A 72,089-nucleotide genomic window follows, 5' to 3' on the forward strand; every position below is an offset into this window, starting at 1 on the left:
TTGGCTATTGTGGGTTTTTTCTTTCTCCATATTAAGTTCATGATTGATTTTTCTAGGTCTATGAAGAATGTCACTGGTATTTTAATGGTAATTGCATTGAATCTATAGATCACTTTTGGCAGAATGGCCATTTTATTCTACCTATCTATGAGCACAGGAGATCTTTCCAACTTCCAAGGTCTCCTTCAATTTCTTTCTTTAATGTTTTGTAGTTTTTCTTGTAGAGGTGTTTTACATATTTGTTTAGGTTTATTCCTAGGTATTCTATTGGTTTTGAGGTTATAATGAATTGAATTGTTTTCTTTATTTCTTTCATTGTGGATTCATTGTTGATGTAAAGAAAAGCCACTTATTTCTTTAGGTTGATTTTCTATCCTGCGACTTTGCTGAATTTGTCAATCAGCTCCAGAATTCTTTTCGTTGAGTTCTTTGGGTCTTTAAGATAAAGGATCATGTCATCTGCAAATAAGGATAATTTAAATTCCTCTCTTCCTATGTGAATTCCTTTGATTTCCTTCTTTTGTCTGATTGCTGCAGCAAGAGTCTCAAGGCCTATATTGAAAAGGAGTGGTGATAGTGGGCATCCTTGTCTTGTTCCCGACTTTAGTGGAAATTATTGCAGTTTTGCCCCATTCGATATAATGTTGCCTTTGGGTTTACAGTATTTTACCTTAATGATGTTGAAGTACATGCCTTCTGTTCCAATTTTCTTCAGTGTTTCTAACATGAATGGGTTTTTTATTTTGTCGAATGGTTTTTTTTAGCATCTTTTGCTATGAAGATGTGGTTTTTGTTCTTGGTTCTATTTATGTGGTGAATAACATGTATTGATTTGCTTATGTTGAAACAGCCTTGTTTTTCTGGAATGAAACCAACTTTGTCATGGTGTATTATTCTTTTGATATGGTTTTGAATGTGTATGGCTAGTACTTTGTTTAGAATTTTTGTTTCTATGTTCATTAAGGATATTGGTCTGTAGTTTTCCTTTCTTGAGGTATCTTTATTTGGTTTGGGGATTAATGTGATACTGGCCTCATAGAAGGAATTTGGGAGAGTCCCATCTCTTTCAATTTCTTGGAACAAGTTATGAAGTATTGGTATTAGCTTTTCACTGAAGGTTTTGTAGAATTCAGCTGGAAACCCATCTGGGCCTGGGCTTTTCTTTGTTTGAAGAAATTTTATTGTCATTTCTACTTCTTTGGTTGCTATTGGTTGGTTTAAGCTTGCTATGTCCTGTTAGTTGAGTTTAGGTGGGTTAACTGTGTTTAGAAATCTATCAATTTCTTCCAGGTTTTCTAGTCTGTTGGAGTATAAATTTTTAAAGTAGTTTCTGATAATCTTTTTAATTTCTTCACTATCTGTAGTGATGTCTCCTTTTTCATTTCTAATTTTAATAATTTGAGTTGATTCTCTTTTTCTTTTGGTTTAGTTTGCCAGGGATTTACCTTTGAATTGTTTTTTTGTTGTTGTTGTTCTGTATTTCATTTATTTCTGCTCTAATTTAAATAATTTCTTGCCTTCTGCTGGCTTTGGGAATAGATTGTTGCAGAATTTTTAGGTCCTTGAATTGTGTCACTAGGTTCTTTACTTGGTGATTCTCTGTCCTTCTTATATGGACACTCAGTGCAATAAACTTTCCTCTTAATACTGCCTTCATAGTGTCCCATAAATTTTGGTAAGTTGTGTCTCTGTTTTCATTTGTTTCCATACATTTCTTTATTTATTCCCTATTTTCTGCTCTTCCCCATTCATCATTCAATAGTGCATCATTCAATCTCCATGTGTTTGAATAATTTCTTTTGAGTTTCCTGATGTTGATTTCTACTTTTATTTCATTGTGGTCTGAAAAGATGCAAGGAATTATATCACATCTATTGAATTTTCTGGTGCTTTCTTTGTGTCCCAGGATGTGGTCTATTTTGGAGAAAGTTCCATGGGCTGCTGAGAAGACTGTGTATTCTGTAGTTTCTGGGTGAAATATTCTATAAATATCTTTAAGGTCCATTTGGTTTATAGTTATCTTTAGTTCTAAGGAGTCTTTACTCATCTTTTTCCTTTTATATTGATCCAGTGGTGTGAGAGGAGTATTGAAGAATTATTGTATTTGGGTCTATTTGAGATCTGGTATCCAGAAGGGTTTGTTTTACAAATATGGTTGCACCCACATTTGGGGTATAAATATTCACTATCATTATATCTTCTTGTTGTATTGTTCATTTTAATAAAAAGAAGTACCTTTCTTTGTGTCTTCTAATATGTTTAGCTTAAAGTCTGTTTTGTTGGATATCATTGTTGCTACTCCTGCCCATTTTTGGTCCCCATTAACATGATATATCTTTTTCCATCCTTTCACTTTCAGTCTGTGAATGTCTTTTGCTGTAAGGTGAGTTTCTTATAAACAGCAGATATTTGGATTATATTTTTAATCCACATTGGCAGTCTGTGTCTTTTAATTGGAGACTTAATCCTTTGACGTTCAGTGTTATTATTGAAATATGTTGTTAGTTTCCTTTCATTTTGTGTTCTATATTCTGTTGGATATAGTATTATTTCTTTGTATTTAGATGCCCGGTTGATCAACTTCATCTCTTCTCTGGTTCTGGAGTCTGCTTATTTTTTCTTCTTTATGCTTTATTTCTTTAAGTATTTTCTCTAGTATTGGCTTAGAATTCATGAATTTTTTGAAGTTCTGCCTATCTTGAAACACTTTTGTTTCTCAGTTTTAAACTTTCAGCTTCTAGAACTCTGAAGCAACATTTAAACCACCAGTCAGTGACACTTTGATATATTATTCTTGGAAAATAAGCATAGAACTTCCTAGCTTGAGGGTTTTTTTTTTTTGTCTTTTTGTCACTGGGAAATTGAACCTAGAGTGTTGCACTCACGAAGTGATTGCTTTGACACTGAGTTACATCCCATCCCTAGAACAGAACTTTATATGGTCAGTGGTATATTTTATTCTTTTAAATTCAATCAGCTTTCTCCAATACTTTATTGGGCCTTCTAAAATATCTTTTACTTTACCTTTTGTTCCATGAAAACTCACTAGTTGCTGTTTTTTTATGAATTTCTATAAATATAGAAATGACACTAAATTGCTGTAAGAAATCCCACCTTAGCTGGGGATGGTGGTGTATGTCTGCAATCCCAGTACCTGAGGCTAGGAAAGGACAATTTCAAGTTTGAAGTCAGACTTTCTACAAGTTAGCAAGACTCTCAACAAAACAGCAACACCCTGTTTCACTTTGTACAACACTTTGTACAACACTATACTTTGGAGTTTCATATTTTATTTGATAACAGGCAATCATCTCTAATTTTCTATGTTAAAATTACTCTACCCATAAATATGTGAAATCAGAGAAATGCCATTTAGAAAAAATCTTGACTCAAAAAAAATAAAGAAAGTGAAAAATCATGACAAAATAGGTAAGACGTTTCGGTCAAAAATCACTTTCCATCCAGGTATGGTGGTGCACAATTTGTAATGCCAGTACTTGGGAGACTGAGACCAGTAAATTGTGCAAATTTGAATTCAGCCTCAGGTACTTAGTGAGGCTCTCAACAATTTAATGAGACCCTGTTTCCAAAAAAAAATATATAAAATAAGTATGAGAGTGTAGTCCTTGCATTCCATCTACACTACAATACTCTCTCTCTCTCTCTTTCTCTCTCTCTCTCTCTCTCTCTCTCTCTCTCTCACACACACACACACACACACACACACACACACACACACACACGGAAATATTTTCTACAGTTAACCTTTATATGTAATTTTAACCTCTTTATTCTCCAACACTTTACTTTCACTGTATTTTAGTCTTTACATTGGTCAAACTCAATTGCAAATGAATCCATCTCTGTAATGTAGGCAGATGCTAGGGTGTTCCATCTATTCTCTTCTGTTTGCAAGATCCCAATGAACTTGGTAATAGATGTATTACAAATAAATGACGACTAGATTTCAGGAATGCTATTAAAAAATCCATGGTAAACTAATATCTCCAAATGTCTTTGGGTTGTCTTTAGATTTTCTCTGGCTGATATGTAGTTTGTTTTCAAATTCAGTTCATGTTTCCCTTTCATGACTCTTACGTGCATTTTTCATATTGTCATCACTCTAGTTTAAACCTTATAACTTCAAGTTTAGATTATGATGGCAGCATTACAATAAATGTTTCTCTTTCATCTGATTTCATGCAGTATTCACCACCATAATTCATTAGTTGTTCCAATAAATGCTACTCACCTATCCACCTCTGATAATACTGTTAATTTAATGATCATCATGCTGACCTATTTCAGGTATGCGTTTTTTCGCACCAACCCATTCTCTAAAACTTATATCAATAAAATAAAATTAAATAAAGAAATCTAACATATCCCTATAACTAATATGGCTTATGGAATTGAATAGAATACAACCCAATGTCTGTAATTTATACCTTTGTTAGCCTATTAATGATTAGGAAAAATTTTAAGCTCTCTGATGCTCAGGTTTTACTCTTTTGAAATAGTGCCATTTTTGCATAGAGTATATTCTCATTAAAAGTTCCCTTGTCTCTACTTGTCCTTAAAAAGATTGTATCAATAAACATATATTCATAACCAGAATATAGCAGATTCTATGTATTATCAAATAAAGGTCCCTAATTTGACAGTTATGGAAACTTAGGTATAATGTTGAAAGTTACTGGCCCCAGGTGAAATAGGAATGTGAGATCACATGAATATCTAATATCTAGTTCCCCTAACTGTCCCTCAAATAATTCAGTGGGAATAGTTAAGAAATGCTCATGGGGGAAATTAATAATCTTTTCCTACTAAGCCCAGATTTTTAAAATAACTTCTATTTTTATGTGCAATATATGGAAAGTGGCATGCATTCAGACTATGCTTGGTGTCCTCTCCCCATCTCCTGCTTACACTTTCCCCTGTACCAACAATGAGTGTCCAGATTAACCATGCTATGTTCATACTTTTTCACATATTCGGATGTAGCTCCTTTATTAATCAACCTCAGCCTTCTTCCTCTCCTATTCTTCCATTCTAGCTTTGCTGAGATTTTGCCTTCATTATCTGGAGTCCCTCTGGTATCCCTCATACTCCCTAGTTTGAGCATATTAGAGAAAACATATGTTCCGTCTCTTTCTGTGCTTGGCTGATTTCACTTAACATAATGTTCTCCAGGTCTTTCCATCTTCTTGAGAATGACATGAGGTTTTCTTCTTTATAGCTGAATAGTAGAAATCCATTGTGTGTATTTCACATAATTTTGCAATCCATTCGTCTATTGTTGGGCACCTGGGTTGGTTCCAAATTTTGGCTATCACAAATTGTTCTGCTACCTGGGAATGGTGGTACACACTTGTTATATCAGTATTTGGGAAGCTGAGATTGGAGGGTCTCAGTTTTTGGACAGACTCAGCTACTTAGTGAGGCCCTCTGCAACTTAGTGAAACCCTGTTTCAAAATAAAGAATAAAAAATAGGGCAGGGGATGTAGCTCAGAGGGCAAATGGCCCTGGGTTCCATACCCAAACCCACAAAAACAAAATACAAAAAAAAATTTGCTGCTGTAAATATGAGTATGCATATATTAACTGTAATTCTCATATTTCAACCCCTGTGGACATATAAATACCCAAAGTGGTATAGCCCGATCATATGGTGTATCTATTCCTAGCTTTCTAAGCAATCTTCACACTGATCTTCATGGCAGTTAAAATAATTTGCACTCTCACCAAAATGTAAAAGAGTTCCTATTTCCCCACATCCTCGCCAGCATTTGTGGTTATTTGATTTCTTTAGGTTTGCCACTCTGATTGGGTTTAGAGCGAGTCTCAGCATAGTTTTGATTTACATCTCCCTTATGGCTAATAATGTTGAACATATTTTCATGTATCTATTGGCCATTTGTATCTCATATTTTGTGAAGCATCTATTCAATTCAGTTTTCCATTTCTGGACTGGGTTGTGTTTTGCTAATATAGAGACTTTTGAACTCTTTGTGTATACTAGATTTTAGCCCTCTGTCAGAGTGGTGACTGGTAAGGATCTTCTCCCATTCTGTAGGCTTTCTCTTTAGGTTATTGATGGTTTTCTTTTATGAGAAAAAAAAATTAGTTTGATGCCATCCTACTTGTTAATCCTTTTTTCATGAGAAATATTTTATTTATTTATTTATGTTAAATAAATATTTTGTGCATTGTAATCATGCATCTTAATGGGATAAAAAAAAAACTTGTGGAGATATACAAACACATCACCCAAACAGCCCCTACCCAATCCCAAAACTTTCCCTTCCCCTCCCTCCTTCCTATGCTTTGTTTCCTGATTAAATTTGATATTTTTTTTTCTTCCATATATGGTCAAGTTATTTTTGAAAAGCTTTCGAAGAATATTTGGTGAAGGAAAAATCATCTTTTCACTAAATTTTGTTGAAAAATAATAACTACATAATAAAGAATAAAATTGGGCCCTTACCTAACACCATATACAAATATTAACTCAAAATTGATAAAAGATCTAAATGTAAATATTAAAACTGTAAACTTTTAGAAGAAAACCAGGGCCATAAAACTACACAACACTGAAATTGGCAGTGATTTCTTGAATGTAATTCCAAAGGCACAGGCAACAAAAGAATAAAAAAAACAAACTTCATAACAAATAGAAAAAAATTGTACATCCAAAGACAATGTAAATAGAATTAAAAGTCACTGATAGAATGGGCTAAAATATTTCCAAATGGTATATCTGAAGGTATATTAATATTCCAAATAAAAATCCTAAAATTTAGCAACAATTAAAGCAAACAATTCAATTTAGAATAAGGTAAAAGACTAAAATAGAAAAAGATAAAGCCTGTGTGGATCCGTGATGTGGGCTGGTTTCTTTTCTGGTCTCTGGTTGTTCTTCTAGTTTTCTTTTTCTCTGTCCCTTTGTTTACATTTTTTATTTCTCTGCTGATAGTGTTTTCTGGCTATGCAAAGCACTGATTTGTGGCAATAGATATCAAGTGTTAGCAGGACTGCTTTTCTCGGTGGCCATGTTCCCGGAATTCTCCCATTTGTTAATTCTTTCTTTAATTTCCTGTGCTTTGGAGGTCTTGTTGAAAAAGTTACTTCTGTGCCTATATGTTGTAGTGTTGAGCCTATGCCTTCCTCTAATAACTTCACAGTCTCGGGTCTAATTTCCAAGTCTTTGATTTATCTTGAGTTGTTTTCTGTGCATGGTGAGTGGTAAAAATTTAGTTCCATCTTTCTACAAACATTAGCCAGTTTTCCTAGCACCATTTCTTGAAAATGCCATCTTTTCTCCACCTTATGAGTTTGGCCCCTTTGTCAAAGATTAATTGACTATAGGTGTGGGTTTGTTTCTGTATCTGTTCCACTAGTCAGTATACCTGTTATTGTGTCACCGCCATGCTCTTTTTACTACTATTGCTCTATAGTATAATTTGAAGTCAGGGATGTGATTCTTCCTGCATTGTTTTTTATTGCTGAGGATTGCTTTCTCTATTTTGTGTCTTTTCTTTCTCCATATAAAATTAATAATGAGCCGGGCATGGTGGCGCATGCTTGTAATCCCCACACTTGGGAGGTGGAGACAGGAGGATCACACAGGTTCAAAGCCAGCTGCACAGGCTTAAGAGACCCTGTTTTCAAAAATAAAATAGTATGGATAAGTCTGGGAGTGTAGCCTGAAAGTAGAAGGGCTTACAAGAACCCCAGTACCACAAAAAAATTAATAATAAATTTTCTAGGTCTATGAAGTATTTTTTATACTTTTTATACATATGAAGTAGGTATTTTAATAGAAATTGCATTGAATCTATGTATCACTTTTGGCAGAGTGGCCATTTTAATGATACTTATTTTGTCTATCAGCAAGGAAGATCTTTCTTTCAATGTCTTCTTCAATTTATTTTTTTAATGTTTTATTGTTTTTATTGTAGAGATCTTTTACATATTTGGTTAAGTTTATTCCTAGGTATTTTATTGGTTTTGAGTTTATAATGAATGAAATTGAAGATTTTAAATTTCAGGCAATGTTCTCAGTTTTCCAGAAAATACTATTAATTTTTGTGAAAATATCAACACAGAAACATGGAATCTGAGCCAAGTACAGTGCAGAGGCCCATAATCCCAGTATTTAGAAGGCTGAGACAGAAAGTTGCATGTTCCAAGGCAGCTTCAGCAATTTAGATAGAACTAATCACTTAGGAAGTCACTGTTTCATTTTGTTCTAAAACTAGGAGTTTAGCTTGGAGGTTCATTCCCACTATGTTCAAAACCCAATATTTCCCCCAAAAGAAGAAAGTGTCATTGACTCTAAAAATTTGAAATCATAGGAAATATATTGTTGTGTGACATTAAGTTAATGTAGTATTTCCAGGAATGGTAGAGAGAGGACCAATGATAATAGGCAGACTGAAAAAGGTGAGTAGTTAAATTGTGGAAGTTTAATTCTAGGTCAATCTTCAGAAATCATTTACACTATACCATTCAGAATACACAGGGAAACAAATTCCCAGAGCAGTCAAATAATGACCAGAAAGTGCATAGCTACTGAGAGAGGGATCTCTCATCTTAAAAAAATTACAAGATTATTCATTTTGATTATAGATGCTCTGAAATATTTTCATCAATTCACATTTGTTGAATATTTCCTCAGCAGTTCTATTTGTGAGTGTGTCTTCAGTTACATAGGTAAAATATATAAATATATAATTGCCTGTAGCCACAACCAGCCTAAGCAGGTTGATTTCAAAAGAGATTATTATACTATTATTTACAATTAAACTTTCATAAGTTATATTCATTACTTGAAAATATTTTTAAATTTAATGAATTATCTAATTAAATATTTCATATGTAACACTATGAAGTGGAAGGAGAGACAGTCTTAAGTAATTCTAATGCTAAATGCAATTCAGTAGTTTTAAAAACTAAATTGAAGTTTGTTAAAATATTTTTTAAGCATAAACTATCCCTTGTTTTTAGGAATTAATGTTTCTTGTGGCTTTTGATGCTAAGTAGTCAGTTGAACTAAAATTTATACCAGTCACTCTGGTGTCAGTCTACATTTAGCCAAAATTATTTTCATGTAGAATGATTACCCAAATATATATTCAAGTATTTCTCTGTATTACTATGTCCAAATAATCCCATGTTAGCAGGCTCTATTATAAGGAGAAATGTGGCACTTTCTTAATCAAAAAGTGACATTTGATCTTATAATTTTTTCTCAATATCTTTTTAGATTTTGAGGGGTAAATTTACCATTTCCTCTACTTAGGGAACACTAATGAAATATTCTATAAGCTATTATGTTAACAATTTTAGGTCTAATATTTAATGTGAAGTGAAAAGCTTAATTATAATATCAACAATATGCTATACAAGTTCATGGAGTACCAGTTTGAAAATGTTAAAATCATAGCATTCTGGGCTTGAAATACTGCTCCTGATTCCTTGTAACTTTGTTAATTCAAAGAACATTCAACCCCATCTTTTCAAACAGCAAGTGAACAATGTAACAAATTTTTATAGCCTTAACCAAATAAGAAACTTTAGTCAAAATTAAATAGTTTTCCAAAGGTCAGAAAGAGTGAATTAAACATTTTAGCAGTATAGCAACATTTAATTTTGTCAGCTTGGTCATGTGAACACAGGTCGTCATTGAATTATCCCTCGCACCAATTCTATATCTCATAACAAACAGATCCATCTTTGAAGTTCATTAACAGAATGATTTTTTGAGAGTAATTATTACCATAAGTTTTCCCTTGAATACTTTAAGAAATCCAAACAACAAAAACAGAATAGCTGCATGCTTTGTTTAGAATCCGTCATTACCCCTAATATTTTTAAGCCTTAATAGAGGTTCATAGTATTTTGTTAATAAATAAATATACTGAAGTATGTCCAACCTGTCCAGTGCTAGCCTGGGACTAAATCTCTAGTTTGTTTCCTTAAATTTCTTCCTCTAATCCATCTAGTTGAAGATAAACTTTACTTGTCTCCCCATCTCTCTATTGTCCAGGCTTTTCTAAATTCCTTCAGTAGCTCTAATATTCCTAATGTAAAAATGATGATTTAGCATATTGGGAAATGAGAATATGGCCTGAAATATAATAGAGCAAAATACTGCACCCATTCTGAGTATGAGAAAGACGAGTTGACATTTATTCCCAGTTTCTAAGAAAATGTGCCTCTGACAAAACTAAGGAGGAAAAATAGAAAGGTGATTCATCAATCTCTATCTTATCAGAAATTGGAAAGTCACAATAAGGAGAAAATCTAATGAAAATAACTCTCAATAATGAAGTGAAGAAGGAAAAAGAAACTTGCAGGTGTTGTTCTCAGTCAAATATATGTCAATATATTTGGTCATGTATTTTGTATCTCATAATGTGTTGTAAATGTAAATGTATTTATGTATACAGATGGTACAGTTGCATAATATATATGCATATATAATTTACAACAATTACAATTTAAAAACAGAATATCCTATTTTTCACATTAATGTCTTTTCAAAAATGAGAATGTGGAGCATTATTTACTAGCAGATGTAGAGTGGAAAGAATATTAGAATATCTATAGTAGTTAATATGCACTAACCAGAATCAGATATGCATATCTAATAGACTTTCAGAGAATTTTTTTTTATTGGTGCACTGTATTCATACATCATAGTAGGATACATATTTTTGTAGACATAAATGCACACTTTTCCCGGTCAGCCCCCACCCAATCCCCACCCCATTCTCTCCCTATCCCTCCCTCCCATGCTTGGCTTAGTAGTTGACATCTAGTATTATGGCAATTTATCTAAAATTAAAAATGATAATCTCACATAATAGTTTCATTTGTCTGATACCAAGCTTTTGATGACTTAAAGATAACATTTCAATATTTCTTTTTGCTTTCTTTCTTACCAGAGAATATTTTTTCTATTTTTTAGGTGAAACTATCATATATTTATATATTTATTTTTCAGAAAAAAAATCTATCCTAATATGGAATATGGAGTCTAGGTACCCAAAACGATCTTGAAAAAGAACAAAGCTAGAAGATATATATTTTCTGATTTCAAACCATATAAAGCTACAATAATTGAAGCAGTGTAGTACTATTCTAAAGGCAGATATATAAACCATTGGAGTTAAATAAAAGCCTAGAGCTAAATTCTTCCCTATATTGTCAAGTTATTTTTGACAAGGTTTCCATGAACATTTGGTGGTGGAAATGATAATCTTTTAACTAAATATTGTTAAAAAAATAATAATTACATGGAAAAGAATAAAATTGGACCCTTACCTATTCCCATATACAAATATTAACTCAAAATAGATAATAGACATAAATATAAATCTTAAGATAATAAACTTTTAGGAGAAAATCTGGGTCATAAAACCTCACAATATTGAAATTGGCAGTGATTTCTTGGTTATGATTTCAATGGCACAGGCAACAGAGGAGTATACAGACTCCCTAAAAAATAAAAAAAAATTGTATATCTAAAGACAATGTAAACAGAGTTAACAGTTACTAATAGAATGGGATAAAATATTTCCAATTGCTATATCTGAAGGTATATTAATATTCCAACTAGAAATCCTAAAAATTAAAAACAATAAAGGCAAACAATACCATTTAGAGATAGGTAAAAAAATAACATAAATAATGAATCTCCACAGATAACCAATCTTAATTGTCTGTTGGATGGAAACTCTTGTTTCTCTGGCTCTGGTGTGTGTTACTTATTTCTTCTTTGTAGTTAATCTCTTTGAGTATTTTCTCTAGTGCTGGTTTTGAAGACATAATTTCCTTCAGTTTCTGTTTGTCATGGAAGCTTCTTATTTCCCCATCTAATTTGATAGAAAGTTTTGCTGGGTAGGAAATTTTTGGCTGGAAGTTGTTTTCTTTCAGAATTTGGAATATGTTACTCCAAGCCCTTCTGGCTCTCATGACTATGTTTGGGAAGTCTGGAGTGATTCTAATTGGTTTTCCTCTGAATGTCACTTGGCCCTTTGTTTTTGTTGCCTTTAAGATTCTCTGCTTGGCTTCCACATTGGTCATTTTGACAGTTATGTGGCGTGGGGTTCCTCTTCTCTGATCCTGTCTAAAGGGAGTTCTATAAGTTTCCTGGACCTGTGTATCGACCTCTTGCTCTATGTCTGGAAAATTTTCTGCTATTACTTCCTTGAAGAGATTGTTGATCCCTTTGGTTTCACTTTCTTTTCCCTCCTCTATTCCAATTATTCTTAGGTTAGCTCTCTTAAAATGGGCCCATATTTCTTCAATATCAGATTTCTGCTGTCGGATATTTTTTTCTAGATTAGAAACTATGCGTTCATTTTTGGATTGCTCATCTTCTAAGAGCGAGATTTTGTTCTCCATGTGGTCTAATCAGTTGTTTGTGCTTTGAATTGAGGCCTTTACTTCATTAATTGCATTCTTTATCTCTTTTTGGCTCTCTCTGAGTTCTTTTTGAAGCACCTCTATTATTTCTACAGTTATTTTCCTGATTTGATCTTCTAGAAATCTCTGATTTTCAGTTTTATTGTGTTCTGATGTTGTGGGGTTGTGGGCATTTATTGCTCCAGTATTATTCCTCTTTCCCATGATTTCGGATGTTTGTGCCTTCTCTGGGTTCTTCCCTTGGGTCACTATGACTTCACTTAAGGTGTTCTGGATCTCGAGTCAGTAGTATCTCAGAACCCACTACTCCTTTACTGGGTTGTACCACAGAGTCTCCGACCCAGAGAGTCGATAGAGGCTGCTTTAGACTGTGGAGGGGTGCCAGGTTGCACGTTATCCTATGGTGTGATATCTCTGCCACAGCCCCTCCCCCACTGGGTCAAGTCCCAGGGAGTACAGTATTGGGATTTCTCCTCTGTGGCCAGCAATTTGACTCACTGTTCTTGAGTACGCAGATGTAATTGTACTGGCCTCGCTGAATTCAGTGTTGCTGCCGCAGGTGGCAATATGGCGCCGCTGCTACACCCTTGGCTGTGGGGCTGGTGTTTTTCTTCTTGGTTTTGATTTCCACTCTGAATCCCTGCAGCGTGTGCTGAGCTCGGCCACTGGGAGCTTTAGATGCTCTATGCGTGGAGAAATCCCGCCTGGCTGTTCCGCAGTGGCTCATCTCGGCTTGCTGTAGCCGTCCTGTGAATTCGCCAGTGCTGCCGGCAGTATGGCGCTGCTGCCGTGTCTGCCACGTCCTCGGGCGTGAGGCCTCTGTGGCTCTGTTCTCAGTCTGCTTTCTCTCTGGAGCCTGGTGATTTTTTGTTTCACTGGTGATGGTGTTTTCTGGCTATGAAAGGCGCTGATTTTGTGGTAATGGAGATTTGTTGTTAGCAGGGCTCTTAAGCCCCACTTTTCTCTGTTGCCATCTTCCCGGAAGTCTCTGTTCTTCTTATGTGGGCACTCAATGCTATGAACTTTCCTCTCAACACTGGCTTCAAAGTGTCCCATAGATTTTTGTAGAATGTCTCCGTTTTCATTTAATTCCATAAATTTCTTTATTTCTCCCCTAATTTCTGCTCTTTACCCACTCATCGTTCAAGAGTGTATCATTCATCCTCCATGTATTTAAATAGTTTCTTTTGGGTTTCCTGTTGTTGATTTCTACTTTCATTCCATTATGTTCTGAAAAGATGCAGGGAATTACATTACATCTTTTGAATTTGCTGGTGCTTTCTTTGTGCCCGAGAATGTGATCTATTTTGGAGAATGTGCCATGGGCTGCTGAGAAGAATGTGTATTCTCTTTTTTCTGTTTGAAATATTCTGTATATGTTTACTAAGTCCATTTGGTTTATAGTTTTCATCAGTTCTAAGGAGTCTTTACTCATCTTTTGCCTTGAAGGTCTATCTAGTGGCGTGAGAGCTGTATTGAAGTCTCCCACTATTATTGTATTTTGGTCTTTTTGAGATCTTATGTCCAAGAGGGATTGTTTTACAAATGTGGAAGCACCACATTCGGGGCATAAACATTTAAAATCATTATATCTTTTTGGTGGATTGTTCCTTTTAATAAAAGAATTGCCCTTCTTTATTTCGTCTGATGTGTTTTAGCTTAGTCTGTTTTGTTGGATATCAGTGTTGCTACTCCTGCCTGTTTTTGGTCCACATTGGCATGGTATATCTTTTTCCATCCTTTTACTTTCAGTCTGTGAATGTCTTTTGCTGTAAGGTGTGTTTCTTGCAAACAGCATATATTTGGATTATATTTTTGAATCCACATTGCCAGTCTATCCCTTTTGATTGGAAAGTTAAGTCCTTTGATATTCAGTGTTATTATTAAAATGTGTTGTTTATTTCCTGTCATTTTGTGTTCTGTCTTCTGTTGGATATAGTATTATTTCTTCGTATTTAGATGCCCTGCTCATCAATTTCATCCCTTCTCTGGTTATGGAGTCTGCTTCTTTTTTCTTCTTTATGGTTTATTTATTTAAGTATTTTCTCTAGTGTTGGCTTAGAATTCATGAGTTGTTTAAGGTTCTGCTTATCGTGAAATACTTTTGTTTCTCGATCAATGTTGAATAATAATTTTGCTTGATATCACAGTTTTGGTTGGAAGTTGTTTTTATTTTTCAGAGTATGGATCACATCATACCAGTCTCTCCTGGCATTCATGACCTGGGATGTGTAATCTGGAGTGATACTTATTGTTTTGCCTTTATATGTTACTCATCATTTTTTAAATTTTTTTATTGGTGCACTGTATTCATACATCATAGTGGGATACAAAAAAAAAATTTGTAGACTGTAGACATACATGTACATATCGACCAGTCAGCCCCCACCCGATCCCCTCCCCATTCCCTCCCCATCCCTCCTTCCCATGCTTGGCTTAGTGGTTGACATCTAGTATTATAGCAATTTATCCAAAATTAAAAATGATATTCTCACATAACAGTTTCATTTGTCTGATACCAAGCTTTTGATAACTTAAAGATAATATTTCAATATTACTTTTTTGCTTTCTTTCTTACCAGAAAATTTTTTTTCTTTTTTTAGGTGAAAGGAATATATATATATATATATATATATATATATATATATATATATATTTTTTTTTTTTTTTCAGAAAAACTCTATCCTAATATGGACTATAGACTCTAGATACCAAAACGATCTCGAAAAAGAACAAAACTAGAAGATATATATTTTCTGATTTCAAACCATATAAAGCTACAATAATTGAAACAGTGTAGTACTGTTATAAAGGCAGATATAAAAACCATTGGAGTTAAATAAAACCCTAGAGATAAATTCTTCCATATATTGTCAAGTTAATTTTGACAAGGTTTCCACGAACATTTGGTGGAGGAGATAATAATCTTTTAACTAAATATTGTGGAAAAATAATAATTACATGAAAAAGAAAAATAATTGCACCCTTACCTAATCCCATATACAAATATTAACTCAAAATAGATAAAAGACCTAAATATAAATCTTAAGACTATAAACTTTTAGAAGAAAATATTGGTCATAAAACCTCACAACATTGAAATGGGCAGTGATTTTTTGGATATGATTTCAAGGGCACAGGGAACAGAAGAGTATACAAACTCCCTAAAAAATAAAATATTGTATATCCAAAGACAATGTAAACAGAGTTAAAAGTTACTGATAGAATGGGATAAAATATTTCCAAATGCTATATCTGAATGAATATTAATATTCCAACTAGAAATTCTAATAATTAACAATAAAAGCAAACAATACAATTTAGGGACAGGTAAAAGACTAACATAAATAATGAATCTCCACAGATAAATAATCTTATTTGTCTGTTGGATGGAAAATCTTGTTTCTCTGGTTCTGGTGTGTGTTACCTATTTCTTCTTTGTAGTTAATCTCTTTGAGTATTTTCTCTATTGCTGTTTGTCATAGAAGGTTCTTATTTTTTCATCTAATTTGATAGAAAGTTTTGCTGGGTAGGAAATTTTTGGCTGGAAGTTGTTTTCTTTCAGAGTTTGGAATAGGTTACTCCAAGCCCTTCTGGCTCTCATGACTTGGTTTGGGAAGTCTTGAGTGATTCTAATTGGATTGCCTCTGAATGTCACTTGGCCCTTTGTTTTTGTTGCCTTTAAGATTCTCTGCTTGGCTTCCACATTGGTCATTTTGACAATTATGTGGTGTAGGGATCCTCTTCTCAGATCCTGTCTAAACGGAGTTCTACAAGTTTCCTGGACGTGTGTATCGACCTGTGTATGTTTGAAAAATTTTCTGCTATTACTTCCTTGAAGAGATTGTTGATCCCTTTGGTTTCACCTTCTATTCCCTCCTCTATTTCAATTATTCCTAGGTTAGCTCTCTTAAAATGGACCCATATTTATTCAATGTCAGATTCCTGCTGTTGGATTTTTTTTCTAAATTAGAAACTATGCATTAATTTTTGGAGTGATCATCTTCTAAGAGCAAGATTCTCTTCTCCATGTGGTCTATTCGGTTGTTTGTACTTTGAATTGAGGCCTTTACTTCATTAATTGCATCCTTTATCTCTCTTTGGCTCTCTCTGAATTCTTTTTGAAACACCTCTATTATTTCTTAATTATTTTCCTGTTTTGATCTTCTAGAAATTTCTGAATTTCTGTTTTATCAGGTTCGGAAGTTGTGGGGTTGTGGGCATTCATTGCTCCAGTGTTATTCCTCTTTCCCATGATTTCGGAAGTTTGTGCCTTCTCTGGGTTTTCCCTTGGGTCACTATGACTTCACTTAAGGTGCTCTGGATCTCGAGTCTGTGGTATCTCAGACCCCACTACTTCTTTACTGGGTTGAATTGCAGAGTCTCAGACCCAGGGAGTCAATAGAGGCTGCTTTAGACTATGGGGGGGGGTGCCAGGTTGGGCATTCCCCTGGGAGTCAGTACTGGGATTTCTCCTCTGGGGCCCGGAATTTTACTCACTGTTGTTGAGTGCGCAGATGGAGCTGTAGTGGACTTCGGTGGATTCGCTGCTGCAGCCACTGGTGGCAATATGGCACTGCTGCCATGCCCTCAGCCATGAGCCTGGCATGTTTCTTCTCTGGTTTTGAGCTCCACTCTGAGTCCCTACAGTGTGTGCTGAGCCCAGCCACTGGGAGCTTTAGATGCTCCCTGTGCCGAAAAATCTGCCAAATCCCGCCCGGCTGTCCTGCAGCGGCTCACCTTGGCTCACTGTCCACCGCTCCTCTCTAGAGCCTGGTGGGCTGTTGAGTGCATTGGTCTGTAGCCGTCCGGTGAATTCGCTGCTGCTGCCAGCATTAAGGTGCTGCTGTTGTGTCCTAGGCCGTGCGGCCGGCGTATCTCCTCTTTGGCTCTAAGCTCAGTTCTGAGTCCCCCTCCTCTTCTGGGCCTGGTGCTACAAGGAAAGATGGCACCTGCCGCTCTGTGCCACAGCTCCAGCAGCAGCACTGCAGTCTGGTTTCTTTCTGGTGTCCCGTTTTTCCAGCCCTTTTTTTCTCTGTCCCTTGTAATTACATTTTTTTGTTTCTCTGGTGATGGTGTTTTCTGGCTATGAAAGGTGCTGATTTTGTGGTAATAGAGATTAGTTGTTAGCGGGGCTTAAGAGCCCCGCTTTTCTCAGTCGCCATCTTCCCGGCCGTCCTTTTGTTCTCACTGCTTTTAAGATTCTTTCCTTGACGTCTATGTTGGTCATTTTGATTATTATATTACATGAAGATATTCTTCTTTGATCTAGTCTTAGTGTTTTTCTGTATGTCTCCTGAACATGAAGATCAAAATCTCTTTCCATATTTGGAAAATTCTCTGAAATTATTTTTTTGAAGAGATTATGGATGCCCTTGGTCTGTAATTCTATCCCTTCTTCAATGCCTTTTATTCTTAGGTTAGAATGCTTCTTATTGTCCTTTAGTTGCTGGATGGTTAGGTTTTGTTGCTGTACTGACTTCTGTATGCTGTTGACTGTGTTTTCAGTCTTTAATGAACTGTCTTCTAACAATGATATTCTACTTTCCATTTCATCTAATCTTCCAGAATTTCTTTCTATTGCTCTCTTCATTTATTGGCTCATTTTATTCCAGACCCCTTTCTGATTCTTAGTGTTTCAATTTCCTCTTTCATTTCCTATACACTTGTTTTTAAACCTTTCATCATATTATAGATCAAGATTCTAAACTCCCCTTCTTGCATTTCTTGTAGATCAGTATTTGTGATTTCTGTTGTCTCTTCATTATTCCTGGTTCTCGTAGTTTCAGCGTTCTCAGTCCAGTTTTTTATCATCTACCCATTGCTTATGAACATTATGTTTAGTCCAATTTTACTATTAGGAGTTTAGAGGTATGGGCAGATCAGCAGTGCTTTTCCAATGCTGCGGGTTCGGTGATGGGGAGAAGCTGAGGTGATGGGTATAGAAGTTGGATTAGGTAGAGGATATGTATAGGTTGAGAAAGACTTTAAGTATGATAAAGTAATATCTTGCTGAATATGAGAGAGGTAGAGTTAATTAGTAGGACTCTTGTAGTTAGTAGAGTAAGTATGGTGATATGAAATACTTTGCGTATTAAACAAAGAGCTATATTACAGGTAAAAGTTTGGGGGGAAAAGAGTAGATAGGTTAGTGTGGGGAAGTCTGTAAGAAGGGTAGGGGAAGGAGCAAAGAAACATAAATAAATATCATCACAAGATACCAAGACTAACTATTATGTAATCAAAGAAAAAAACAACCAAAAGAGGAAAAAGAAAAAAGAAAAGAAAGAGGAAGAAAGAGGAAAAAGGACAAGAATAAAAATAATAAAATAAAAAGAACTAGTGACTGTGTGAAACCAGAAAACAAAGCAAATTATCAAATATATATATAAAGCAAATTATCAAATATATATATAATTTGCTTTGTAAAAGAAGGATGGGGAAAAACAAAACAGCAACAACAATAACAAAACAAAAGCAATATAAAAACAAAACATCAACAGCAAAAGAAAAAACTCCTACTTATTTACAAATATGGAGTCAGGTCTGTATAATATTTGAATGTCTGATTGTTGTGGTAGCTTTCATAATATAATCCAATGTCTCTTAGTTTTCTCTGTACTCTATTTTCATCTTCTTAAGTCACTTTATGGGTGTTTGGACACCTTTCTTTCCTTTGACAGCTTTGGGTTTATGTGTCAGAATATCTGGTGTCACTGATAATAAATTCTGTACAATTCCCAGGTTCTGTGTATTTCCAACCTGTACTCAGCACCTCTGCACTCACCACCCTAGACTCAGGCCTGTGCTTCCCTACAGCAAGAGTGGAGGATGTCCAAAGTAGACTTGGAGCCTCCCCCTGAGGCCCTGTGCAGGTGTTGCATCTTGATGAATTTTCCTGTGTCTCTGGAAATTCTAACTGCGCTACCCCGTGTGGTCCCCAGATCCACCCTGGCAAAGGGTTGTTGGACCCTGGGCACACACACTTACTGCCAGAGTGCTGTCAGTTCTCAGGGTGCAGGCAGGGTGCACTGCTATTACTGGACCCCAGCGTGGGTGCGTGCAGACACCTAGTGTCTGGTTCTGGGCTTGGCCAGGGTACACAGGGCTGTGTTCTAGATTAGAACTGAGTCTCCAGCTGAGGGGCAGGCACAGACAGCCAGCAGTGGGCCAGGGTTGTGGGGCGGGCACACAGAGGTCCAGGGGCACAGGCGCAGTGCAGTGTCCAGCACTGATCTCTGGCTCTGGCAGGCTGCACAGGGCGCACAGGATGCATGACAGTAGCACTAGGGTCCAGGACGTGTAGTGGGCATAAACACTGGTGGTGGACCCAGTGCATAAGCTGGGGGCCTGAGGATATAGGCGCATAGAGGTCTAGCCACCCGGGAAGCAGGCAGGGCCCCCTGATGTAAGTGCCGAGGCTCCAGAGGGGCCCGGGGTCTAGGCACACAAGGTGAGCACCTAGTTTAGGGGTGGGAGTGGCACAGGCACAGGCAACTGGCTGTGGTCCTGGGGCACAGACAAGGTGCATGAAGACAGTGCTGGGTTTTGGGGCAGGGAACAGATGCCCAGGGCCAGTGCCGGACGTGGGGTGCACGATAAGAACCATAGCTTCTCTGGACGCACTCAGATACCTGGCTTCCTTGATCCAAGTGTCTGCAGGACTCACTGTACTGCTGTGGGAGACGTCTTTGGTGAGCACACAGGATTCTGGTGTGGGCGCCGCTCCCTGCTTAAGATGAGGCTCTATGACCATTTTCAGTCTCTTGGGTTATTTTGCCACAGTGGTATCAGTCAGGACTATGGAATGCAGTTTGGGCGGCAGCCCGCGCTGGCGTTGGTGGGTGGCCTGGTTGTGTCTGTAGCAGATCTGATGCCCGAACTTTCTTCTTCTTTATTTCTTTTTTTCCAGTTAATCTCATGTTGAGGGTTTCTGGATTCCTTCCGCTGAGGTACCTGGATCTGTTTTGGTTACTGGGATATATTTATTTTGTTGTTTAAGACACTGCCTTCTAAGTAGCTGAACTTTATTTATTTCAGCCACTGAGAAGTGCTGTTTCCCTCAGTAACCATTTTGAAACTCTCCTGTTTTCACAGATTTAGTTTATAGTCAGCCAGCTCTAAGGATGAAATATAATGGCAACAGGACAGCTGCTCAACTCATTGCAGCTGGTAGGCAGAAACCTGGTACAAATATAACTCTTAAGGACCACACTGCCCCAGTAACCCACTTCTTCCATGAACATCTTATCTGCCTACAATTACTGCCAAATAATCCTATTCAAATTTTCACACATCAATGAATTTATCCATTGATGACATTAGAGATCTGATTCAATGATTTTACCTCAAAACATTACTACATTGTCAAGACATGAGCTTTTCTGGGGGAAATTCCACAGCTAAACCATCAACACCTAGCTTTATTTGTACACATATTACTTGCATAAAATAAATCTGTCTCCCCTCATTTTAAGTGAAGTTCTATGATAAAGAAACATGAACTCTTATTTATTTATTTATTATTATTATTATTATTATTATTTTTTTGGTGGTACTGGGGTTCCTGGAAGGCCTTCTCCCTTCGGGCTACACTTCCAGACCTATTTCATATTTTTATTTGGAAACAGGGTCTCTTAAGCCAGCGCAGCTGGCTTCACACCTGCACGATCCTCCTGTCTCTACCTCCCAAGCGCGGGGATTACAAGCGTGTGCCACCACACCCAGCGAACTCATTCTTATTCACATTAATTACAGTTGTTACCACCTAGTGTGCCAGTGATAGAAATTTTTCAAATGATTTCAAAATCTAAAGTTTAATTCCTTCAGTCTGTTTGCCTTTACATGTTTTCTTCTGTATTCAGCCTTCCACCTCAATTCTTGGAATTTCCCTCGGATTTGCTTTATTTATCCTTTATCCGCCATTCTACATACTCTTTCCTTCTTATAAAATCCCTACCATATTTTGCTTCCTATCATGCACTCTTGTTCTGTTCTATATCAGTCACCATTCCTCTCTCATATATTTTTCTTTCTCCCCATTCTATTCTTGTGCTCTATCTCTATTCTACAATCATCCATCTGTAGTCTCTTTCCATCTCAGTGGTTCTCAGCCTAGGTGTTTTGCCCTCTCATTCCTGTTTAGAGACATTTCTAGTTGTTACAATTAAGAAGATGAGCCTTGCTAATATCAGTTGAATGAACTCAAAGTAAGTTGCAAACTTATTCTCTCTACAACAGATTCTCAGAGTCTACACAGTGAAGAATAATCTGAAGCAAAATTGATATAAAGCACCATTTTAAAAAATTAAAAAAAGAAAATAACACCACATACTATACTTTTCTCATTTAAGAGATTTCTAATAATGCATTATTAGACATCTCCAACAGAGAAATATACCAACTTTCTTTTCCTCTTGATGGTCTCATTAACAGAATATAAAATATGAAAGAAAATAAGTTTTTAACTATGTGTATTTCAAACATTTGTAAATGATCACTTTGGTTTTTATCTTGGAACACCCTGTGCTTTTAACTAAAAATAGTAAGAATGATTAAGTATTAAATTTTGAACTCTGGAAGCATAAAGAAATTTGAGAGTAGTGACCTTATAGATTTTCAATGATAACCCAATTTGCAAGCAGTATCAAAAGAGCATTTTAAAATCTGTCTTTATAAAACTTTAAAAAGGAGTCACTTAGTTTTAATGTATGAACTTTGACTTTTATCCTGAAATATTCACTGGTGACAAAATTCTAGTTAGGCCAGGGAATTCTGAAGTAGACGAGCATGAATTTTGTAGGTTAATTTTGCACAGTTAAGAATTGTTAAAATTCAGGCAGTTATAATAAATTTGATTATGTTGACTTCATAGTTTTATGAGGTTATCCCAATGTGCAGTTTATTAACAAGTATTCTCATAACTATATGTGAACTCACTAAAGAAATGCTTTAGGAAAAAAGTTACAGATCACAAATAAAACTTTTAGGTCAACAAGCAAATATCCTATCCTAAAGACATTAGAAACTAGTATTCCCTCTTATCTATATTCTCTCTCATTCTCCTGAATATGACATAATTAAGAACATCAGAACTATTTCAACATTTGTGAGAAAGCTGTGGCTTTCAGTATAGTAAGAAATCCTAATCATTTTGTATAAAATAAATGTCAAGTTGGATAAGGGCCCATTTTGTTGGTTTACACCATTTATCATAATCAATTTAATATCACTTCCAGTAGTGTGGCACAGGACTGCATAAACAATATGATAATTGGAATTCCTCTGCTACTTGAATTAGTAAGCAAGTTACAGTGCAGATTAATCATGCATAATGAGTCTGAAGCATGGCTTGATTACATTTCATTTGCATAAGAATTTTCTATAATATTTTAAACTGATCATTTTAAATTCAGAATAGATTTAAATGCCACACAAATGCTGCTCTCCTCCTAAAATGCTAAGCAATATTCTTACATAATACAAAAAGGCTAATCAATTTTTTTAATGTAGAACCTGGCTTATTAATGAGTTTTCATCTTTCTACATGCTGTCAAATCTCATTACACTGTCACCTTTCCAGAGTTCATAATTGGAGTACAACTTTATATGGTTCAATTCTAATTACCCTATTATTTTAGTGCATTTACAAGGAAAACATGTTGTAAGTAAATCTTGTATTGTTCAATTTTAAGAATAATTTGTTCTTTTTGTATCCTATGGATTTTTAAAATCCCTCCTATTAGTTTAGAGAAATACTGATTCAAAGATACTTTATTTAATTTATTTATTTTGCAATTCTGAAGATGGAACTCAGGGGCATTCTACCTCCAAGCTACAACCCCAACCCTATTTTTTATTTTTTATTTTGAAACAGGGTCTCAGTGAGTTGCAAAGGGCCTCACTATGTACCTGAGACTGTCTGCAAACCTCGATCCTCTGGTTTCAGCCTCCCAAATGCTGGGATTAAAAGTGTGTACTACTAGGCCCAGCTCAAAGATACTTTATAAGACAAATGCCTGAAGCTTAAAAATGGAACCAGTAGAAACCAGAAGATAAATAAGTATAGCTTTAGCATTAAATTACAATAATATAAAATACAATAATAAAATAGCTTATTAATTATTAAGAAATACAATCTATTTGAGAATAATTACTTTAGCTAAGTATTCATAAGCTATTTCTCAGGATTATTAACTTCTTGAATTTTCCATACACATACTGAAAAACATACCTCATATTTTACTATTTTAATATAGCGATATATAAATATGCATTCATTTATACATATATATTTCTTATAACAATCAAATATCTCAAAAATTACAATAAGAAATACTTTTAGATCTTTTAATAGTAGACCTTAGAAACCACAAAGTAGGTCAAGAGACTTGTCTTCAATACATACCATATACTATAAAAAAAAAAGACTATTAAGACACTTAATAGGTGCGGGCATGGTGGCACACACTTGTAATCCCCGTGCTTGGAGGCGGAGACAGGAGGATCATTCAGGTTCACTGGCATAAGAAACCCTGTTTAAAAAAAAACTTAATAGAACAAAAAAGTATGTGTTTTATGAGAGAAATAAACAATATAAAACACAACTTTATTTTTTTTTATTTTATTATTTTTTTGCGAGTCTGGGGATGAAACCAGGTGCATTTGGCCTCCGAGCTACACCCCCTGCCCTGTTTTATTTTTTGTTTTGAAACAGGGTCTCACTAAGTTTTGGAGGGCCTCACTAATTAGCTAAGGCATGATCCTCTTGTCTCAGCCTCCCAAATGCTGGGATTACAAGTGTGCACCACTTCCCCTGGCTAAAACTTAACATTATGAGCGACTTTTTTTTCTTTTTTGTGGTACTAGGGGTAGAACCCAGGGGCTTTCTACCTTCTGGCTACAATCCCAGACCTATTTATATTTTATTTGGAAACAGGGTCTCACTAAGTTAGTGAGAGCCTCACTAAGTAGCTGAGACCGGCTTCAAGCCTGTGCGATCCTCCTGTCTCAGCCTCCCAGGCATAGGGATTACAAGCATGTGCCACCACGCCTGGCATAAGTGAACATTTTGATTCAAGTCTCTAAGTAAGAGCAATTACCAACCCATCAGCTAAGAGAGTTTCTGATAGATATGATTGCACATCAAATTTTCTATTATTTGTGAGGGAAAAAAAGTTCTCCATCAGGGTAACTTATTCCTCTACAGATAATGAGAATTTTCCATAAGGAAAAATCTGTGAAAAAAAGGATATATTGAATCATGCTGAGGCACTTTTTCATTTGTAAATTCCTAGTTTTGAGGCTATCATGAATACAAATTTTCTTGAAATAAGTTGATTTTATTCACTTGTTCATGTCCAAGTCTGATTCTTAAAACCTATTGATTCACTTTTTTTTAAGTTTATGTGGACTATATTTGTTTTTGTTTTGTTTTGTTTTAATTTTTTATTGGTGCATTGTATTATTGTATTTATACATCATAATGGAGTAAAAAACCTTGTGTAGACATAAATGCACACATCACCCAGCCAGCCTCCACGAAGTCCCCAACCAACTCCCTCCCCATTACTCCTTCCTATGCTTGGCTTAGTGGTTGACTAAGATATGAATAAGTACATCACGTGCTTTAAAGAGTTTCCTTCTTTCCCCTCCCATCCCCACAGTTAGGTTGCCTTATTTGCTCCTCTATAGGATGTCCTTTTTAACCTGGAATTCCTCCTATGACCCATTTCACCTTAACTTTCACATAATTACTAACATTATGCAACTGACTAATCTTGCTTAGCATAATGCCCTCAAGATCCATCCATTTCCCTGTAAATATTACAATTGTGTTTCTATGGCTGAGTAAAATTCCTTTCTGTACATATCCCACAGCTTTGTAATCCATTCATCTGTTGATTGACATTTGGCTGGTTCAATAGTTTGGCTATGGTGAATTGTGCAGCTATGAACATAGATACACATGCATTAGTTTGGTAGTTTGGTTTCCTTTCTTTTGGGTAGATACCCAGAAGTGGTATTGCTGGGTTGAATGGCAAATTTGTTCCTATTCTTCTTAGAATTCTCCACACACTTATAGCCAATTGATTTTTTTTTTTTTACCAAGGGCCAAAAACATACACTGGAAAAAAAGATTGCCTGTTAAACAAATGGTGGAGGCAAAACTGGTTAATCATATGCTGAAAATTGGAAATTATTCCCACTTTCTCACCCTGCACAGGAGTCAGTTCAAGATGGATCAAAGGCTTGGAAATTAGACCACAGATCTTGAGGCTCCTTGAAGAGGATATAGGTCAAACACTGCAACCCATAGGCACAGATAAAGCATTTCTCAACAAGACCGCAAAGGCACAAAAAAATAAATGGTGACTCAATACGTGGGACTGAAAGAAACTGACGGGTTTCTGTACAGCAAAAAAAAAACTGTCAAGAACCTCACTCTAGAGCCCACTGAATGGGATATTTTTGTCACCTACTCATATGATAGAGGACTAATATCTCGAATATACAGAGAACTCAAGAAACTCAACACTACAAAAACAATTCCATCAGAAAATGGGCAAGCAAACTAAATAGACACTTCATGAAAGAAGATATTCAAATGACCAATAAATGCATGAAAAATTGTTCAACATCATTGGTAATCAGAGAGATGCAAATCAAAACTACTCTGAGATTTCACCTTACCCCAACTAGAATAGCAGCACTTCAAAATACAAACAACAACAAATGCTGGTGAGGATTTGGAGAAGTGGGAACTCTGACACATTGTTGGGTGTATTGCAAATTAGTGCAACCACTTTAGATTCACTTTCATTAATTGTTGTATAAAACTTCTGAAGGCAGAATATGAAATATTATTTCAAAAAGAGCTTATATGAAATTTTAATAAGCTATTTTATGTTTCAAAATTTACAAGATTATTGACACATTTCTTAGAAAAGAAGACTTAACCTTTGTTCATAATCAGAAATCATATCAACTATTTAATTTACCAAAAATTGAGTGTTTCTACTCTCTAAAAATCCATATCACTCCTTATTAAAATAGAATATATAAAAGACCACTGATAATTTTTGATGGCAGAGTTTTAGATTATTTTACACTTCCATAGTTTCAGAATTTCCAATAATAATTTTCTTGAAGCATAAAACAAAAAATATTTATTTTTAAAAGCAACATCAGGTAATATCATCGAAACACAAAAATAGAGTGTAGAACATTTGCCAGAAGATAGCAAATTTTAGTTTCTGTAGTTCTTTTTTCCTAAAGTGAAGGTCCTGCCTTCTGACAGAATACCTAGTGTTTCTTAGTTCCAAGCTGTGGTTCCTGCTTTAGAAGAGCAAGACGAGCCGGGGATCCATCACTAGTAAGAAAAAGAAAAATAAAAAGAAAAAATATCAGAAAAGAAGAGCAAGAGCAAGAGGTAAGGCAAGATAGGTGTTTGTTCAAGAAGTAGAAAGTCTTTTACTGTATAGTTAAAATACATCAAACAAAATCAAATCTCATCCCTCAAAAATTAGGAAAAGAACCACTATATGACCCACCTTTGCAATTCCTTGGTATCTTTCCTAATAAAATAAAGTCAGAATGCTATATGAATCCATGCATATCCATGTTTATAGCAGCACAATTCACAATAGCCAAATTGTAAAACCAAAACAAATGTCTGTCAACAAAGGAATGAATAAAGAATTTGGTGTATACATTTCATAATTCTACTTGCCCATAGAGAAGAACAAAAATATGTAATGTGCAGAAAGAATGGATGGAACTGCAGAATATTATGCTAAATTAAATTAGTCTCAGAAAATTAAGGGTGATATGTCTTTCTTAAATGTGGAGGCTAGAAAGAAAATAGATGAGGTAAGGGACTTCAAATAATGCAGGGAAAGTTCTGTAAAAAAGTAGTTGAAAAGAACTAGTGAAAGGGGTTAGTAAGAGGAAGAAGAGGAATTAGTGAAGGAAATACTTCAAATAACACTATGGCATATTACTACAAATCTCACTAACTTCTGTGGGAAGGGAGGAGAGAGAAAGGGAGGGATGTGGAGGTAATTACTCTATGGGCCCTTTGTTTTAGCACATTGAACCTCACTATGTTGTATAATTACAATATGCCAATAAAATAGTTTTAAAAATCTTACTTCAGGATAAAGGTAAAAAAAAATTATTCCATGTTCAGCAAATGCTTGTATCAGCTCCCCCCATCCAAGCTCACAGATAAACTCCAAAATATGGTATCAATTGCCTATATTCTCATTGTCTATATGCATCTCTCATTTTCTCAAATTTCTTCTTTTTATCTCACTTTCTCATTCTTGCTCTCATTCTTAAGTTATATCACTTTTTTGTCACACTGAAGATTGGAACCAGAAACGTTCCTCCTCTGTGGTTTGTCATTGGCCCTCTTTTTAAGGTATTTATTTTTATTTTGAAACAGGTCTTTCTAGATTGTTGAGAGTCTCACTTGCATGGTTGAGCCTGTTTTCAAATATGTGATGCTCCTATCTCAGCAGCCTAAGTAGTAGAATTACAGGGGTATGACACCATACGTAACTACATTTTTTTTTATTTTACATAAAATCTTCACTGATTTCCTAGTCATTTATTTTTCCCATTTTCCCTGTAACTGTTGTGTTTAATTAGCATTATTCTCATGTTTAATCACAAATTATCTGCATATCTCTACATTTTTATTTTTTATATTTTCTATTAAGTTTAATTTTATTGTAACACCCCTTCCACATTAATTTTGTGCTTATTTAATTTGAATATATATAATTATATTCCTCTTTCTAATGCTTATGTATTTTAATTTTATTGCTTTATTTGTTATTACTTTCCCATGAAACAGCAGATTATATTTTGCTTTTATTATTTATTTTCTCCTTCTTGCTTTATGCACTAACACCCATTATTTTCTTATTTTTATTCTTTTTAATTTTTAATTGGTTCACTGAAGTTATACATTTTAATGGGTTACAAAATTGGCATAGGTATGCATGCACACATTATTTCTTTAGTTTTGCTCAAAATTTGTACTCATCTTCTCTCCTATATTCATTTACTATCTCATTTATCTTACAAAATGTTTTTATATTTTCTCTGCAATATTTTCCCTAAAAATAAGTAACTCTAACAGTTTATTCTAGTAACTAGATACTTGAAGATTATTGAACTTCTGATTAGTAATCAGCACAAGTGAATGTTGGAACAAAGATTTTGCAAGCCCAGATGAAATGAGGATGATGACAACCACACTAGAAGGTAAAAACTGATTTTTTTTTAAAAAAACAGTTTGTTTTTCTGTGGTACTGAGGGTGGAACCCAGGGGCCTTTCTACCTCTGGGCTATACTCCCAGGCCATTTGTATACTTTTTTTGGAAACAGGGTCTCACTAAGTTGCTGAGAGCCTCAGTAAGTAGCTGAGGCTGGCTTAAAATCTGTGCAATCTTCCTGTCTCAGCCTCCCAAGTGATGGGATTACAAGCAAGAGCCACCGTGCCCAGCTTAAATCTATGTTTTTATAATGGTTTTGGGACTCATAAGAGTTTCCAACCATCCATCAGTGGGTTATAGAAATCTCTAAAAACACCAAGGAAAGGAGAGCATTCAATTAATTTTACTTGACCAAAGCCACTCTGGGCACATTATTTTCTCACAGGATCAACTAATTCTATTGAGTCGTCTCTTATGTCCTATTATCACTGAAAAGGGCACAAAGAGTTTCAAGATTTTAAGTTCTTACATATCAGTTAAAATATCCAGACAGATAGGAAAACAGAAATAAATGTATTATTCATGATTGGAAAACATATATTTATAAGTTGTGTGTGTGTGTGTGTGTGTGTGTGTGTGTGTGTGTGTGTGTAGTACTGGTGATTGTAACTATGGGCATTCTTCCCCCAAGCTACATTCTCACCACTGTATTTTTATTTGTTATTGGTATATTGTAGTTGTCCATTTTAATGAGATAAAAGATAGTGGAGACATACATGTATACATCACCCAATTAGCCCTTACCCATTTGCCATATCCTTCTTCCTTCTCAGGCTTGGCTTAGTGATTGATATGATTGTTTAAGTACATCATGTGCTTTTGAGAGTTACTCACATCCACCCTTCAATCCCCTCAGTTTGGTCGCCTTATCTGCTCATCTATAGAAACTGCATCTAGAATTCCTCCTGTTACCAATTTCTCCTTAGCTTTCACATATTAGGGAAAGAATCTGATTTCTTAGTTTTTGTGACTGACTAATCTCACTTAGCATAATGTCATCCAGTTCCATCTATTTCCCTTTAAGTGATATAATTGTGTTTTTCATTATGCCTGAGTAAAATTCCATTGTGTACATATCCCACAGTTTTGTGATTCACCTGTTGATAGACATCTTGGCTGGTTCAAGAATTTGACAATGGTGAATTGTGCAGTTATGAATATAGGTATGCATGCATTAGTTTGGTAGTCTGATTTTTTTTCTTTTGGGTAGATACCCAGAGGTGGTATTGCTGGATCAAATGAAAAGTTTGTTCTCATCCTTATGAGGATCTTTCATACTGTTTACAAAACTGGTTGCATTAATTAGAAATCCTACCAAAGATGTTTTAGAATCCACTCTACATCCTTGTCAGTATTTGTTGTTGTTTGTGTTTTGAATGATGCCATTCCATTTGGAAGTTGGTGAAATCTCAGGGTAGTTTTGATTTACATCTCTCTGATTGTTAATGATGTTGAGCATTTTTATGTATTTTTTCGTGGTACTGGGGTTCCTGGAAGCCCTTCTACCTCTGGGCTACACTCCCAGACCTATTTTATATATATTTTTAGTTTGGAAACAGGGTCTCTTAAGCCAGCAAGGATGGCTCCGAACCAGCACGATCCTCCTGTTTCTGCCTCACAATCATGGGGATTACAAGCTTGCACCACTACACCCAGCCATTTTTTTATTTATTTAATGTCCATTTGAATTTCTTCCTTTGTGAAGTGTGTATTTAATTACACTTGCCCATTTTTATTGGGTTATTTGTTTTCTTAGTGCTAAGTGTCTTGAGTTCTCTTTATATTCTAGATATTACTCCTTTATCAGAGGAGTAGTTGGTAAAAATTTTTCATTCTGTTGGCACTTGGTTGAAGTTCTGGATAGTTACCTTTGTTGTACATAAGCTCTTCAGTTTCTTGCAATACCATAAATTGTTTCCCCTTTTAGTTTCTTGTGCCTTTGGGGTTTAGTTGAGAAAGATTTATCTGTGCCTTTGTGTTGCAGTGTTGGGCCTATGCCCTTTTCAAGGAGTCTCAAGGTCGCTGGTCTAATTTCCAAGTCTTTGATCCATCTTGAATTGACCCTTGTGCAGGGTGAAAAAATGGGATTTATTTCCATTTTTCTGGATAGGTGTAACCAGTGTATGTTTTTGGTCCCTTTGAAAAAATCAAATGGCTCTGTATGGATTTTTTTTCTGAGTCTCCTATTCTGCTCCATTTGTCTATGTATCTGTTTTTGTGTCAATACCATGCTGTTTTTATTATTGTGTATTTAAGTTAGGTATTGTGATTCATCCTGTATGTTTTTTGTTGCTGAACACTACTTTGGATGTTCTGGGTTTTTTTGTTGTTCCAAATGAACTTAATGACTGATTTTTCTATGCTTGTGAGGAATCATCTTGGTAGATCAATGTGTATTGCATTGAATATGTAGATCACTTTTGGATGTATGCCATTTTGATGACATTTATTCTGCCTATCCAAAAACATGGAAAATCTTTCCATCTTCTGAGATCTTCTTTGATTTCTTTTTCAATGTTTTATAATTTTTTAGAGATCTTTAACCACCTTGGTTAAATTTATTCATAATTATTTGTGTGTGTGTGTGTGTGTGTGTGTGTGTGTGTGTGTGTGAAATCCTTAGTGAAAGTGTTCTCTGGATTTCTTTTTTAGTAGATTTATGGTTGGTGTACAGAAAATCTTCTGATTTTTTAATATTGATTTTGTATCCAGAGACTTTACTAAATTTGTTGATCAGTTCTATAAGTCTTTTGGTTTAGTTTGTTGGGTCTTCTAAGTATAGTATCATGTCACATGCAAATAGTGAAAGTTTGAGTTCTTTTTTTTCCTATTTGTGCATATTTGAATTCCTCTTTTTACCTTTTGCTTCTGGCTAAAGTCTCAAGTAATATATTGAATAGAAGTGATAATAATGGACATCTTTGTCTTTTTCCTGTTTTTAGAGGGAATTCTCTGTTTTCCCCCATTTAATATGATGTTGGCTGTGAGTCTATTGTAGATTTCCTTTATGATGTTGAGGTATGTTTCTTCTGTTCTGATTTTCTGCAGTACTTTTATCCTAAATGGATTTTGAATTTTATTAAATGCTTTTTCAGCATCAATGGAAATGATCATGTGGTTTTATTGGTTTTGTTTATATGATGAATTAAATGGGTTGATTTTCATAGGTTAAACTAGGCTTGCATCTCTGGGATTAACCCTACATTATCATGGTGTTTTATTTTCTTGATGTGGGTTTGAATGTGTATTATTAGTATTTTGTTTAGCAGTTTTCATCCAAGTTCATAAAAATTATAGCCCTGTAGTTTTCTTTCCTTGAGTTGTCTTTATTTGGTTTTTGTATTAATGTGATGTTGGCTTCATAGAATGTATTTGGGAGAATCTCATTTCTCTCTGTTTTGTGAAATAGATTGAGGAGTATCGAGATTAGCTCCTCTTTATTTATTTTTTGTGTGGGTCTGGGGATGGAACCGAGAGGCATTTGACCTCAGAGCTACACTTCCTGCCCATTTTTTTTTCTTTATTCAGAAACAGGGTCTCACTGAGTTGCAGAGGGCCTCACTAAGTAGCTGAGGCTGTCTGCAAACTGCAATCCTCGTCTCAGCCTCCCAAATGCTGCTATTAAAAGCGAGTGTCATCATGCCCAGCACAGCTCTTCTTTAAAGGTTTATAAAATTCACTTGGTAAATCATTTGCTCCTCAGCTTTTCTTCAATGGTAAGTTCTTTATTGCTGTTTCAATGTTTTGATTTCTATTGGTTGGTTTAAATATTCTATATCTTCTTGACTCAGTTTAGGCAAGTTATATTTATCTAGAAGGTTGTCAGTTTACTCCAAATTTTCCATTTTGTTGGAATATAGTTTTTTAAAGTAGTTTCTTACAATCCTCTGGTTTTCTACACTCTCAGTAGTGCTATCTCCTTTTTCATCTCTTATCTTCAAAATTTGGGTTGATTTTTTTTGGTTATGCTAGCTAATGCTTTATCTATCTTGTTATTATTTTCAAGAAACCAGCTTTTTGTTTTGTTGATTTTCTGCATGTTTTATTCTTTGCCTCATTGATTTCTGATCTTATTTTAATAATTTCATGTCTTCTACTGGCTTTGAGGTTAGATTGTTCCTCTTTTTCAAGGGCTTTGAGGTGTGTCTTTATGTTATTCATTTGATGATTTTCTGTTTTTCTTATTTGAGCACTAAATGGTATGAATTATTTTACTAATACTGTCTTCAAAGTATCCCAGAGATTTGGATATGTTGTATCTCTATTTTCATTTGTTTCTATAAATTTCTGGATTTCACCTCTTACTTCTTCTATGACCCATTCCCATTCTTCATTCAGAAGTGTGGTATTTATTCCCTACAGTCTTATAAGGTTTTTCTAGGTCACCTTATAGTTAATTTCTAGTTTCATTTCATTATGGTCTGAAAAGACATGGGGAAGTGTGTCACAGTTTTTTTTTTAATTTACTAGCACTGACTTTGTGGGCCAGGATGTGATATATTTTGGAGAAGGCTCTGTGAGCAGCTGAGAAAAATATTAACTCTGCGGTAGTTAGGTGAAATATTCTATGTGTGTCTAACAGGTCCATTTGTTTAAAGGTGTTTTTTAGGTCTGTGATAGCTTTACTGATATTTTGTCTAGAAGATTGCTCTAATGCTGTAAGAGGGGTGTGAAATTTCCAGTATTGTTGGATTGGGATTTATGTGTGACTTATTTTCACAAAGATTTTGTTTTATAAAAGTAGCTGCACCTGTGTTTGGGAATAGATGTTTACTATTGTTATTTCTTCTTGCTGTATTGTTCCTTTTACCATTAAAATGACCTATTTTGTCTCTTCTAATATGCTGGAGCATGAAGTCTAACTTATCTAATATCATAGTTGCTACTCCGGCTTGTTTTTCTTTTCCAATGGCATGATTATCTTACCTCAGCCTTTTACCTTAAGTTTGTTACTATCTTTACATGTAAGGTGTTTTTCGTGAAAGCAACAGATAGAAGGGTTCTGGTTTTTAATAAATTTTACCACTTTATGATTTTTATTGGGGATTTGAGGCCATTTAGATTCAGTGTGATTACTGATAGATGATTTTTAATACCAAACATATTGAGATTTTACTTCAGTTTGAAATACTGTTTGTTAGTTGTTTGCTGGATTGAAATTGTTATTTATCTGGTTCTGGCATGTCTTACTTATTTTGTTTTTGTAGTTAATCTTTGTGAGTATTTTCTCTAGCACTTTTTTTTTAATTTGGAAACAGGGTCTCTTAAGCCAGTGAGGCTGGCTTTGAACATGCACAATCCTCCTGTCTCCACCTCCGAAGCTCAGGGATTACAAGCGTCTGCCACCATGCCCGGCATCTAGCACTGGTTTTGAAGACATAAATTCCTTCAGATTTTGTTTGTCATGGATGATTTTTATTTCCCCATCTAATTTGTAAGATATTTTGCTGGGTAGGAAGTTTTTGGCTGCAAGTTGTTTTCTTTCAGAGTTTGCAATATAGTACTTCCCGCACTTCTGTCTTTCATGACTTGGTTTGACAATTCTGGAGTTATTGCAATTGGTTTCCCTCTGAATTTCACTTGGTCTTTTGATTTTGTTCCATTTAAGTTTCTCTCCTTGGCTTCTACATTGGTCATTTTGGCTATTATGTGGTGGTGTGGGAAACCTTTTCTCTGATCTTGTCTAAATGAAGTTCTATAAGTTTTCTGTACCTGTGTATTGAAATCTTGCTCTATGTTTGAAAAGTTTTCTGCTATTACTTCTTTTAAAAGATTGTTGATCACTTTGGTTTCACTTTTTTCCCCTCCACTATGACAGTTATTCTTAGATTAGCTCTTTTAAAATGGGCCCATATATCTTCAGTGTCCAATTCATTCTGTCTGATGTTTTTTTTTTTCTAAGTTACATACTATGTGTTCATTTTTGGAGTGATCATCTTCTAAGAGCAAGATTCTATTTTCCATGTGGTGTAACTGATTGTTTAGAGTTTGAATGTATGCTTTCACTTCAGTAATTGCATCATTTATTTTTTTCAGACTCTCTCTAATTTCTGTTCAAAATTTATGTATTATTTCAACAGTTATGTTTCTGATTTGACCTTCTGGATATCTCTGCAATTTTGTGTTATGAGGTTCTGTTGATGTGGGTTTGTGGGAGTTTATTGCTTCCTTTTTATTCTTCCTTCTCATGATTTCAGAAGATTTTATCTGTTGCTTTTGACAGATTTATGTCAGTTTTTCATTGTCAGCTAGTATATCGAAGGGAAAATTGTAGCATATTTAACAGTGAAGGTTGATTGAGGAGAGAAGTACAGTCATAAATGGAAGAATAGGGTCAAGCAAAATGCTCAGGCCAGCACCCCCAGGGACTCACACAACCATGATAAACTCCCTGGGTCTGAGATTTTGAGATTCAATCTGGAGAAGGTGGCAGTGGTGTCTGCCATTTTACATAGCAGAGGCTCAGACAGTCTCAGGCTCTAATCAGTGGAAAGTGTGATGGATACCTATGTTTAACATTAGACCCAACTGCTGGGATCTCTGGAATAACCACAGATCACCCAATAATGGTGAAGTGGGAGAAGTCAGAGCAGCCTAGCCAGAGGTGTAAAGAACAGGGACTCCTATACTGAATTTGGTCTCAGAGGCATACACCCCACATGGAGATAGGGAAAGAACAAGACTCCACATCTGTGGAAAGCATAGAGGGTAACCTGTGTTTAACACTAGATCTAGCCCCATTGATACTGACCATCTGAATAGACAGAGAAAGACTCAGCAAACCAGACTCATGGCAGGAAAGGTGCTGGTGGCACTCAGTATCTTCACAGAGAGATACTGCAGAGGCCTTCTCTGTTGAATAGTCATTCATTTGTAGAGTTACATTAACTTGTTGTTGGGATTGTTTTGATGATTTGTTCTTTTTCTGTGTGTGTGTGAGTGTGTATGCCCGTTTTTTTATTTGTTTTGTTTTTTACCCTCTTCCTAAGCCCTCTCCTAAGATTTTCCCTTGTGCATACCTACACTCTTCTCTATTTATTTTCTATCTGTTTTCTTCTTTTCATCTCTTCCTTGTCTCACAATAAATTAATTTCATATTACTATACCAGAAACTCTTCATTGGTTACTAGAATAATACTATATTTTCACTACCTCTAATCTCTAGTATATACCCCCTACCAAACTCATACTCTCATTCTATTCTTCCCTTTCTGAGATTTTACCCTATTCTTCCCACCACCATTTTAATTTTGAAAGATGTCGCGTCCCTAGGGCTCTGACCAGCAGAGCCTAGGGAAGAAACACACGAACGCCGACTCTGTTGATGAAGCTCCTTCCTCTTTAATGCTCTCTCAACGCCCTCTCAGGTAAAAACAACATCAGTCTTCTATCTCCTCCCTCATCACTCCACCAACCCTCCTTCTGGCACTCTACGTCTCTGCTGCAGCACACACCGGTCACAGTGGTGGCTTTGTGAACATGCCCGTCCCAGCTCGGAGCCCGGAGCAGTCCGCCAAGGAACTGCTCTTCCTGTCCGCCAACCCTCTTCGCTCTCCCGCTAGGGCATGCGCGCTTTTTTAACCTTCTCCTGGGCGGGCAGGTGGTAGCACGAGGCGCTGCGTCACTAATCATCCGTAAGGCGCCTAATAAGGCTCACTGCGCAGGCTCAGGGCACCGCCAGCCTCGTGAGCCTCGTGACTTGGCTGCAAGCCTAGGCGCCATCTTGAGTCCACGCTGGCAACAAGCCTGGGTGCCACCTCGGTCCTGCCGAGTGGGCCCCAACAGAAAGAGAGTCTCATTAATTTTCTGAGGCTGTCCTCAAACTTGTGTTCTTCTTGTATTAGCCTTCCAAGTACTAAGATTACATACATGCACAACCTTGCCTATCTAATTTACAAGAATGTTTAAGCCATGAAAGTGACTGGGGGAAAGTGGAATGGTTAAAGAAAGAAAAAAAAATAGTTAAGACAAAGTCCTAGATACATATATTCAAATTACAAGATACAAATTGAAAAAAAAAGAGCAAACAAGTTCTGAAAAAATAAGTTAGAGGATCATATTAAAGGAATATTTCAGAAATTAAGAATATTTGAGAAATTGCAATGCATTTATTTTACATTATAGAATATTGGAAAATGTATAATGTGTGTGTGTGTGTGTGTGTGTGTGTGTGTGTGTGTGTGTGTTTGTGTATTGGTGATTGAACCCAGGGGCATTCTACTTCTGAGTCAAATTGCCAGTGATATTTTTATTTTCCAATAGTGTCTTGCTAAGTGTTGAGGGCCTTGCTAAGTTTCTAAGGCTGGTCTTGAACCTTCAATATTTCTGTATCAGAATACCAGGTTACAGGTATTCACCACTATACTAGGCAAACATAATTCTAATTAAAAAGGCTAGTGGCAATTAATTGTACATGCATAAATACAATTGGTATTTTAAATGCTCTAAAAACCTAAGAATAAGAATGATATTAGATAGATATATGAAAACACAAACTTATATATGTGTGCATGTGGATATATACATGTACACCTATGTGTTTTAGAGGAGAAGGAATAAGTGAACAAAAGATTGTAGACACATAAAAACCTTTTATAGCAAGAATGTTTGGGAGTGACTCTTGACTTCTAGAAAACTGGAGACAAAAAGTCTTTAACCACATTTTACCTAAATGTAAAATATAACTGACATCTACCATTATAAGAATCCAATTAGATAACACATGTTTTAAAATGCTTCACAAAATTTAAATATCAATGCAAATGAAAAATAATTTAATTATACCATCTCCCTTCTCCACATGCTCCCCAGTGGCCTTCTTGAGTAGCCACCTTTGCCGAGTAAAATGTCATTCTAGGCACACAACTGTGATTCTATCATTTTACTTTATAGTCTGAATGGTCTCAATTTACTCATCCTTTAATATAGTCTACAACATAATATAGACTAAATTGATACATTTTGGGGTCTAGACCCCTGGATCAGAATCATACCTATACCTTTTTCTGTCATGTAAATGCAATCAGAACCATGCCACTTCATCTTTCTAAACTTAATTTATTAATACAGGGATAAATACAGTACTTTCCAGAGCTGTTTTATGATCACATGAATTGATGCTTCTTAATTTATATCACCAATCCTAGGCACACAGCAAGCATTCAACAAAGAGTAGTTCTATAAGTTTCCTGGACCTGTGTATCGACCTCTTACTCTATGTTTGGAAAATTTTCTATTACTTCCTTGAAGAGATTGTTGATCCCTTTGGTTTCACCTTCTTTTTCCTCCTCTATTCCAATTATTCTTAGATTAGCTCTCTTAAAATGGGCCCATATTTCTTTAATATCAGATTCCTGTTGTTGGATTTTTTTTTCTAAATTAGAAACTATGCATTAATTTTTGGAGTGATCATCTTCTAAGAGCAAGATTCTCTTCTCCATGCGGTCTAATCGGTTGTTTGTACTTTGAATTGAGGCCTTTACTTCATTAATTGCATCCTTTATCTCTTTTTGGCTCTCTCTGAATTCTTTTTAAACACCTCTATTATTTCTACAATTATTTTCCTGATTTGATCTTCTAGAAATCTCTGAATTTCTGTTTTACCAGGTTCTGATGTTGTGGGGTTGTGGGCATTCATTGCTCCATTGTTATTCCTCTTTCCCATGATTTTGAAAATTTGTGCCTTCTCTGGGTTCTTCCCTTGGGTCCCTATGACTTCACTTAAGGTGCTCTGGATCTCGAGTCTGTGGCATCTCAGTCCCCACTACTCCTTTACTAGGTTGTATCGCAGAGTCTCAGACCTCGGGAGTCAATTGAGGCTGCTTTAGACCATGGGGGGGGGTGCCAGGTTGGGTGTTCTCCTATGGTGTGATATCTCTGCCACCGCCACTCCCTGACTGGGTCAAGTCCGTGGGAGTGCAGTACCGGGATTTCTTCTCTAGGGGCTGCAGTCGCAATTTGACTCACTGTTCTTGAGAGCGCTGATGAAGCTGTAGTGGACTCGGTGAATTCGCTGCTGCTGCTGCCAGTGGCAATGTGGCGCTGCTGCCATGCCCTCAGCTGTGAGGCTGGCATATTTCTTCTCTGGTTTTGAGCTCTGCTCTGAGTCCCTGCAGAGTGTGCTGAGGCCAGCCACTGGGATCTTTAGATGCTCTCTGCGCTGAAAAATCTGCCGAATCCCGCCCAGCTGTTCCGCAGTGGCTCTCCTCGGCTCGCTGTCCGCTGCTCCTCTCTGGAGCTTGGTGGGATGTTAAGTGTGTTGGTCTGGAGCAGTCCGGTGAACTCGCCGCTGCCGCCGGTAGTAAGGCACTGCTGCCACGTCCTAGGGCGTGCGACCGGTGTATCTCCTCTGTGGCTCTGAGCTCTTTTCTGAGTCCCCCTCCTCTCTGGGGCCTGTGCTGCAAGAAAAGATGGCGCCTGCCACTTCGCACCGCGGCTCCGGCTGCAGCACTGCAGTCTGGTTTCTTTCTGGTGTCTCATTTTTCCAGCCCTCTTTTTCTCTGTCCCTTGTAATTACATTTTTTTGTTTCTCTGCTGATTTTTTTTTTCTGGCTTTTGAAAGGGGCTGATTTTGTGGTAATAGAGATTGGTTGTTAGTGGGGCTCATAAGTCCCACTTTTCTCTGTCGCCATCTTCCTGGAAGTCTCTATTAATTATTTTTAAACACATGTTTCTGTCCTTTCTGTGGTGGTTTATCCAAGCTTTATTTTGTGGGAATGAATTAACAGCCTTTATAGTTCCTTATCTTTCTTGTTTCTTAAATTTAATAAAGTACCTTTTTATTCTCCTGGTAAATAATTTTTAAAGAGACTGAGTAGTAAGTTGTTAATAATATGCCTATGTAGACTTCACTGGCAAAGTTCTTAAAATAAGAAAAAAAAAACCATATTGCAAGCTTCTACCCACTCTCTTCTTGGATGAAAATAATTTTCTGCATTTATTTGTTATGCTCTAACTCATATTTCAAATATATTCACAGAGGAACTATACAGAATCACTTTAGAAGCTTTGTTTACATCTCTCTACCAGGGTTTCTACAAAGTAAAGCATTTACAATGTTTTCATGTACCTTTAGGCTATATTTGTATGAGCCACTCACAATTATACACCTCAATTATTTTGGTTTTGTCAGTACAATAGATATTTAGTTTTCATTGTTAATATAAGAGTTATTTGAAGGATATTTCCTAAGTATGAATCAAGTATTAATTAAAAATACATTGCTATTAGTGTGAAGAAGGCATGACAAGTTTACATTACTTATATTAAGTCAAGAAGGATAGTTTCTTGGATCATTATATTGAAACAATATTCTGAGTCTCTAGGTAGATTCAGAAATAAATAGTATATTTTTTATCACTAATAATTGCAATAGATGAAGAATGGACCACATAAAATTACCATAACCAAAACTAAATTCTATTAATCTAAGTAGCCCCACACACATCCATTTTCCCCATGCCCTAAGTACTTCTTGCATATTAACTTAAAAATATTTTTCTGTTAACTATTTTGCCCTTTCAAATTATAAAGTCACATGCGTTTAATATTAAGATAACTTAGTTATTGTTTTTGTGTATAGGTTAACCAATATATCACCTAAAAATTATGGGTCAGGAGTTGAATTTCCCTAGAGAGTATTTCTTATTTCCAAGAAATACAGCTCCTGAAGTTTTATGTATGCTATTGCATCATTTGGGCCTCAAATTCTGAGCAACTACTGTTAAAGTTTTTTTTTTTTTTTATTAAGCCTAAGTAATGAAAAATTAGTTATAAACACCAGGTATATTTTACAAACTCCCTTTCAAAGGAATGGGAGTTTTGGGAAAATGATAGTTCAAGACCATCCTCCACAATTTAGCAATTTACAAGCTTAACAAGGTCCGTTTTTTAGAAACCAAATTAAAGAGGGCTCAGGTTATAGTTTGAAGAAAGAATCTCCAGTATTGAAGAATCTCCAGTTTGAAGAAAGAATCCCCTTATTTAATATCCAGTACAAAAATTAAAAAAAAACAGAAATAAATGAAAATAACTGTAGAACAGGCAGAGACAAAAATATAGAAGAAAGTAGAAGTCGAGAATACTTATAGAGGACCAGTACAAGAGTACAAGAATAATGGATGAACAAAATGATTTGAATCCTTAACAGCCACCGAAGATGGAAGCAAGAAGATGGCAAGAATACCATGGAATTCCATAATTGAAACCACTCAGAATGTTACAGGATAGAAGGTTTGGATGAAATAGATGATGTTTAAAAGAAAATAATGAAAAAAAATGTGAGTTCCATAAGATGGAACCAGAGAGTCAAGGGCAGAAATTCAAGATTTGTTATTTTCAAACATTAATAGTGAAGGACCTGAGAAAATAGAACTTTGATTTTAAAAAGCCATGAAAACAATCATACTTGAGAAGACAAAATTAATATAGAATATAAAATTATCATGAGAAAGATTGAAGGCAAAGTAAATATTAATGAGATGCTAAAGTCCTGGAATGAAATTTCACATTAATTCAAAGCATGATTCCTTATAAAAAGTAGAGTCTATCTGGATAAAGTGAGGCATACCTATAATCTCAGTATTTGGGAGAGTGAGAAAGGAAGGATTAAGTTTAGAGGCCAGCCTCAGAAATTTAGTGAAACCATAATCAACTTAGAGTGATATCACATATCATTTCAAAATGCGTCAAATACTTGGCTACTAGACAAGAGACCTTGCAGCTCCATGAAGAGAACATATGTTCAACACTTCAACACATAGGCACAGGTAAAACCTTTCTCAACATGACCCCAAAGGTACAAAACATTTAAATGGAGGATCAATATGTGGGATTGCATTAAGCAGAAGAGTCTCTTTACAGAAAAGGAAACTATCAGGGACCTCAGCAGACACAACTTTTTTTTTCAAGTCACTCCCCCAATAGGAGACTAGTATCTAGAATATACAGAGAACTCAAGCAACTCACCACTAAGAAAACATATAACCCAATAAAAAGCCAGCATGTGAACTAAATAAACACTTCACAAAAGAATAAATTCAAATGGCCAATAAATACATAAAATAATGCTCAACTTCATTAACAATCAGAGAGATTCAAATCAAAACTACCTGATATTTTACCTAACTCCAATTAGAATGACATTCATGAAAAACACATACAACAACAAATGCTTGCAAAGATGTAGAGAATTGGGTTTTCTAGTACAATGCTCATGAAATTGAAAATTAGTACAACCACTTTGGAAAACAGTATGAGGGATACTTAAAAGAATAGAAATGAACTTATCATATGATTCATCCATACCACTTTTGGGTGTTTACCCAAAAGAATAAAAAACAAACTACCAAATTGCTGCATTAGTATCAATGTTCACAGCTGCACAATTCATAATTGCCAAACTATGAAACCTGTGAAAATGCCCATAAACAGATGAATGGAAAACTATGGGATATGTACACAATAAAATTTTATTTTGATATAAAAACAAAATTATGTCATTTATTGGAAAATGGAAGTAATTGAAGAACATTAAGCTACTTGAGATTAGTCAGGCACAAATAGTAAAAAATTAGACACTCTCAATAATGTGCAGAAGCTAGGGATTAAAAAAAAGGTCATAGAAGAAACTCTAGATAAAGAAGAAACCATAGGATGAGCATCTAAGGTGACCTAACTAACGGGGATGAGAGTGGGAAGAGAGAAGTTCTCTAGTGTATGTGATGTACATTCACAATCATATAAAAATTAATCACTAAGCTCAACATCAACACCAAACATTTTACCTGGAGGTAATCTTTTTATTTGTTGTCATCTTTCTCCAACTGGATCCCAAATAAAACTATCATCTCATTCTTGAAACACATTTCAGGAGTTGATTTTAGTTTATAATAACTATATTAAGAGGATAAAATACTATGAAACTAATTTCTATATGCCTTTTGTGTATTTTTTTTGCAGTACAGAGGATGGAACCCAGAGGCATTCTACCTTCAAGTTACATCCACAGCCCTAATTTTTTTATTCTTTATTTTGAAACAGGTTCTCACTGAGTTGCAAAGGGCCTCACTATGTAGCTGAGGCTGTCAGAAAATCATGATCCTCTTGTCTCAGCCTCCCAAATGCTGGAATTACAAACATGCACCTCCATCGCTAGCAAAGTACCCTTTTTATAAATGTATAAACACATAGAAGGAATTACTTTCAAATAAATCCATGCTTTACCAATATGTTATGATTTATATTTTAAATTATGTAATATATACATTTTTATTAACACCATAATCAAATGATATATATAAGAAATTTAGAATGGTGGGAAGTCTATAGAAATATATCCCAAGACCCGGTAGGATCCCATCGTCTGACCCTGGGCAGGTGGGCAGGTGCTGGCGGGGCGCCCCTGGGCGACCCCCCTCTCTGCCCGGAAGGACCCTGTGGTCCAGGCCCCTGGGCCTCCGACCCTGGGCAGGTGGGCAGGCACTGGTGTGGCACCCCTGGGCGGACCCCCTCTCCACCTGGAAGGACCCTGTGGTCCAGGCCCCTCGGATCCCCGATCCTGGGCCAGTGGGCAGGTGCTGGCAGGGTGCCCATAGGCGACTCCCCTCTTCACTAGGAAGGACCCCATGGTCTGGGAACCTGGCCCCAACACTGGGGGGGTGGACAGGCGCTGGTGGAGAGCCCCTGGGCGGCCCCCCTCTCCACCCGGAAGGACCTCATGGTCCAGGCCCCTGGCCCCGACCCTGGGCGGGTGGGCAGGCGCTGGCGGGGCACCCCTAGGCCAACCCCTCTCCACCCAGAAGGACCCTGTAAAAAAGGGACAAGAAAAAGAAAAAAGGAAAATATCAGAGAGGGGTCAAGGAGGTGGCAGATGCCAGAATACTGGAGATGCAGACAAAACTTTTCCAAATGAACTGGAATTATTGGAAAAATTTGCCTCTAAGGAGAACTGTTTCTTCTCTACATTGTTAAGAATCTTGGACATCACCTGTAAGGAGAGAGACTTTAGCGGAGTCCAAGGAGAAAGGCGGTGCTGAAAGCGGTCTCCGCATTGGCGGTGGAGAATTATATTCAGGAGAAGCAGAAATCGAAGCCTACCAACCTTATTTTTTTTTTTTTTTTGGAGAAATTACATGAAAGGTTGAATGCTACCGTCGTGCATGCTTAGGAAGATTGGACAACATTCAGAGTGAAAAAGAGCTTGGGAAAGATTTGAAATGGTGGAGGCAGTGGCAATGGTAGTGGCTAGTACTCAGGGGAGGCAGAGATGTGATACATTACACCTGGAACCTTTGAAGTAATGACCCCAGAGGCAGAATGCTACCACCACGCACCCTCGAGAACGTGGGACAAATGGTTAGGCGAAGAGGGTGCTTGGATTAGAGCCTGCTGAGGGGTAAAGCCAGCAACAGATGCAGCAAAGCTGGGATTGGAGCCTGCTGTGAAGCAAGGCCAGTGTTGGGGCCTCCGAAGCTGGGATCGGAGCCTGCTGAGGGGTTAAGCTGGTGCCAGGGCCAACGGCCGGCATCAGAGCCTTCCGTGAGGCAAGGGTGTTATTGAGGCCTCCAAGGCTGGGATCAGAGCTGGCCGAGGGGTTAGGCTGGTCCTGGGGCCAGTTGGGCCAGAATTGAAGCCTGCCATGAGGCAAGGCCAGTGCTGGAGCCTACGAGGCCGGGATCAGAGCCTGCTGAGGGGTTAGGCCAGTGCCGGGGCCACTGGCTGGCATCGGAGCCTTCCGTGAGGCAAGGCCGCTATTGAGGCCTCTGAGGCCAGGATCAGAGCCTGCCGAGGGGTTAGGCCATTGCTGGGGCCAGCGAGGTCGGGATCGGAGCCTACCATGAGGCAAGGCCAGAGCTGGGGCCTCCGAGGCCGGGATCGGAGCCTGCCAAGTGGTTAGGCTGGTTCTTGGGTCAGGGAGACTGGGATCAGAGGCTGTTGCGAGGCAAGCCTGAGGCTGCGGCCTCCGAGGTCGGGATCGGAGCCTGCCGAGGGGTTAGGCCGGTGCCGGAGCCAGCAAGGCCGGGATCGGAGCCTGCCGTGAGGTAAGGCCAGTGTTGGGGCCTCCAAGGCCAGGATCGGAGCCTGCCAAGGGGTGAGGCCGGTGCTGGGGCCAACGGCTGGCATTGGAGCCTTCCATGAGGCAAGGCCATTTTTGAGGCCTCAGAGGCCGAGATCAGAGCCCACTGAGGGTTTAGGCTGATGCTGGGGCCAGCAAGGCAGAGATCGGAGCCTGCCGTGAGGCAAGGCTGGTGCTTAGGCCTCCGAGGCCGGGATCGAAGCCTGCCGAGGGATTAGGCCAGTGCCGGGGCCAATGGCCGGCATGGGACCCTTCCGTGAGGCAAGGCAAGGCCCTTATTGAGGCCTCTGAGGCCGGGATCGGAGTCTGCCGAGGGGTTAGGCTGGTGCTTGGGTCAGGGAGCCTGGGATCAGAGCCTGTTGCAAGGCAAGGCCGATGCTGGGGCCTCTGAGGCCGGGATTGGAGCCTGCTGAGGGATTAGGCCGGTGCTGGGGCCAGCGAGGCCGGAATCGGAGCCTGCCGTGAGGCATGGCCGATGCTGGGGCCTCTGAGGCCAGGATCGGAGCCTGCCGAGGGGTGAGGCCAGTGCTGGGGCCAACAGCCGGCATCGGAGCCTTCCATGAGGCAAGGCCATTTTTGAGGCCTCAGAGGCCGAGATCAGAGCCCACTGAGGGGTTAGGCCGGTGCTGGGGCCAGTGAGGCTGGGATCGGAGCCTGCCGTATGGCAAGGCTGATGCTGGGGCCTCCGAGGCCGGGATCAGAGCCTGCTGAGGGGTTAGGCCGGTGCCGGGGACACTGGCCAACATCGGAGCATTCCGTGAGGCAAGGCCACTACTGAGGCCTCCGAGGCCTGGATCGGAGCCTGACAAGGGACTAGGCTGATGCCGGGGCCATCGGCTAACATTGGAGCTTGCTATGAGCAAGGCTGTTTCTGTGGCCTCCGAGGCCGGGATCGGAGCCAGCTAAGGGGTTAGGCCAGTGTCGGGGCAAGCAAGGCTAGAACTCGGGCCTCCCATGAGGCAAGGCCGCTGCTTGAGCTAGCGAGGTCTGGATCAGTTCACCAGGTAGCCAGGCCACAACTGGGGGCATCAAGAGTGAGATCGATATTTGCAACGCAGCATGCACAGAAAAATATCGCAGAAAATTAAAACCAAATGCTTCCCCTAATCAGCAATAACTAGGAGGAAACAGGCAAGAGGAAGTGGTTGAGCTATAGAAATGGCCCTATAGTGAAGCAATTAAGGGGACCAATCAGAGGGTATGGAATAGGGGAGGATGGAGCCTCTTTAAAAAGCAGGAGGTACATAAACATATGTATCAAAGTTAATCATCAAACAAGCATGGGATCGAGGGAGGGGGAGGGAATGGGATGGGGACTGGATGAGGGCTAATTGGATGATATGTGCTTGTATATCCTCTCAAATCTTATATTCCAATGTGATTTGTGATTACAATGCACCAATATAAATAATTAAAAAAAGAAATATATCCCTAATGTCATATTATATATATGAAACTTTAGCACAGATCATTGGGTGACATAACCAAAATCACACAGCTAGTTACTGGAAGAGAAATGGAAAAGCATACATTTCCTAACCCCAGTTCAGCTTCTTCTACACAATATAGTGTTATTCTGGTAGGGCTGAAATCACAAATAATTTTTCAAATGTCTATCAAATACCTCTTATCCCAGAAAATTTGTTGGCAAGTCTGTTTACTTTTATGAAATAGTTCTTCAAGACCCCAGCCTAGTGTCACTTTCTTTCGGAAGACTTAATAAGTCCTACTGGTGAGATCCAGTCATTTAAAAGAATATTTTTGAGCTGAGATGTAGGTGCATGCTTGTAATCCATTTCTTGGAAGGCTGAGACAGAAGGACCCCATGTTCACAGCTAGGATTAGCTACTTGGTGATACTTTCTGAAACTCACTGAGACCCTGTTTAAAAAGAAAGCATATAAAAACAGGCCTAGGAGTGTATTTCAGATGTAGAATGTACCTGGGTTTAATCCCTAATACCACAATAAATAAATAAAAACAACATTTTGTAATTTTTTCTTCTTATTCCTCCTTGTCTTTGAACTCTTCATAATTGGGGATCATGTTTTATTCAATTATTTTGAACTCTATTATATTTCTCTGGATGCTGTAAAAATTACCACAAAATTTTTTTAAAGCAACAGAATCTTATTATCTCACTATTACAGAAGCCACAAGTTTAAAATTAAAGAATTAATGTTCTAGCTAGGCCCTGCTTCTTCCATAGGCTCTATTGGAGAATCTCCAGAATCTTCCAGCTTTTGATGCCTATAAGTATTATTTAGCTTGTGTTCATATCACTCTTATTTTTATCATTATGGTAACATTTGATTATCATCCTCTCTAATTCAAATTTCCCACTGCCTATCTCTTTCAAAAATACCTGAGATTGCATCTCTAGATACTTGACTTATAACATCTGCAAAGTTTTTTTTATCCATATACTGTGATATTCACATATTATAGAGATTAAGGATATGGATATCTTTGGCTAGGGGTCATTATTCAGCTTACAACAAGCCCCATTTCATTGAGAAGGATATGAATTGAGTATATTCATAAAGAGTGTTCATATAGATATTCATAAAGAGTATATGCATAAAGAGTATATTCATATAGCACAAAGAGTATATTCATATAATTATTTGACTACATAGAATATTTATAAACTGAAGCTCACATGGTGAAACTATTTTATTTGGCTTTGCCAGCTTAGGAAAACATGGGCACTTAAAATGAGAATCAGTCATATATTCAGATATTAAGTTTCTAGATAATTTATTTCACAGATCAAAGACAATTAACTTTAGTAATTATAATTATTTGGATTAAATACTTATTCACTACTGATTTTAAAAGCACCACTTGCATTTTATAGAATAAGTTGATGTACAAAAACAGTGCACTAATAAAAATTTGCATACATAAAAAAGTTGGAGAAAGGAGAGAAATTATGATCCAAAAAATAAAGATTACATGTATCCTTTCACCCATAATCAGTAATAGAATTATACTTTTATTACATTTTACATGTATAAATACATGTATTTGTATGCCTAAATAATATTGCATTCTATATTCATTTACTCCACATATCATAAATTATACATACATATAATTTTATTTGATAATTTAAGTAATATTACATAAGACATTGTTGTAACTTTTTTTGTGTGTGGTACTGGGGGGATGGATTGCAGGAGCATCCATCTCTGAGCTAAATCTCCAGCCCTATTTTTTACTCTATTTTTGAAATAGGGTCTCATTGAATTCTGAAGGGCCTCACTAAGTAGCTGAGGCTGGCTTCTCTACTAAGTGATCCTCTGGTCTCCACCTCCTGAATGATGAGATTACAAGCATGCACCAATAAACCCAGTTTGTTACCTATTATTATTTACTATGTAGTGTATCAGTATTTTTCTACATCACTAAAAACTCTTTGTAAACATCATTTTAATACTTTCCTAATGCTACATAATATACATGCATCATAATTTATCATTCTCTTGATTTCATGCAATTGAGCTGATAGAAAATGACTTTTCACAGCACAGAATACAATGAATACAATAATAGGCACCTATCAAAGTTATTTCAGTAATGATGGAAGGTTATGAGTATATTTTCAAGTACAGTAAAATGTATTATTCCATATTGCCACAAATACCAGAGTGTCTTAGTTATGGTCAGATATATAATGGCCCCTGAAGAAGTCAGGGTTGAAATAATTAATTCATGAGAGCTGTAATTTCATCAAGGGAAACATCCATCTAATGGATTTATTTGGATGAAAACCTAGGGTATTTGGGTATGGCTATAGAACATGGGTCCTTAGCAGCCTGGTCTTGAGGATTATACATGGTTCCTCCTCCACTTGCTTTTAATCTCTCTTTACTTACTTCCAGTCTGGATCAGATACCACATTCTTTCTCTCTCTTCCCTCTCTTCCCTCTCTTCCCTCTCTTCCCTCTCTTCCCTCTCTTCCCTCTCTTCCCTCTCTTCCCTCTCTTCCCTCTCTTCCCTCTCTTCCCTCTCTTCCCTCTCTTCCCTCTCTTCCCTCTCTTCCCTCTCTTCCCTCTCTTCCCTCTCTTCCCTCTCTTCCCTCTCTCCTCTCTTCTCTCTTCTCTCTTCTCTCTTCTCTCTCTCTCTCTCTCTCTCTCTCTCTCTCTCTCTCTCTCCCCCTCTCCCTCTCCCTCTTCCTCTCCCTTTTCCTCTTCCACTCACATTATGCTTCCCAGTACCATGCCTGAGATGTAAATCCTGGCCTCACATGAAATAAACCTAGAATTTCCAAGGAAATTGAGAGTATATAAATCTTTGTGGTATGGTAAGATCTTATAGATTATATCAATGATAATGCTGATTGAGACAGTAAATATTAATGTATATATATCTATAGTATTTGCTAAAGTGGCTTTGTCACCCTATATTATAGCTCAGTAATATAAGGGTCAGTGCAACAGACCACATATTTGGTAAAAACCAAAAAGTGTGAGACAGAGAAGCATGTACTGCAAATAAAAAAATGATTTAGGTGGGAATGATCTTGGTTTTCTGAAGGTTAATGTTCAATTAAATTTCTGGAATAAGTGAGACAAGTCATGGGAAAGAAAGATGGTAAGTGAAGTTACATACATACTTTGTTATTGACTAGCTCAGCTATTTACAGCAACCTTGGGAAGATACATGAATTTTGAAAGCTAGAAGTAAAATTAGAAGAATGATTAGAAATAATATGTTGTACTTAAGTGATAGGCTAATTCTGTCCATCAGGGAGATATGGTCTGGGTTTTCTTTCATCCATTTTAACTTCCTATCCAGTGTGCTTTTTCCCAGGTCTCAAAAAAACAGATTATATAAGGTGATTCTTAAAATTTGATATTTAAGAACCTACATTGTTCAAGAATCCATGAAAATAATTTTATACACAATATCTCTCTTCCATGGCATGATATTTTATCCCTTTATTACAGATTAAGATAAGTGGGGCTTAGTAAGGTAAACACTTTCAAGATTGTGCAGTTATGACTTAACACTCAAAATGCTACCTCTCAGAATTTTTTTTTTACTTGTATCCTCTATCTTTGTACCTGATCTGTTTCAAGTCTTCTGTCAAAATGTTTGGGTTTAGCAATATTCTAAGTAGTATCTAAAGTAAGTTATTTATGGAAATGTGTCTTTGGACACACAGAAAGAGCTCAGACTAAATTAATTCATGCTTTTTTCTACTGAATTGTAGTACTTCAAAAGTGTAGTACTAATGCAGAGTAGTTAACAATGACAACGAATCATTAGAGACAAATTAGTATATTCAATAACTGTTCTATCATAACAATAAAATGTAATATTTACAAAAATCTTTTATAGTAGATTTTGTTACCTTAATTTTATAGAGAAGAAATCTTCATTTTACAGAGAGAAAAAGTACCTTGTGAAAAATCACAGAATAATTGAGTACTGAAAACAGAATTCAAAATAAGGATGTAAGTCTTAGATCACTGGAATATATATATATATATCTTAGATTTGAATGCCTATGTCTGAAGAAATGAGCTACAATTATAATTACTCCATTTTGGACATCTACTACATTGAAGTCCAACAGTCATTACCCTTTTGTATTTGCACAGTTTTCAAAAGTGATTTTATTGTTTGATTCTTAAATATGAAGACAATCATAGTATAATAGACATTTCTGTAAAACCTTAAATGAAAAGGTAGAGATTCTAATATTAAAAAAAATAAAAATGAAAATATAGGATTAAGAAGTTAAATTTTATATCCATCTTATTGATAATTATTAAAGCATTAGATAAACATTATAAAATATTATATCCATAAATTTAACAGAACGCAGTTAACAAGAAATGTAACAAAAACAAGAAAGATCTTAGAAAATAAAAATTATTACAAATATATTAAAACATCTCACCAAAAACTTTGAGCTTGTAGTATTCTTCTTTCTCTCAAAACTGCAGAAAAATTGATCATTTATTACTTTCATTGATACTTCTAGTAGTTTTTATTCTCTCAAGCTTCTACAAACTATTTTCTCTGAGATGGAATTTATTTACTTCTGATCTTCATACATCTGGCTCTTTTTTATCACTCAGCATCCAGACCATAAACCATATTCTTAGAATGATTTGTTTATTATTGTATCCATTTCAGTCTTTGCCATCCTCACACTGTTACTTCTTTGGTAGTTGGCCTTATTTTATCAATTCATTTAATTATTCTCTATTATTTGTTTTTCTGGACCATACAATCCATGACTTTAGGGACTGTCTCTTTTCTTCTTTGAGTACCTCCAATGGCCAGTCACTTCTTGGCACATGAATGCTATCTTATAAATAATGTGAAGGATGAAAAAAATTTTCACAAAATGGGGCCTACTATCACACTTAACAAAAACAAAAATTAGTAGATAGACCCTAGAGACAAACAGAAAATAACTGCAATCTGCAGTTTGTGGAACCCTTGTAGGTTCCCCTAGAGATCACCATAGAATGCCAAATCATGTTGCAAGGAGAAATATAGCTCAGCCTACTAAATTGCAGGCCCCTAAAAGCAGTAAACTTGTGCCTGGCCCTGTTTGGGTGTCACAAAGCATGAGTAGCAGAGGCCAGCAAGAGTCCTTGAGAGAGTGGCTGTCCAGGAGAGGAGTGGTGTCCTTGGGAACGAGAAACTGATCCACAAAAGCCCCTGGCTTAAAACCATAAAATTTCTTCCAGTTTGACCTTGGGCCTTGGTTGGAGAGAAGCAGTGACACCATATTGGCAATACTACACAAAGAGGCCAAGGGCTCAGCAGAGTATCACTTGATATAAGCCAAAATGTAGGAATTCAATACTTTATCTGCCAGCAAAACATGGATCTTGCATGCTTGTAAGCTAGTTATTGAAAGTACCTCAGATGACCATGAAAAGCAGATCTAGAGTGGTGTCCCAGGGGTCATCAAAGCTCAGCAAACTGTACCTTAAGTCTGGAACATAGCAATTACTGGCTTTGCAGAGCCTAACCCCACTGATCACAGATATCAGAAGTCAGAACTCTGAAATATCAACAGTGCACAATTATCAGAGCACCAATGGTCTCTGGGATACATGACATCTCAACCAGCAGACTGCTAGCCCTGAATAGAGCTTATAATCTCTGGTTCTGCAAAGTTAAGGCCAAAATAGCACAGTGACTTATAGCAAATAAAAAAATCCTGCTAACCTGCTCTAAGTACTATATGTAGTTAAAGAGGCTCTGGGAAAAAGTTAAAAGCTTTGTGTATTTGATTTAGATTGGTAGGAGTGAATGAATATATACTTCAAGAGTAAACATTATTATAAAGGGATAGTAAATAAATACAAGACTCACTCATAAAGAGGAAAAAGATACCAAGACAAGAAAAACACAAACCTCAGAACTCTGAAAATATGAGGAGGAACAGTGATAAAACAATAAATTCCCACAGCTCAACAACAAGGGATATTACTAATACTTATCTACAAGAAATGCAAGAAGGAAAATTCTTAACATTGATCTACAGCATGATAAAAAATCTCAAAGAAAGTTTTAAATAAGTAAAGGAGGAACTTGAAACGTTAAGAAAGAACCAGAAAGATACTTAAAATAAAATAAAAACATTAATAAATAAGTTGGAGACAATAATATAAAATAGTTCTGCCAGGAAATAATTAAAATCAAAGCAAAAATAAATTAGAGAAAAGAAAAGGATCAACAAATCTAAAAGATTGTTCTTTCAAAGGATTAACAATATTTACCAACCCCTAGCCAACATAACCAAAATAAAGAGTGAATCAAATCAAGTAATTAAAATCAAAATTTAAAAAGGAAATATCACCACAAATAGTGGGGAAATTGAGAGAATACTCAGAAAATATTTTGAAAATTTATATTCCAATAAATTGGAAAGAAATGAAAAAGATAGATAGATTTATAAACACATACAACTTACCTAAATCGAACTGATAGGATATAGAAAAACTAAACCATCCAATATCAAGCAAAGAAATAAAAACACCAATAAAATCCTATCATAAAAAAATGCCCTGGTTCAGATAGGTTTTCCCTGAATTTTACAAAACTTTTAGAGAAAAACTGAACTCAATACTTCATAAGTTATTCTGTGAAATTTAGAGAGATGAAATTCTTCCAAACTTCTTTTCTGAGGCCAGTATCACATAATACCAAAACTAATAAAGATACCACAAGAAAAGAAAATTAGAGACCAATATCACTGATACAAATATTAGTCATGTTCATTTAAAACCCATCACAAAAATTATACACCGTGATCAAGTTGGTTTCATCTGAGGAAAGCAATACTGGTTTTATATATGCAAATCAATATAAGTTATTCACCATATAAATAGAACTAAGAACAAAATAGCATGACCATATTAATAGATGATGAAAAAACATTTGATAAAGTTCAACAACCATTCATGTTAAAAATATTGCAGAAAGGATGACTTGCAGGAAGATGGTGAAAAAGTAAAGCGGGGCTCAGCCCCGCTAACAACCAATCTCTATTACCACAAAATCAGCACCTTTCATTTCCAGAAAACACCATTAACAGAGAAACAAAAAATGTAATTCCAAGGGACAGAGAAAAAGAGGGCTGAAAAAATGAGATACCAGAAAGAAACCAGACCGCAGTGCTGCAGCCAGAGCCGTGGCGCAAAGTGGTAGACGCCATTTTCCCTTGCAGCACCAGGCTCCAGAGAGGAGGGGAACTCATAACAGAGCTCAGAACCAGAGTGGAGATAAGCTGGCCTCACACCCGAGGACAAGGCAGCAGTTCCTTACTGCCGGCGGCAGCTGCGAGTTCGCTGGACGGCTCCAGACCAACACACTCAACAGCCCACCAGGATCCAGAGAGGAGCGGCTGACAGTGAGCCGACATGAGCCGCTGCGGATCAGCCGGGAGGAATTTGGCAGATTTCTCGGCACAGGGAGCATCTAGCTCCCAGAAGCTGGGCTCAGCACACCCTGCAGGGACTCAGAGCGGAGCTCAAAAACAGAAAAGAAATAAACCAGCCTCACAGCTGAGGGCGTGGCGGCAGCGCCATATTGCCACTGGCAGCAGTAGTAGCAAATTCACCGAGTCCACGACACCTCCATCTGAGTACTCAACAACAGTGAGTCAGATTGTGGCCCCTAGAGGAGAAATCCCAGTACTGTACTCCCAGGGACTTGACCCAGTGGGGAGTGGCAGTGGCAGAGATATCACATCAGAGGAGAACGCCCAACCTAGCATCCACCATGGCCAAAAGCAGCCTCGATTGACTCCCAGGGTCTGAGACTCTGTGATTCAACCAAGTAAAGGAGTAATGGTGACTGAGATACCACAGTCTTGAGATCCAGAGCACCTTAAGTGAAGTCGTACTGACCCAAGGGAAGAACCCAGAGAAGGCACAAACTCCCGAAATCATGGAAAAGAGGAATAACAATGGAGCAATGAATTCCCACAACCCCACAATATCAGAACCTGATAAAACAGAAATTCATAGATTTCTAGAAGATCAAATCAGAAAAATAACTGTAGAAATAATAGAGGTGTTTCCAAAAGAATTCGGAGAGAGCCAAAAAGAGATAAAGGATGCAATTAATGAAGTAAAGGCTTCAATTCAAAGTACAAACAACTGATTAGACCACAAGGAGAATAGAATCTTTCTCTTAGAAGATGATCATTTCAAAAATGAACGCATAGTTTCTAATTTAGAAAAAAAAATTCCGACATCAGGAATCTGGCATTGAAGAAATATGGGCCCATTTTAAGAGAGCTAATCTAAGAATAATCAGAATAGAGGAGGGAAAAGAAGGTGAAACCAAAGGGATCAACAATCTTTTCAAGGAAGTAATAACAGAAAATTTTCCAAACGTAGAGAAAGAGGTCGATACACAGGTCCAGGAAAGTTATAGAACTCCCTTTAGACAGGATTGGAGAAGAGGATCCCCACGCCACATAATTGTCAAAGTGACCAATGTGGAAGCCAAGCAGAGAATCTTAAAGGCAACAAAAACAAAGGGCCAAGTGACATTCAGAGGCAAACCAATTAGAATCACTCCAGACTTCCCAAACCAAGTCATGAGAGCCAGAAGGGCTTGGAGTAACATATTCCAAACTCTGAAAGAAAACAACTTCCAGCCAAAAATTTCCCTCTAGCAAAACTTTCTATCAAATTAGATGGGGAAATAAGAAGCTTCCACGACAAACAGAAACTGAAGAGATTTATGTCTTCAAAACCAGCGCTAGAGGGGCCCGACCCTGGGCGGGTGGGCAGGCGCTGGCAGGGCGCCCCTAAGTGACCCTCCTCTCCACCTGGAAGGTCCTTTTGCCCGAGGCCCCGGGCCCCGACCCTGGGCAGGTGGGCAGGTGCTGGTGGGGCGCCACTAGGTGACCCACCTCTCCACCCGGAAGGACCCCATGGTCTGGGCCCCCAGGTCGGACACTGGGCGGGTGGGCAGGCACTGGTGGGTGCCCCTAGGTGACCCCCCTCTCCACCCAGAAGGACCCTGTGGTCTGGGCCCCCGGTCCCTGACCCTGGGTGGGTGAGCAGGCACTGGCGGGGTGCCCCTAAGCAACCCCCCTCTCCACCCAGAAGGACCCCGTGGTCCAGGCCCCCGGGCCCTGACCCTGGGCGGGTGAGCAGGGGCTGGCTGGGCGCCCCTACGCGACCCCCCTTTCCACCCAGAAGGACCCCGTGGTCCGGCCCCGGGCCCCGACCCTGGGCGGGTGGGTAGGCGCTAGTGGGGCACCCCTAGGCCAACCCCTCTCCACATGAAAGGATCCTGTAAAAAAGGAAAAGAAAAAGAAAAAAGAAAATATTGGAGAGGGGTCAAGGAGGTGGCAGATGCCAGGATACTGGAGATGCAGACAAAACTTATCCAAATGAACTGGAATTATTGGAAAAATTCCCCGCTAAGGAGGACTGTTTCTTCTCTACACTGTTAAGAATCTTGGACATCACCTGTAAGGAGAGAGACTTTAGTGGAGACCAAGGAGAAAGGCAGTGCTGAAAGCGGTCTCCGCATTGGCAGTGGAGACTTGTATTCAGGAAAAGCAGAAATCGGAGCCTACAACCTTATTTTTTTTTTTTTTTGGAGAAATTACATGAAAGGTTGAATGCTACCGTCGCACATGCTTAGGAAGACTGGACAACATTCAGAATGGAAAAAAAAAAAAAAAAACTTGGTAAAGATTTGAAATGGTGGAGGCAGTGGCAATGGCAGTACTCATGGGAGGCAGAAATCTGATGCATTATACCTGGAACCTTTGAAGTAATGACCCCAGAGGCAGAATGCTACCACCAACACACACTCTTGAGAACATGGGACAAATAGTTGGGCGAAGAGAGTGCTCAGATAGAGCCTGCCGAGGGTTGAGGGCGGCATAGACATAGCAAAGCTGGAATTGGAGCCTGCCATGAGGCAAGGCCAGTGCTGGGGCTTTCGAGGCTGGAATCGGAGCCTGCTGAGGGGTTAGGCCAGTGCCAGGGCCAACAGCCAGCATCGGAGCCTTCTGTGAGTCAAGGCTGTTATTCAGGCCTCCAAGGCCGGGATCAGAGCCTGCCGAGGAGTTAGGCCTGTTCTGGGGACAGCGAGGCCAAGATCAAAGCCTGCCGTGAGGCAAGACCGGTGCTGGAGCCTCCGAGGCCAGGATCAGAGCCTACTGAGGGGTTAGGCCGGTGCCGGGAACACTGGCCGGCATCGGAAACTTCCATGAGGCAAGGCCGCTATTGAGGCCTGTGAGGCCGGAATCGGAGATGGCAGAGGGGTTAGGCCGGTACTGGGGACAGCAAGGCTGGGATCTGAGCTTGCCATGAGGCAAGGCTGTGCTGGGGCCTATGAGGCCAGGATCGGAGCCTGCGAAGGGTTTAGGCCGGTACTGGGGCCAATGGCCGGCATCAGAGCCTTCCGTGAGTCAAGGCCGTCATTGAGGCTTCTGAGGCTGAGATCGGAGGCTGCCGAGGGGTTAGGCTGATGCTAGGACCAGTGAGGCTGGGATTGGAGCCTGCCGCGAGGCAAGGCCGGGGCTGGGGCCTCCGAGTCTGGGATCAGAGCCTACTGAGGGGTTAGGCTGGTGCCGGGGACACTGGCCGGCATCGGAAACTTTCATGAGGCAAGGCCGCTATTGAGGCCTCTGAGGCTGGGATTGGAGCCTGCCGAGGGGTTAGGCCGGTACTGGGGCCGGCGAGGCCGAGATTGGAGCCTGCTGTGAGGCAAGGCCAGTGCTAGGGCCTCCGAGGCCATGATCGGAGCCTGCCAAGGGGTTAGGCCAGTGCTGGGGCCAATGGCCGGCATCGGAGCCTTCCATTAGGCAAGGCCGTCATTGAGGCCTCCAAGGCCGGGATTAGAGCCTGCCGAGTGGTTAGGGTGGAGCTGGGGCCAGCGAGGCTGGGATCAGAGCCTGCCGAGAGGCAAGGCTGGTGCTGGGACCTCCGAAACCGGAATCAGAGCATGCCAAGGGATTAGGCCTGTGCCGGGGCCACTGGCTGGTATCGGAGCCTTTCGGGAGGCAAGGCCACTATTGAGGCCTCCGAGGTCGGGATCGGAGCCTGCTGAGGATTTAGGGTGGTGCTGGGGCCAGCGAGGCCAGGATAGGAGCCTGCCATAAGACAAGGCTGGTGATGGGGCCTCCAAGGCCAGGATCGGAGCCTGCCGAGTGGTAAGGCCGATGCTGTGGCCAGCGAGACTGGGATTGGAGCATACCATGAGGGAAGGTCGGTGCTGGGGCCTCTGAGGCCGGGATCAGAGCCTGCTGTGAGGCAAGGGCGGTGCTGGGAGCTCCGATGCTGGGATCGGAGCCTGCCGAGGAGTTAGGCCGGTTCTGGAGACAACGGCTGGCATCGGCATCTTCTGTGAGGCAAGGCCATCATTGAGGCCTCCGAGGCTGGGATCAGAGCCTGCTGAAGGATTAGGCTGGTGCCGGGGCCACTGACCCGTATCAGAGTCTTCTGTGAGGCAAGGCTGCTATTGATGCCTCTGAGGCCATGATAGAGCCTGCTGAGGGGTTAGGATGGTGCCGAGGCCACTAGCTAGCTTCGGAGCCTTCCGTGAGGCAAGGCCGCTATTGAGGCCTCTGAGGCCGGGATCGGAGCCTTCCGAGGAGTTAGGCTGGTGCTGGGGAGAGCGAGGCTGGGATCGGAGCCTGCTGTGAGGCAAGGCCAGTGCTGGGGCCTCTGAGTCTGGGATCAGAGCCTGCTGAGGGGTTCAGACGGTGCCAGAGCCACTAGCCGTCATCACATCCTTCCGTGAGGCAAGGCCATTATTCAGGCCTCCAAGGCCGGGATTGGAGCCTGCTGAGGGGTTAGGCCGGTGCTGGGGCCAGCGAGGCCGGGATCGAAGCATGCCATGAGGCAAGGCTGGGGCTGGGGCCTTCGAGGTCGGGATCAGAGCCTACTGAGTGATTAGAATGGTGCCGGAGCCACTGGCCAACATTGGAGCCTTCCGTGAGGCAAGGCCACTATTGAGGCCTCTGAAGCCGGGATTGGAGTCTTCCAGGGGTAAGGCCAGTGCTGGGGACAGCGAGGCCGAGATTGGAGCCTGCCGAGGGGTTAGGCTGGTGCTGGGGCCAATGGCAAGCATCGGAGCCTTCTGTGAGGCAAGGCCGTTATTGAGGCCTCTGAGGCCGGGATCGGAGCCTGCAGAGAGGTTAGGCCGGTGCTGGGGCCAGGGAGGCTGGGATCGGAGCCTGTTCCAAAGTAAGGCCATTGCTGGGGCCTCCGAGGATGGGATCAGAGCCTGCTGAGGGGTTAGGCTTGTGCAGGGGCCACTGGCTGGCATTGGAGCCTTCCATGAGGCAAAGGGCTATTGAGGCCTTTGAGGCCAGGGTCGGAGCCTGCCGATGGGTTAGGCCGGTGCTGGGGCCAGCGAGGCCGAGATCAGAGCCTGCTGTGAGGCAAAGCTGGTGCTGGGGCCTCCGAGGCCGGGATCGGAGCCTGCCATGAGGCAAGGCCAGTGCTGGGGCGTTCGAGGCGGGATCAGAGCCTGCCAAGGGGTTAGGCCGGTGCTGGGGCCTATGGCCAGCATCGGAGCTTTCTGTGAGGCAAGGGCTTTATTCAGGCCTCTGAGGCTGGGATCGGAGCCTGCTGAGAGGTTAGGCTGGTGCTTGGGCCAGTGAGGCCGGGATCGGAGCCTGCCGTGAGGCAAGGCCGATTCTGGTGCCTCCGAGGCCGGGATTAGAGCCTGCTGAGGGGTTATGCCGGTTCCAGGGCCACTGGACGGCATCGGAGCCTTCCGTGAGGCAAGGCCGCTATTGAGGCCTCCGAGGCCGGGATCAGAGATGGCCGAGGGGTTAGTCTAGTACTGGGGAGAGTGAGGTTGGGATTAGAGCCTGCCGTGAGGCAAGGCCGGTGATAGTGCCTCCGAGGCCAGCATCGGAGCCTTCCGTGAGGCAAGGCCATCATTGAGGCCTCTGAGGCTGGGACTGGAGACTGCCTAGGGGTTAGGGTGGTGCTGGGGCCACCGAGCCTGGCATCGGAGCCTGCCGTGAGGCAAGGCCAGTGCTGGGGCTTCCGAAGCCGTGATCAGAGCCTGCTGAGGGGTTAGGCCGGTGCCAGGGCCACTGGCTGGTATCAGAGCCTTTCGTGAGTCAAGGCCACTATTGAGGCCTCCGAGGTCGGGATTGTAGCCTGCTGAGTGTTTAGGCCGGTGCTGGGGCAAGCAAGGCCAGGATCGGAGCCTGCCATGAGACAAGGTTGGTGCTGGGTCCTCCAAGGCCGGGATCGGAGCCTGCCGAGGGGTTAGGCCGGTGCTGGGGCCAGCGAGGCTGAAATCAGAGCCTGCCAAGTGGCAAGGCTGCTGCTGGGGCCTCTGAGGCCGGGATTAGAGCCTGCTGAGGGGTTCGGCCGGTGCCAGAGCCACTAGCCTGCATTGGAGCCTTCCCTGAGGCAAGGCCGTTATTGAGGCCTCTGAGGCTGTGATCGGAGCCTTCCGAGGAGTTAGGCTGGTGCTGGGGCCATGGAGGCTGAGATCGGAGCCTGTTGCGAGGCAAGGCCGTTGCTGGCATCTTCGAGGCTGGGATCAGAGCCTGCTGAGGGGTTATGCCGATGCCGGGGCCACTGGCCGGCATCAGAGCCTTTCGTGAGGCAAAGCCGCTATTGAGGCCTCTGAGGCCGGGATCAGATCCTGCCTAGGGGTTAGGCAGTGCTGGGGCCAGCAAGGTCGGGATCTGAGCTTGCTGTGAGGTAAGGACGGTGCTGGGGCCTCCAAGTTCGGGATAGGAGCCTGCAGAGGGGTTAGGCCAGTGCCGGGTCCAGCGTGGCCGGGATTGGAGACTGCCATGAGGCAAGGCCTGTGTGGGGCCCCTGAGGCCAGTATCGGAGCCTGCCGAGGGGGTAGGCCGGTGCTGGGGCCAACGGACGTCATCGGAGCCTTCCGTAAGGCAAGGCCATTTTTGAGGCCTAAGAGGCCGAGATCGGAGCCCACTGATGGGTTAGGCTGATGCTGGGGCCAGTGAGGCAGGGATCGGAGCCTTCCGTGAGGCAAAGCTGGTACTGTGGCCTCTGAGGCCGGGATCAGAGCCTGCTGAGGGGTTAGGCCAGTGCAGAGGCCACTAGCCAGCATTGGAGCCTTCCATGAGGCAAGGCCGCTATTGAGGCCTCCGAGGCCGGGATTGGAGCCTGCCGAGGGGTTAGGGTGGTGCTGGGGCCAACAAGGCTGGGATTGGAGCCTGCTGCGAGGCAACACCGGTGCTGGGGCCTCCGAAGCCGAGATCGAGCCTGCTGAGGGGTTAGGCCAGTGCAGGGGCCACTGGCTGGTATCGCAGCCTTTTGTGAGGCAAGGCCGCTATTGAGGCCTCTGAGCCTCTGAGGGATTGGAGCCTGCTTAGAAGTAAGGCCGGCGCTGGGGCCAGTGAGGCCGGGATCAGAGCCTGCCGAGGGTTTAGGCCGGTGCTGGGACCATGAGATTGTGATCAGAGCATACCATGATGCAAGGCCGGTGCTGGGGCCTCCGAGGCTGGGATCGGAGCCTGCCGAGAGGTTGGGCCAGTGCTGGGGCCAGCGAGGCCGGGATCGGAGCCTGCTGCGAGGCAAGGCTGGTGTTGGGGCCTCTGAGCCCGGGATCAGAGCCTGCTGAGGGGTTTGGCCTGTGCCGGAGCCACTAGCGGGCTTGGAGCCTTCAGTGAGGCAAGGCGGTTATTGAGGCCTCTGAGGCCGGGATCGGAGCCCGCCGAGTGTTTAGGCCGTTGCTGTGACCAGCAAGGCCAGGATTGGAGCCCACCATGAGGCAAGGCCAGTGCTGGGCCCTCCGAGGCCGGGACGGAGCCTGCCGAGTGGTTAGACGGTCGGTGTTGGGGCCAACGGCCGGCATAGGAGCCTTCCGTGAGGCAAGGCCATTATTGAGGCCTCAGAGGCCGAGATCGGAGCCCGCTGACGGGTTTGGCTGATGCTGGGGCCAGCGAGGCAGGGATCGGAGCCTGCCGCGAGGCAAGGCTGGTGCTGGGGCCTCCAAGGCCGGGATCAGAGCCTGCTGAGGGGTTAGGCTGGTGCCGAGGCCACTAGCCAGCATTGGAGCCTTCCGTGAGGCAAGGCCGCTATTGAGGCCTCTGAGGCCGGGATCAGAGCCTGCCAAGGGGTTAGGCCGAGGATGGGGCCAGCGAGGCAGAGATCGGAGCCTGCCGTTAGGCAAAGCCGGTGCTGGGGCCTCCGAGGCCGGGATTGGAGCCTGTCGAGGGTTTAGGCTGGTGCTGGGGACAGTGAGGCTGAGATCCGAGCCTGCTGTGAGGCAAAGCTGGTGGTGGGGCCTCCGAGCCTGGGCTTGAAGCCTGCTGAGGTGTTATGCTGGTGCTGGGGCCAGCGAGCCCTGGATCGGAGCCTGCTGTGAAGCAAGGCAGGTGCTGGGGCCTCCTAGGCTAGTATCGGAACCTGCCGAGGGGTCAGGCCAGTGCCTGGGCCAGCGTGGCCAGGATCTGAGCCTGCTGTGAGGCAAGGCCAGTGCTGGGGCCTTCGAGGCCGGGATTGGAGCCTGTCAAGGGTTTAGGCCGGTGCTGGGGTCAATGGCCAGCATCGGAGCCTTCTGTGAGGCAAGACTGTTTTTCAGGCCTCTGAGGCAAGGATTGGAGCCTGCTGAGGGGTTAGGCTGGTGCTGGTGCCAGCGAGGCTGGGATCAGAGCCTGCTATGAGGCAGGGCCAATACTGGGGTCTCCGAGGCCGGGATTAGAGCCTGCTGGAGGGTTTGGCCGGTGCCGGGGGCCACTGGCCAGCATTGGAGCCTTCCGTGAGGCAAGGCCGCAAATTTAGGCCTCCGAGGCCGGGATCGGAGATGGCCGAGGGGTTAGTCCAGTACTGGGGACAGCAAGGATGGGATAGGAGCCTGCCGTGAGGCAAGGATGGTGCTGGGTCCTCCGAGGCCGGGATTTTAGCCATCTGAGCAGTTAGGCCAGTGTCAGGGCCATTGAGGCCAGAACCGGGGCCTCCCATGAGGCAAGGCCGCTGCTTGAGCCAGAGAGGTCTGGATCAGTCCACCAGGTAGCCAGGCCACAACTGGGGCCATCAAGAGTGAGATCGGTATTGGCAACGCGGCATGCACAGAGAAATATTGCAGAAAATTAAAACCAAATGCTTCCCCTAATCAGCAATAACTAGGAGGAAATGGGCAACAGGAAGTGGTCGAGCTACAAAAAGGGCCCTATAGTGAAGCAATTAAGAGGACCAATCAGAGGGTATGGAATAGGGAAGGATGGAGCATCTTTAAAAAGCAGGAGGTATATAAACATATGTATCAATGTTAATCACCAGACAAGCATGGGATCGAGAAAGGGGGAGGGAATGGGATGGGGACTGGATGAGGGCTAATTGGATGATGTGTGCTTGTATATCCTCTCAAATCTTATATTCCAATGTGATGTATGATTACAATGCAACAATAAAAAAAAGCGCTAAAGAAAATACACAAAGAGATTAACTACAAAGAAGAAATAGGTAACACACATCAGAACCAGAGAAACAAGATTTTCCATCCAACAGACAACTAAGATTGGTTATCTGTGGAGATTCATTATTTATGTTAGTCTTTTACCTATCTCTAAATTATATTGTTTGCTTTTATTGTTGCTAATTTTTACTGTTTCTAGTTGGAATATTAATATTCCTTCAGATATAGCATTTGGAAATATTTTATCCCATTCTATTAGTAACTTTTAACTCTGTTTACATTGTCTTTGGATACACAATATTTTTTTATTTTTAGGGAGTATATTTACCCTTTTGTTGCCTATGCCATTGAAATCATATCCAAGAAATCACTGCCAATTTCAATGTTGTGAGGTTTTATGACCCAGACTTTCTTCTAAAAGTTTATAGTATTAAGATTTATATTTAGGTCTTTTATCTATCTTGAGTTAATATTTGTATATGTGTTAGGTAAGGGTCTAATTTTATTCTTATTCATGTAATTATAATTTTTAAACAATATTTAGTTAAAAGATTAGTATTTCCTCCACCAAATATTCGTGTAAACCTTGTCAAAAATAACTTGACAATATATGGAACAATTTATCTCTAGGCTTTTATTTAACTCCAGTGGTTTATATATCTGCCTTTAGAACAGTACTACACTGTTTCAATTTTTGTAGCTTTATATGGTTTGAAATATGAAAATATACATCTTCTAGCTTTGTTCATCTTCGAGATTGTTTGGGGTATCTAGAGTCCATATTCCATATCAGGATAGATTTTTTCAAAAAATAAATAAACTTATGATAGTTTCACCGAAAGAAAAATACTCTCTGGTAAGAAAGAAAGCAAAAAGAAATATTGAAATGTTATCTTTATGTCATCAAAAGCTTGGTATGTGAGATTATCTTCGTTAATATTGGATAAATTGCTATAAAACTAGATGTCAACCACTAAGCCAAGCATGGGAAGGATGGATGGGGAGGGAACGGGGTGGGGATTGGGTAGGGGCTAACTGGGTGATGTTTTCATGTATGTCTACAAAAGTATTTTATACCATTATGATATATGAATACATTGCACCAATAAAAAATAAAAATAAATAAAAAAATTTAAAAAATTGCAGAAAATTTTCGTAGTGAAACATACCTCAACATCATTAAAGCAATATAAATAAACTCAAAGCCATCATCATTTTGAATGGAAGAAAAATACAGAAATTTTCTCTAATATTAGGGACAAGACAAGGATACCCACTACCACCATTCCCTTTCAATATAGTCTTTAAGAGTCTTGCCACAACAATAATAAAGGAGGATATCAAAAAATTTTGAATAAAATATAGTAATTAGACTTCCGGGAAAATGACGACTGAGAAAAACGGGGCTTAAGAGCCCCGCTGACAACCAATCTCTATTACCACAAAACCAGCACCTTTCATAGCCAGAAAACACCATCACCAGAGAAACAAAAAAATCACCAGCCCCAGAGAGGAGGGCGTCTCATAACCAAGCTCAGAGCCACAGAGGAGATACGCCAGCCTCACAGCCGAGGACATGGCAGCAACACCTTCCTGCTGGCAGCAGCGGCAAGCTCACCGGACGAGCCCTGACCAACGCACTCAACAGCCCACCAGGCTCCAGAGAGGAGCGTCAAACAGCAAGCCGTGGTGAACCACTGTGGAAGAGCCAGGACAGCGTGCCGAGGTGAGCCACTGTGGAAGAGCCCAGTGGGATTCGGCAGATTTTTTGGCACGGGAAGCATTTAAGCTCCCAGTGGCTGGGCTCAGCACACCCTGTAGGGACTCAGAGCAGAGCTCAAAAACAGAGAAGAAATACGCCAGCCTCACGGCCCAGGGTGCGGAAGTGGCGCCATATTGCCACCAGCGGCAGCAGCAGCTCCATCTGTGTATTTAACAACAGTGAGTCAAACTGCGGGCCCCAGAGGAGAAATCCCAGTAATGACTCCCAGGGACTTGACCCAGTGGGGGAGTGGCAGTGGCAGAGATATCATACCATAGGAGAACGTGCAACCTGGCACCCACCATAGTCTAAAGCAGCCTCTATTGACTCCCTGGGTTTGAGGCTTTGCGATACAACCCAGTAAAAGAGTAGTGGTGACGGAGATACCACAGACTCGAGATCCAGAGCATCTTAAGTGAATTCGTAGGGACCCAAGGGAAGAACCCAGAGAAGGCACAAACTCCCGAAATCATGGGAAAGAGGAATAACAATGGAGCAATGAATGCCCACAACCCCACAACATCAGAACCCGATAAAACAGAAATGCAGAGATTTCTAGAAGATCAAATCAGGAAAATAACTGTAGAATTAATAGAGGTGTTTTGAAAAGAATTCAGAGAGAGCCAAAAAGAGATAAAGGATGCAATTAATGAAGTAAAGGCCTCAATTTAAAGCACAAACAACTGATTAGACCACATGGAGAACAGAATCTCGCTCTTAGAAGATGATCATTCCAAAAATGAACGCATAGTTTCTAATCTAGGAAAAAATATCCGACAGCAGAAATCTGGCATTGAAGAAATATGGGCCCATTTTAAGAGAGCTAACCTAAGAATAATTGGAATATAGGAGGGAAAAGAAAGTGAAACCAAAGGGATCAACAATCTCTTCAAGGAAGTAATAGCAGAAAATTTTCCAGACATAGAGCAAGAGGTCGATACACAGGTCCAGGAAACTTATAGAACTCCCTTTAGACAGGATAGGAGAAGAGGATCCCCATGCCACATAATTGTCAAAATGACCAATGTGGAAGCCAAGCAGAGAATCTTAAAGGCAACAAAAACAAAGGGCCAAGTGACATTCAGAGGAAAACCAATTAGAATCACTCCAGACTTCCAAAACCAAGTCATGAGAGCCAGAAGGGCTTGGAGTAACATATTCCAAACTCTGAAAGAAAACAACTTCCAGCCAAAAATTTCATACCCAGCAAAACTCTCTATCAAATTAGATGGAGAAATAAGAAGCTTCCATAACAAACAGAAACTGATGGAATTTATGTCTTCAAAACCAGCACTAGAGAAAATACTCAAAGAGATTAACTACAAAGAAGAAATAGGTAACACACACCAGAACCAGAGAAACAAGATTTTCCATCCAACAGACAAATAAGATTAGTTATCTGTGGAGATTCATTATTTATGTTAATCTTTTACCTATCTCTAAATTGTATTGTTTTCTTTTATTGTTAATTTTTAGGATTTCTAGTTGGAATATCAATATACCTCCAGATATAGCATTTGGAAATATTTTATCCCATTCTTTCAGTAAATTTTAACTCTGTTTACATTGTCTTTTATATACAATTTTTTTTATTTGTATTTTTTATTTTTTTTTATTTTTTAGGTAGTTTGTATACCCTTCTGTTGCCTGTGCCATTGAAATCATGTCCAAGAAATCACTGCCAATTTTAACTTTGTGAGGTTTTATGACCCAGGTTTTCTTCTAAATGTTTATAGTCTTAAGTTTATATTTAGGTCTTTTATTTATTTTGAGTTAATATTTTATATGTGATTAGGTAAGGGTCCAATTTTATTCTTTTTCATGTAATTATTATTTTTCAACAATATTTAGTTAAAATATTATTATTTCCTCCACCAAATATTCGTGGAAACCTTGTCAAATATAACTTGACAATATATGGAAGAATGTATCTCTAGGCTTTTATTTAACTCCAATGATTTATACATCTGCTTTATAACAGTACTACACTGTTTCAATTATTGTAGCTTTATATGGTTTGAAATCAGAAAATATATATCTTCTAGCTTTGTTCATTTTCGAGATCGTTTTGGGTACCTAGAGTCCGTATTCCATATTAGGATAGATTTTTTCTGAAAAATAAATATATAAATATATGATAGTTTCACCTAAAAAAAAAAAAGAAAAAAGTATTATCCGGTAAGAAAGAAAGCAAAAAGAAGTATTGAAATGTTATCTTTAAATTATCAAAAGCTTGGTATCAGACAAATGATACTGTTATGTGAGGTTATCATTTTAATTTTGGATAAATTGCTATGATACTAGATGTCAACCACTAAGCCAAGCATGGGAAGGAGGGATGGGGAGGGAATGGGGTGGGGATCGGGTGGGGACTGACTGGGTGATGTGTTCATGTATGTCTACAAAAGTTTGTTTTTTTTTTTGTATCCTACTATGATGTATGAATACAGTGCACCAATAAAAAAATAAATTACGAATCAACTTAAAAAATAAATTATAAATAAATTATATTTGCATATATAAAACTATATTAATTTCTTCTGAAAGCATACTTCCAGTAACCTGAAAACCTCCCATTAGGTCCTATTTGTTAACAGCTCCAACATCTATTAACATTACTGCACTTTAAACAGGTTGCAAACACATAAACCAAAACAGTGACCTTACTAATGTATTTTCTACTTAGTATACCACAGACTTTGTACATTTCTCAGGGTGTTTGATATTTCTTTTTCCTTCCATTACTGCAATAAGAGCCCAGGGGTACACTACCAGTAATCTATACCAGAAGCCCTTTCTATTTTTGTTTATAAACAGGTCTCACTAGGTCACCGAGAGTCTTTCTAAGTTGCTAAGCCTGGCCTTGAGCCTCTGATACTCCTGTCTAAGCCTCCAAGTTTCTGGGATTAGAGGCATGTATCATCACGATACTGATGTACAGTGGACATCAGTATCTGAAATTAAAGCAGAAATTCTCTATATATTTGCAGTTTGGCCAGAAAATGATGTGTAAAACTTGGGCCCAGGGATATAATGTTGTAGAAGAAAGTAAAATGGATAAAAGTAAGGAGGAAGTGGTGGCCATGATGGAGGTGGTACCAGCAGCAGACCCAATGATGGAAAGGCCAGCAGTAGTATAAGTGGGAGCAGGTCTTTTGGCTATGATTTAAAGGGTCCCAGCAGCAGTGATTACAGAGATATGAATATATTTCTTTCCGGCCATCAATCTTGATGCTCACCTAATGCTTGATTTTTTAGAAAAAAAATATTGGTCATGGAGTTTTTACTCAAAATTCAGAGGAAAACCTGGGAAGTCAGAAAACACATAGTAGGGTCAAAACTATAGAAATTAGGTCAAAATGGGGCAATTTGTGAAGCTGTGATAGTGAAGTTAAGTGTGCAAGGAAAATCTCTAAGATTTAGAAATGTTAAACATGAAATCATGTGAGAAAAGGCTGCAAGCTGCAAACCAGGGAGAAATAATATATGAGGCACTCCTTGCAATTAACTAGTGCATAGAGACTGAGCTTCCAAAACCCCAAGGAGATCACATCTCATGATCATGTGCTTAAGATTCCTAAAGTGGAATTGCAGCATCAAATGCTTTCCTTTCTGGATATTAATACTGTTTTAGTCCAATTTCTTCTGTTTATGATCTAAATGTACCCTTTTTGAATGCAAAAGCTTAGTCTGTGCCATTGTACATTTGATTTATGTAACTTTCTTCTTGTTTTTACAGGAAATCACAGCCAAGAGTCCACCTTGTGTTTCAGAGGAGACTTTTGAATACTGAGTGATGCTGAAACTGTTTAGACTATGAGAACTCTTGGAAATGGACTTAATGCATTTTGAATTTTTGATGTGGCAATGAAGTCTAGAGAGGCACGTGTGGATTTTTATGTTTTGATTTATAATCTCCTCAGAAACTTCACTATAGAGTAAGCAGTCATGTTGGAAGCTGAAGAGGGGTACTTGTGATGTTTCCTTGTGTTGTATATATATGGTTGTACCTCCTTGCTCTTTCTTTGTTACTTCTGGCTTTTTTGTTTTGTTCACTAGCTCTTTTCCCTCTCCTGAACTCTCTCTCTCTGTATCTTCCACCACAAGGCCCTGAGCTCTAGTGATGAACTTGGCTTAACATGGATTGAACAACAGTAATCTCCAGAACTATAAGCAAATAAATATAACTTCCTCTAAGTTGTGTGCTTAGGTGTTATGGATTACCATAGTATGAATGCTGACTTAAACATGTGCATACCTAATAGTGGTAGTGATACATCATGTAATAGGTTTATCTTTAGTATATTGAAAAATATCCATAATGTTTTTCATAATATCTGTACTATTTTATACTCCTATCAGTTATGAATAAGTATTCTTTTATTCCCTTTTCTATATATCCTTGCCAGCAGTTAATTCTAATAATATTTATTCTAACTGGGATAAGATGGAATCTCAGTTTAGAATAATTTTTTGTATTTATGATAACTATAGAAATAATATGTTTTTCTATATGTTTGGTATCTATTTGTATTTTCTTTAAAATAATTATTTAGGTTATTTGCCCATCTCTTGGCTCATTATATTTGTTGAGTTTTTTAGTTATTTTTATTTTCTGGATAATAATCTTCTATCAACTGAATAGCTGGAAAATATTTTCTCCATTTGTGTAAGTTGTCTCTTCAGCCTGATAATTGTTGACTGATTACTTTGTTGTGCAGAAACTTTATTTTGAAGACAGATACCAACCAGGAATTGAAATTATGTGCATTTTACCTCTGAAATACACCTGAGCTCCTTTTGAGCATGCGGAAATTTTAAACTATTCATCTTTGCAATCCATAAATATAGAAGATGTTTTCAACTTTTAGTGCATTCAGAAATTTTCTTCAATTTTTTAAAATAATTTTCATTGTAAAATTGTCTTATATTCATAGTCAATTTTCTTAGATATTTTAGTGGGAGTATGTTTGTGTTGTGAATGAGATTGCATCCTTGATTTCTTTCTCACTGAATTCAATATTGATGTATGGAAAAGCTGCTAATTTTTTTATTGATTTCATATCTTCCTAATTTACTGAAGTTGTTTATCAGTTCTACCAAGAGTTTGGAGTATGTGTAAAATCATGTCATCTGCAAGCAGAAATAATTTGACCTCTTCCTTTTTTATTTGTATGGCTTCTATTTTTTCTATTTCCTAAGTGCTCTAATTGGAATTTTAGTGCTGAATGAAAGTGGTATTAGTGGCTTTACCTGATTATATTTCTGAAGTTAGATAAAATAAGTTTTCCGCCATTCAATAATGAGTTGTGGATTTTTCATGTATAGCTCCTATTATGTTGAGATACAAACTTTCTATACCTCAGTTTTTCAGGGTTTTAGTCATGAAAATAATGAATCTTACTGAAATATATATATATATATATATACATATATATATATATTGGTACTAGGGTTCCTGGAAACCCTTCTACTTCCGGGCTACACTCCCAGACCTACTTTTTATATTTTTATTTGGAAACAGGGTCTCCTAAGCCAGTGTGGCTGGCTTCGAATCTGCATGATCCTCCTATTTCTGCTTCCCAAGCATGGAGATTACAAGCATGTGCCACTATGCCCATCGTACTTTTTATATATTTATTAAGATGATTCTGTAAATTTTTCTTAACTTGTGAAACTAAGGTATGGAAATCAGGGTACTCTACCACTTACTTACCTCATAGATCACCTTTCTTTTTCTTTTTTTTTAAATAGTGTATCATTAAATTTTTACATGGTGCCCTCAAACCTGTAAACTTTCTGTCTCATCTTCCCACTCAAGTATTAGAAATTTGGATGGATACCACTGTGCCCAGGTAATCTTGAAAATTTTTTACCTTGTTTCAATATATGTACTGAATTAAATTAATTAATTTGAGAATACTCAGCCATCTTTTCATCCTTGGAATGAAACCCAGTTTATCATAGTTTTAATATTTTACATGCTGCTGAAATTTATTTATATTTTTTTGAGAATTTTTGCATTTATATTCATCAAGTGTATTGGTCTATAGTTTCTTTTTATGATTTTGTCAATTTTTTGTAAAAAAAAGTGATGCTGTTTTAATAGTTTGAGTAAAAGTTGTCTTTACTTTGTATTTTCTAAAACAGTTTGAGTACCAGTGGTTTAAGTTCTTCTTGTGAGCTTGTATCTCTGTTTCTTTAAGAATATTAGGTTGTATATGGATCTGGGGTTAACTTCTCTCAGCTGAGTAGGGAGGCAGAACATTTAGTCAATGTGTGTAAGGTCCTATATTTTATCCCCAATGCAATAAAATATAATAAAGTACAATAAAATTATTTAAAAGCAATAAATAGAAAAACTTAGTGTTATACATAGAATTTCCGATAATGAACTTATTTATTGGTGTTTGGAGTTGATTTAATTGAGTCATGAGGGTTGTTATTCCATCCATAGTGTGCCATCATCCCCCCTCGGCAAAATGCAAGTGTGACAAAGGCTTGCATTTGGCAAGGCCCACGAAGGCCACGCCCCAAGGGAGGAGGCATCATCTCTGGCAAAAATACTCCCTGCTCTTGGATTTCTACACTAATAAGATGCTCCAATGATGTAAAACAGGATCCCAAGAATTAGGACTGTGGAAGAAGTTTAGTCCATGAAAGATAAATTTTCTAGTAAAATGTCTGAACCCTCAGAATTTCTCTATATTGTTCCAGCTGTAATAAAGGGCAGCCAGAATTCAGGGGCTGCAAAATTCCTTTTGGGTTTTTTCCGCAGGCTGGTCCTTTGACCTAAAGATTAGCTCCCAGCACCTCTCTGCCAGCAGGGGAAGCTGCAAACCCACCTTTTGCCCCATTTTCCAAAAAGATGTAAAACTGTCTCTGGAACCTGGGACATTTGTTTTTCCTCTTAAGAGATGCTAATAAGCTCTTCTCTGGCCTTAAAAGGGGCTCAGCAGCAGGACAGTAAAAAACTCAAAAGTCTGCCTCAAAATCATGCATTAAAGAACAATTATAGAAATCCAATCACCTGTGTTATAAGGTTTTTGCCCTGTGTGTTGCAGACTGAACTCAGTCGGGTCGTTATCGTCCACTCCCGGTCAAATCCTCAGAAAGATGGGGCAAAAGGCAGGTGAAGTTCTGCAGAAACTTATCTGCAGCGATTCTTTCCCCTCTATGAATTCCTTAAGTTTTTAGGTACGACGCTTTGGAAAGAACCTGAGATGGACAAAGGCTTCTTGAGCCAATGACACTTTATTACAGAAACCCCGAAAAATTTATACCCTTCACCAGTAAAGTTAATAATAAGAGAAAAGGGAGTGAATGCAATCACTGTGAAATAATAATGAATGACATGTAAACAAAGTAATAAAACTAGTCCTTCAGCTGGCTTTTGATCTTCGAGAGATTAACTCCTGATCCTCTCCAAGGTCTTGCAGATAAGCAGTTCCAGGGGGCGACCTCCCAGGAGAAACAGGCATGCCCAAGGCTTGGGGGCTTCTCGGAGAATCTTCCTTAACTTTCTTGGAACTTTCCATCTTCTGGGCTCAGTTCATATAGCAAGTGTGGGGAGATGTTGTGATTCAGATGGATGCAATAGAGTTTCTTCAGGTGTTGGCATCTTATCTTGTAAATCTGAAAGCTTAAGCAAACT

Source organism: Muscardinus avellanarius (genome assembly GCF_963383645.1).
Source record: "Muscardinus avellanarius genome assembly, chromosome: X".
NCBI lineage: Eukaryota > Metazoa > Chordata > Mammalia > Rodentia > Gliridae > Muscardinus > Muscardinus avellanarius.